The 55,293-nt window shown below is 50.3% G+C and overlaps 1 protein-coding gene and 1 pseudogene across 1 annotated transcript; one reads left to right on the top strand and one right to left on the bottom strand.

Moving 5' to 3' along the window:
- Nucleotides 1-1,400: 1,400 nt before the first annotated feature.
- On the bottom strand, nt 1,401-34,128 carry LOC144173898 (glutamine synthetase-like). Its single transcript, XM_077702221.1, has 6 exons — nt 33,701-34,128; nt 28,493-28,660; nt 24,930-25,079; nt 19,932-20,059; nt 11,750-11,952; nt 1,401-1,971 (listed from the first exon to the last, which is right to left on the bottom strand). Exons 1-6 carry the CDS (start codon nt 33,852-33,854, stop codon nt 1,683-1,685), a joined length of 1,092 nt encoding a protein of 363 aa, XP_077558347.1. The 5' UTR covers nt 33,855-34,128; the 3' UTR covers nt 1,401-1,682.
- Nucleotides 34,129-52,927: 18,799 nt separating this feature from the next.
- Nucleotides 52,928-53,940, top strand: LOC144173165 (uncharacterized; annotated as a pseudogene).
- Nucleotides 53,941-55,293: the final 1,353 nt, after the last annotated feature.

Below are 55,293 nucleotides of genomic sequence, written 5' to 3'. Positions count from 1 at the left end.
CTCCACGAGGCTGTTCGAAACATGGCGTAGAGAGCCCAGACTACAATTTCCGCGAAGAGCCCCGAGAAGTTTACTAATCACTTTGGTGTCCCTTTAAATAGTTAATCGCGCAGCAGCATCCTTCCGAGGTGGATACATCTAAACACGTCCTCTCGTTTCCGGACTACAGTCCCCAGCCTGTCTATACTACATAGGGGTGGTTTTCGCCTTAGTAAATAAACCATTGATTATATTAATCTAATCAATGGTTTTAGACTAGACTAATCAGACTGATCTAATCAAAGTCTAATCTAATCTTCGTACACACGGCACAAGATGATGATGATGACGATAAGAAAAAAAAACGTTTCCCGAGGTAGGAATCAAGGGGTGGCAATATTTCCACCCCTTCGTACACACTGTGCACGGGCTTGTGTGCAGAGGCGGCAGAGAGCGGATGTGAGTTACGGCCAAGAGAGATACAATTATTAATGCCCCAATATCGCTTGTTAACGATGTTTTCCTTAGCGCGGACCACTGTAGTAACTACCCAGGTGCTTCGCCCATGCGGTGAGGTCGCGTGCGATAATTACCATGCTGCAGGATGAGCCGCGTGCGTTAATTATTTCAACGAAATACCTTATCTGGGTTGCTGGTGGTTGGGGAGCGTCCGGCTGGCGCCCGCAAAACACCTAACAAGTGGCGCCGCTCCATAGTGCGTGCATCAGAAAAATAACACGCAAAGAAACGTTTCACGCGCCCTCAATTCCTACAGGCTGCCACGCTTATCGTATATCATAAAAATAAAACACAGAGAGAAAAGTGCGGGCATCAAAAGTCTTACTGGCAGTGTCAATTTGCGTTTAGCTTCTGTGGAGGCAGTGCCACAGTATCACGGGAAATTGTTACAGAACGAATGCCCGCAGTCAGTCCGCTGTCTAGGTGTTAAGATCAAACTCGCAGATGAACTTCTTCGCGCTTTCATCTCATAAGTATATGCTTGAAGATCTGCAACTTTTCACCCAAGTTTTGTCTAATGTCAACGCCCGGAAGCAAGTTTCGCAGTTAGTTTTAGCCATCCCTCTCGAGGCAGCATTCTGGGTGGTGCGGGGTATGAATTTCAACACTGAAACTATGCATAGCCAGTACCTTTAACTACTCCGCGAAAAATAATATTTTAGCACTTGATCATAATCGCGCGCTGTAGCAGAGATTTTCTTGTTTTTTTTATATAAAGCGTCCTCCTGTTAATCAAGAACCACTAGATTGGAATAACCCTTTGAAAGATTCAACATTGGCAGCGTTGTCATCCATGACTGCTTCCAGACACAACCGTTCACCGCCGGAACGGGTTGGGTTTGACCCTTCGGAGTACCTCTGACAACCCAAGTGCTCTATTACACACATTGCTGCACAACAGAAACTGGCCCACAGTTTATTTATTGCTAGTTACTCACATTGTCAGCGTGATTCCGATTCGGTCCTCGGCATTTCTAAAGCAAATAAGTAACAAAATGCTGCACGTGCGTTGTTAAGAGGTTTGCAACCCTTTTTACGGTGTTTTGCAATGGTCAAAAAGAAGCAGCATAGAAAAGCTTCCAGAAGCCTTCACGCATACGCGCCTTCTGTTGATTGGTCGACATTGCCTTGGAGGCAAGATGATGTACTTTTATCCTACCACGCAGAGACGCCAACACCCAAGATCAGACATCCAAGCACAGCGTCTCGACGAGGGCTTGAATGGCCCGGTAGGGTTCCACGTTGGCGCCGGGCCTCCGATCCTCGAGGTAGCCTTTGCCGTCACCCACCGTCTGTCGTGGGACACGCACGCATACCGATCTTGAGCAGAAGTCGGCGACAAAATCGCGCGTTGGAGTGCCCCGATGAGCGCCGTTCAGACGTCCTTCGTTCGATCTGTCTTCGCGTGGATCGTAGGCCTTGAGGTGTTTTTCGTGTTTCGCCTCCAGCAGTCGCAGGGATTTCTTTATCCAGCTGAAAAAAATGTGAAGACAATCAAGCAGTACTCGCAGCGTTAATAGAGACTGATATGCAGTGAACGGTCCTTGTAACGACGTCTCAGTGTTCTAATTATTGCTTTATTGCAAGGTCTTAACGATCCCAATTGCAGTGCAAAAACGGCAGGTCATCCCTACGTTCAAAGAAGTGCCGCTTGTAACCAAGTTATTGCCCTCACCCGAGAGAATTATTCCTCCTTATTTCTTAAATATTGTTTAAATTTATACCAGACGTAGCAACCTGCGGCGGGATACGAAACTGGTATTGCGAGGATGGCTCAGTGTTTTAAAAACTCCGTCCTGAAATCTCCTAAGTGATCTGGGATGCTGAAGGGTACATTGAACTCGTATCGGAGTGGAAATGCCCTCAATTGAGCCTCCGGAGACGCGGGCTTTGACGCTAAGCCTTCTTTATCTCACTCATAGCGGTGTGGTAACAAAAGCGCCCTGCAGAGAAGCCAACTTCACACAATGGGAGGGAACCTGATGATGATGACGGTAACAAAAAAAACTTTTCTCGAGGTAGGAATCACACCTGGGTCCCTCACGTTATCTATCCGATTGGGCCATCCTTGCATTCGGGTCGCTCAGAATTTCCTTTGGGTTCGTTGCGCGGGCGTTGGCTTCTATCCTTGGCTTAGTTGAAGGCAAAATAATGCACGCTCTTTATTACGTGCCGCCTCTTCCTTCAACCAACACTCCACCCTACACCGTCAGCGCATTCCCTCTTCAATTGAACAAAATTCAAATCACCTCTGTCTGACGACGAAAATGAGGTAGGGGGGAGGCGCACTCAGCTTTCTCGTCAAGGTTTCGTTTACTGTCATCTGAGTTTGGACTTGAACTCGCATGCTGTTTGCAGTTTGATCGTTCACGCTTGCACTTCGACTATCAGGCAGTTTGCACTTTCGTCATTGACACTTTGACTTTAACTGCAGCGGCCATGAATTTGGCACCTCGCAATTTTGTTTTTGCAAACAGTAAGGCTTCACATTGCAACCAGCGTCGTCGTTAAGCGCAGGGGATTAGAATTTTTTTTCTCCGAACTCACACCGGTTGCATGATCGGTTAGCCGTGGAGAATGCCTGACGACATCAGCACTAATTATTGCACTCTGAGATGGCATAGGAATCTCTGCAGCGCTTTCTGGGCATCACTTGCCAACGCTGCCCGGAGCTTGTACTACATCCTTACTGTTGCATTCGCTTTCCTCTGCTCCTTGCCTTTGGAGCTCACAGATAGAGGCGACGTGGGGCGTATACGTCGATTTCCTACTCCAATTTCGGAGTTCGGTGCCCCTACTATGATGTGCCTCTATCGTTTCATTTCGGGGTTAGGGAAAATGAAACGTAATTAAAGTGAAATGAAGTGTTATTTCAATGCATATGATTGTTTACATGAGGTATAACTCACCGACGATACATTCGCGATGAGGCGGGCACCGGATTAATTTTGACCACTTCTGGATCCTTAACGCGCGCCAATATCTTGAACACACGGGTGTTTTCGCTTCTCGCCCCTATCAGAAAAGCGGCCGCCGCGCCGGGAATCGATCCAGCGTCCTTCGGCTCCGCAGCACAACGCCTTAGCCACTGAGCCACCGTGGTGGGTAGTCATATTTCTAGCTTGCTCGCCAACCTTACGGCCCGTCGTGTCAACGTAACTGATAAAGGAGCATACAAGGACGGCTCTCGTCAGAACCTGTTCAGAGTAACCTATCACGACACGTAACAGCAAGCGTTCAAATAATAGGCATCCTGGTATTTAAAAAAAAAAAGGGAGGCTATATATGGCAATGTGGCAGAAAAATTCGGCTGCCCTGTGCATAGAGTTACTTAGTAAGTACACTAAAGCCCGCTTATATCGAACACGGATATATCGAATTATTGCCTATATCGAACCCTTGTATAATTCTGGCAAAAATTACATGCTATTTTGCTCACAATGGATATATCGAACTCTCCCGCGCCGGATTTTTCGCTCTTCTTAGGCATGCGGCAGGCTTTCCCGCAATACATCACCGCGCAGTGGTGGCGCGGGTGTCACTTCCGACTCCCGCGCGAGCTCGAGCGCGTCGAAACCAAGGAGGTTGTATATACAACCTCCTTGGTCGAAACCGGCCGTGGCAGAGAGAGAGAGAAAATGACCTTTATTAATAAATCCTGCGAGGGGGCGGGATTCACCACGCAGGGCTTCACCGCCCCCGCCTACCCTGGGCCTCAAGGGGTACCCAGGCCTTGGCTTCGGCTACTAGGGAGCGCTCCCCCAGCAGGAGGGTCTCCCGTTCGCTTCTGCCGGCCCAGGGCTTCCTCGAGCCGCTGGATCGCGTATAGTTGGTCGCCCTCATCCGTGGAGCGGATGCACTTCTCGATGTCCGGTGGTAGCGGGCCGGGGCCCCGCACACCCCGCACAGGTTCGTAACAGTTCCAAAGTATGTGGGCCAGGGTGGCCAGTTCCACCCCGCACACACAGCACACACTGTCGCCGGGAATGTCCGAGCACATGTGCCGGGCCAGTGCCGGCGTCAACACTGTCCCGACTTGTAGCTGTCTGAAGAGCACGCCCTCGTGCCTCCCCAGCCCCCGATGAGGGCCGGGAAGCTCGCGGCGTCCCTCCTTGTACCACGCCAGTATCTCACTGTAGCCGGCTAGGGGCTCCATGTTGTCTTCCGTCCGCAGGGCTTGGGCACGGGGGGGCGTCGCGCGGTGCACGATTTCTCGCGCGACGGCGTCCGCGCCCTCGTTCCGGTTGGGCGTACCGCCGGGGAGGGCTCCGACGTGGGCCGGGAACCACCTCAGCGTTGTTACGGTCTCCTTTCCTCTCGGGAGGATTCTCGCAGCCGGTCTTCCGACGCGACCGCGGCTGTAGCCTGCCACGGCGGCTCGGGAGTCGCTGAGTATTGTAGTCATCTCTGGGCAGTTTCTTAGCGCCAGCGCTATGGCTGCCTCTTCTGCCTGTTCGCTCGTGGCCGCCCGGACGCTGCCGGCTGCCACCATCTCCCCGTCGGACGCCCTGACCGCCACGATTGCGTAGCGTCCCGGCTTACCGCCGTACGCCGCCGCGTCGACGTAGGCCGCCCGCTGGTCTTCCTTGTGCGCCTCCGCCAGGGCTCTCGCCCTCGCGAGTCTTCTCTCTTCGTTTCGTTCCGGATGCACGTTCCGCGGGAGCGGCGGCACCCTCAGTGATCTTGCTAGCTCTGCGGGCAGGTCCTCGCGATCTTCCCCGGTCGTCGTTGGACTCGCCCCGACGCTCTGCAGTATCATTCTTCCCGTCGCGGTCGTTCCGAGGCGGGCAATCTGCGCCGCCCGTTGGGCCTCCCCGATTTCCTCCAGGGAGTTATGTATGCCCAACTTTGCCAGGGCCGCGTTACTGGTACATTGCAGCAGTCCCAGCGCCGCCTTGTAGGAGCTCCTGATCGCCGCATTGATCTTGTCTCTTTCGTGTCTCCGCCACGCGTGGAAGGCTCCTACGTACGCGACGTGGCTCAGCACAAACGACTGCAGGAGGCGTAGGAGGTTTGCCTCCCGCATGCCGCAGTGCTTCGTGGATACCTGTTTGACGAGACGGGTGGCCACCCCAATCTTCGTCAGGAGCCGTTCCAGGGCCGTGTGATTGTCGCCCCCAGAGTCTAGGTGCATACCCAAGACTCTGAGGCCCTTAACGTGCGGGACTTCTGTACCGTCTGTTGTTCGAAGCACGATTTTCTCGGCCTCCCCTCCGACGGATTTTCTCCAGTATCCGGTCGGTGGCAGGATCAGGAGCTCGGACTTTTGTGGCGAGCAGCGCAGTCCCGTGCCCCGGAGGCAGTCTTCGACCGTGGCGATTGCCTCTTGTAACGAGTCCTCCATGTGCCCGACGGTTCCCCCCGTCGTCCATATCGTGATGTCGTCCGCATATATCGTGTGACGGATCTGCTGCATTTGCGACAGTCTCTCCGCCACGGGGATCATCACTGCGTTGAACAGGAACGGGGAGATTACCGCTCCTTGCGGGGTTCCGACGCTGCCCAGCTTGCGTTCGTCTAGGGTCAGGTGCCCGATCTGCAGGTTAGCCGTCCGGTCCGACAGAAAGGCTCTGATGTAATCGTACGAGCGCTTTCCCAGCCCGAGTTTCTCGATCAGTTGCAGTATCGCCGAGTGCTTCACATTGTCGAAGGCACTCTTTAGATCCAAGCCCAGGACCGCCCTCGCATCGGTCTTGTGGGGGGTCTCGAGCAGATCGTGTTGGAGGAGCAGCATCGCGTCTTGCGTGCTCAGCCGGGCCCGGAAGCCCAGCATGGACGGTGGGTACGCGCCGCTTCTCTCCATGTGCGGTTGCCATCTGTTGTTCAACACGTGCTCCAGTACTTTCCCCACGCACGACGTTAGGGAGATCGGGCGTAGGTTCTCGAGTCCCGGAGCTTTGTTGGGCTTGGGTATAAGTATCGTTTTGGCGTGCTTCCATTGTTTGGGTAGCTCGCCTCTCCGCCAGCACTCGTTATAGTAGCCGGTCAGGGCCGTGATGGCTCCGTCACTCAAGTTTCTCAGGGCTTTGTTGCCGATCCCGTCGGGGCCGGCGGCCGACCTGCAGTTCAGCTCCTGTACCGCTCGGCGTACTTCCCACTCTTCTATGTCGGCGTCGAGCGCGGGGTTGTCGGGTCCGCCGTACTCGGGGTGCCGTGCTTGCTCGCCTTCGGGTAGGTATTGGTCGTTGAGGCGTTTCTTTACCTCATCCTCCCCGTGATTCTTGATGGCCACGTGCAGGATCTGCGCGAGTCTGTGCTGCTGGTAAGACTTTCTTGCCGTTTCGTCCCGCAGGCGCCGAAGCAGTTTCCACGTCTTGCCCGCGTGCAGCTGGCCGTCCGCTTCGTTACAAACGGCGTGCCACTGCTGCTCGCAAAGCTTCCGGCTGTGGCGCTCGATTTCCCTGCCCAGCTGCGCGATTTTCTTTCGTAGCGCCCTGCTGTGCCTTCTCTGTTTCCACCTGCGCTGCAGAGATTGCCTCGCCTCCATCAGATGCGCGAGTCGGGAGTCCATGTTGGGTATCGACTCGTCGATCTCGGTGCTCACACGCTCGACCGCGCTCGCTAGCCCTTCGGTCCACTTTCCTATGTCATCGATGACCGCCGGAGTTTCCTGCCGCCGGAAAGCCTCCCAGTCGGTGATCTTGTGCTTTCGCTTCGGTTCTTCACCCGCGTTGACCCGCAGGGGGATCTCCACTTCTATGATCTGGTGGTCGCTTCCCAGGTTCAACCCCGTGTTTCTCCAGCGGACGTCCCTCGCCTCCGGGAGATGGACGAAGGCGAGGTCCGGCGTGGTGTCCCTGGCCGTAGAGGTGCCGATTCGCGACGGCTGCTGCGGGTCCGAGATCAGCTCGAATTCCGCCGCCTCTGCCTCTTCGAGCAGGTTCCGTCCCTTGGCTGTCGTGCGGGGGTAGCCCAGCTCCTTGTGTGCCGAATTGAAGTCGCCCGCGACCAGCGCCAGCTTGCTTCCGATCTTCTTACGCGTCTTTTGAAAGAGGCTTCGGAACCTCTGGTTTCGGTGTTGTGGGTTGCTGTAAGCGTTCACTAGGAAGATGGATTCTTGTTTCCTCCTGCCGATCACCACTTCGGTCGCACACAGCTCCAGCGCCGTGTCGCAGTCCAGGAACTTGTCCAGCTCGACGAGGGTTATGCCCCTGCGAACGAAGGTGCACACCCCCTGAGCTGCTCCCTTGGTGCTGCTCCGGGCGCTGGGTGGCACGGCTTGCACGTTGTAGCCCTGCAACTTCGGAGTTTGTTCCATATGCGTTTCCTGAATCATGATAACGTCCGGTGGCGTTGCCATTGAACGGATGTGTTGTTGCAGTACCGCTTTCCGACACCGGAAACCGTTGGCGTTCCAGTGCCAGATCTTCAACTTGGTGTTATTCTTGTCCATGATCGTTGACCATAGATCTCGTTGATGTGCGGTTGCCTTGGCTGAAAGCCCTTAGTTCCTCTCTCAGGAACTGGACAATGAAATCCTTCATTTCCTCGAATCGCGTTTCCATGCGCTCTTCGAATCTCGCAAATTCCTCTTTCATCTCCTGCTCCAGCCTGCCGATGCGGGCCTTGGTTGTGGCGCCCAGCCTATCGACCCGGTTGGACAGCTCCTCTATTCTCTGATCTTGCTTGTTTAGTCGCTTCTCGATCTTGCGGAATCTCGCACCGCAGTTCAGTTCACCTTGCGAGGCCGGTGCGGTAACCGACACCACCGATGCCGTTTCCTCCTCGCCTCCTTCGTTCATGGTCTCCTCTTCTCCATTCTCGGGTTCCACCTCGGAGATTTTCCTCGCCTTCTTCTGGCGGCTCGCGTCCTCCTCTCCTTGGGTCGCGCTCGTCGCAGCCACCGCCGCTGGCGTCAGCGTGGCCGGTCTTGGCGTCGATCCAAGTCGCCATTCCTCCGGCCTCTGCTGCGTGCTGAGTCTTGCGATCAGCTTCTGTTGTTGTTCGATCGTTGCTTGCAGCTGCCTTATCGTGCTCTCCAGCAGCTCCATTCTCGTTTCCGCGGGCGTCTTGCTCGCTTTCCTGGCCCGCGTCGCCGAGCGTTTCCGCCCCTTGGCAACCTCGGACCAGGCCACTTTGTTGTCACGTGATGAGCTGCGCGCGCCTTCGCGCCGCCCCTTCCGGCTTCCCGAGCGCCCGCGACTGGCGGAACGCTCTTCCCTCGAAGAGGACCGGCCGCGACTCGCGGAACGCCCCCTTTCCTTCTCTTCGGGGAATTGTTTTCGCGTCGGTAGTTCCGGGAGTTCGTCTTTCCTGGAGAACCTGACTTTACCCTCGTTCGCCGCCGGCTTCCTCGCCGCCATCTTGCGCTCGTGCTCCTTCTTCCTGACTTGGTAGGGGGTCTTGAATTTGTTGGGGCAGTTTCCCGTGCCCGTGGGATGCGGGCCTCCGCACAGTTTGCATCGGGGTTTGCACTCCTGCTCGTGCTCTGCATCCGGGTTCGCCTTGCCGCACGCAAAGCATACCGCCACGTACGGTCTCGGGCATACGTCTTTCCGGTGCCCCAACTGACCGCACGTTTTACAGACCTCTTTGTGCTGGCGGTAAATCCTGCACTTGATCATTGCACCGCAATACTTCACGTAAGGCGGGACTTTGTCCCCCTTGAACAGTACGATCACCGAGAATGAATTCCAATTCGGTGCGCTTCGAGCGCCGTGCCGTTGTATATGTTGACGATTTTCGTCCGGATCATCTCCGGCGATTCGCTCAGCGGAATGCCGCCGATCACTCCTTTCACAGTATTTTCGGGTGCCGCGGCGTACGCGAACACTTCGTAGTCCTGATCTCCGATTCGGAGACTGCGGATGGCCGCGTAGCGACTCACCCGATCCCCGCTCGGGGTGCTGATCACGATAATATTCTGGGCCACGTTAGGGCAAATCGTGTCCTCGTGCATCACCTCGGGACCGATTCCCGCCGCATTTGCGATCGCCTGTGCCATTACCGGCATCATCGTTTTGCCCACGATCAGACCCCCGCGAGGTCTAACCACAACGGTGCATTCGCCACGTGGCACGCTCGGCATGCGCGCTGCCCGAGCAAACTGTGCGTTAACTTTCTTAATCACTTGTGCCCGAGTTGGTTGGGTTGCCTTCTTACCGGGCTTGGTCGTCGGTGGTGGCTACCCAGCGCGGCAAGAAGCGTACGACCATCGCCGGCGCTCCGCAGCAAGCCGTGGCAGAGTGAACCAGCTCCACGCATGCATGCCGTTGGAGCCGAAAGCGCCACATTGGGCGCTGCGGGCTGCGGTGTCACCGAACTTCAAGTCCGCGCCACTCGCTTCCCGCACTTGCTCGGTTCGCTGGGTTCGCCGTTATTCGCTTGTATCCATGCTTGTCTCCGCTCTGTCGAAGACGCCGAGGACTCCGTACCGCTTCCGAGCACGAGCAAAGCCGTCGCTGCCGTGGCCCTGCTACGGCGATACTGCAGTGCCATTGAGGGCAGCGGTCTTGTGCTGGTCTACTGTTTAGATACCGTGGAGTCACCAGTCACCAGCAACGCGTTGTGCTCCAAGAAGCAGGCTACACTCACGCAGTTCTTCCGCCCCAATAAATTAACGTTTTCTTTCCGAGAAAGTGTCGTATCAATAGTGAACTGCAGGGTGATAAGAGCTCAGCGTTAGCTCGTGACTCCGTAGGCAAGATACTCTCATATAAGTTTTCTTTTACTTCACTTTCTATATCAAATATTTGCTATATCAAACTTTTTACAATCCTTGCTCCGTTCGATATAAGCGGGCTTTACTGTATACTATACTGCACCTGGAAATCCATGTCGTCGTGAGGGTAATGGGAGGACCCCCGCTTCTTGCTTGGGCTTGGCATGACACTTGGATCCTTCAGCGATTTTTTGCAGTTGCTTTCTTTAGTATGCCTTAACACGTCTACGAGCTGCGAGGCAGCCGAAATGCTCCCTTTTCTGTGGTAACCGTGAGCCGTGGCAACTGCGCTCTTGGTGGAAGAGCAGGCAGGGCCTGATCGTACCTAACATTGGTCATGCCGGAGTCGAAGGAACGTATGACTAAGCGATGCACCGACCATCAGCTGCAGTTTAACAAGAAAAAAGAAAACGTGGCGTTAAACAGTAGTGGACGATGACAAGAGAGGATGGATACAGGCGCCTGTATCTGTCGTATCTGGTCTTCGTCGAAGTACGTTTTGTTTTGTTTTTTTCGTCACCTAGAAATTTCGCGGCGGCATATTACCCGCTCAGTCATACGTCTTCAACTGCGGCATCACGAACGTCAGGTACGACCATGCCTGCTGTTTCACCGAACACGGCTACCATAGAACAGGGAGGATTTCGGGTTCCTTCTAGCTCGTAGACGTGTTAATGCATAGTGACGAAAGCAAATCCCCAAAACCACCTAAGAATCCAATTATCATGCCAAGCCCTGGCCAACCCCCCCCCCCCCCCCGGACGACATGGATTACCAGGCGCAGTTTCCACTCTAGTATACTTATTAAGAAACTCTATGGCATAGACGCTAGAACCAGATTCCTCTCTAGTGTATATAGTCAGAAACTCTATGGTCCTGTGTACCCAGAAAACTCCTCCGGCGAAACCGCATGCGCATGCGCGGAAGCCCATGTTGTAGAGGAACTAGAAGCGAGAGGAGAGCGATAAACTGAGTCTGGCACAGCGGCGCTTGCGAGCAGCGCGCTACTGCGTGAATCACAGCTCATGCGATAACGGCGGGTGGTGCGTTTGAAGCAGCGTCAACTCGGGCAGTGGAAAACGCCGCCCGCACGATACAACGAAATGGGCAGACCGCGCGTCATACGGGAGACACCCGCCGCCGGTCAGAACTTCGCTGGCTGATCATCTGTACAGAGTGCATGGGCGCATTTTTTTATTGGCTTGCATTCTATGTTTATTCTCCGGAGTTACGCAGTTCTTCACAATCTTCAAGGCTGGAATTATTACCTACGAAACAACTCAATGCGGTGCAGAACAGGTGCTGTTACAACCCAGTTTTCCTTCCTCCATACTTGTTGAGAATAATTACGACCGATATTTTGCTTATTGCATTCCAGCGGTCATCTTGAACACACGTTGCTTATGTGATACCTCTTCGCGTGTTGACTGAAATGACTGAAAACAAAAGTGCCTGACTGGGAATTACTACTCTCCACGGCCGGCGCAACATTTATCGCCCAGGCGCCGGATCCTGCACACCCTACGTTCGCATGCTGTGAACTATACTGGGATCGCCTGCGCCTTTCGTCATCGGAGATGCAAGCCTTACTTGATTCCCCCATCTTCTCGCGAAGCCTTGGTGCTGAAGTTGATATGCCCGGAGTTCCCAGGGTGGTCGGCGCTCAAGAAGGGTCGAGGCTGGAAGCTGACCACCACGTCAAAGTCCTCTGCTACGCGCAGCAAGATGTAGCGAGACATCCACAGGTGGTCGCCCGCCTGTACACCCGGCAGTGGTCCCACCTGGTACTCCCACTGTCGAAGAGACATCGAACTGAAGGGCTTTCTGGATACCGCTTACCCGGGGCGGTGAAAAATAAAATGGCGCCACCGAAAGGAACACATTGCAATGTGTCGACGCTCAAACATACAAAACAAAGTCATTATTCAGTTTCAGTTTCAGTTTATTCATCTCGTATTTACAGAAATATTCAATACAACCCGTTCTTATCTAGAGAAATACAAGGAAAAAGGTGGCCGCGCATCTGCTTGGTTTACTGGAAAGGGTGGGGAAGTACTTCTAGCAGCCAGGTTGCTATTTACACGCAGACCAGTATTTTCTATTCCACGTCATCGTTAATTTGGCGCCTTTTTTATGAGTCGAAAGAAGGTAGTATCGTTTCGGTCGCCGCTAGCACCAAACACCTCCTGCTCTACCCGTCATGCTTCTTGGACCCCCTCCCCTAAGATCTTCCCGCTCCTGCACTTTTCCGATTCTCCCATTTCCGACTTGCCACCTCGCTTTCTACTCCTCTGTGAGGCTCGGAACAATAATAAATAATAGAAGAAACTCATTAAAACGACACCCCGTCTATATTGCCCGTAACACCACATAAACACCTAATGGACGGAAACAAAGACTAACAAAGGCTAACCGCAGCTAAGCTTAGAACTGAAGAGTTCAACATACGGAAAACATATGCAGCGTATCTGCTCACTTCGCTGTGAATGTCGTCGAAAGACGACAGTTTTCCGCCGCCCCCTCCGCGTAATGCCTCTCCTGCCCTATCCGCCCGCCGCTCACGTTGTTGCCTTTCATGTCTTGGTCCACCGAGAGGTGCTCTGCTAAATTCAATTTTCCCACGTACTTAAACGCGCACGTTTTTTGTCTGTCTGTCTGTCTGTCTGTATGTATGTATGTATGTATGTATGTATGTATGTATGTATGTATGTATGTATGTATGTATGTATGTATGTATGTATGCATGCATGTATATATGTATGAATGTATTTATGGATGTATGTATGAATGTATGAATGTATGTATGATGAATGCATGTATGTATGAATGTACGTATATACGTATGTATGTATGTGTAGGAAGCAGACTGGGTTGGTGATGCGCTGTGGCCTCCTACATTTATTCAGGTGCGTAAGGCCCGGCCGGAACTAGTCGTGTTCAATAAATGTGCCGCGCGGAACTGCTGACGCTGGCCAGGCACCGCTGATGATGATTGTGAAAGGATGCGGATGACGATGATAGTGGCGCTAAATGCCGATGGTGTTGCCGCCACTACAGGCCTCCCCCCCTAGCACGAAGCACGTTATGGTAATTGCTGTGTACAGTTCTGTACGAAATACAGTGTACATATAGGTTTCTCGAAATACAATGTACATATAGGTTTATGTACGAAATACAATGTACATATGGGTTTCTAGAATGTACATATAGTTATATAGGTTTCTCTGCGTTCCAGGTACTTAGACTGTCGTGGTCAGTCCCAAAGGAGCGTCCAGTGATTGGGTGTGCTTCCGGTGGCCTTGGCTGAGAGTGGAGGATCGGACGAGTTCGCGGAGGGTGAAACAGTCCCGAAGTAAGAGTGACGCGAGCTGCGGCCGCTGCGTAGACGACAAGGCGATGTTTGCCGAACGGGCGCTCTGCGCGCAGCCTTTTGTGACGAATGTCTGGTGGTGTTCGGCTGCTAGTACGAGCAGGCTTTAGCCTTGGCGGCGATGTTTTGAGCACTGGTTCCGGTAAAGCCTCGTGAAGCGGGTTCGAGGCGCCCAAGTCCCGGAACGCCGATGATGGGCCCAAAACAGGAGACGCCGTTGACAGTGCGTGTACGAAAGGTGCTGGGCAAGACGGCGCTGATGGCTCGTGGGAGTGCACCTAAGGAGTGCCCACGATGCAGCTTATTTTGGCGACAGGTGCTTAGGGCGTTGATGTTGATGTCGGTGCCGCTTCGCAGAAGCCCGCTGAGCTGGAGGCGACATCGAGCCAGTACGCACCTGGGCGCGTGCTGCCGGAGAGAGAGAGAGAATAAACATCTTTAATTTGGAGCTTGATGGTGCAGGAGCGTAAGGCTTTGTGAGCGCTTGCTGGTCGTGTATGCGAGAAAGCTCTTGCACAACATGCAGCAGCGCTGTAGTCGTAGATGCTTTGTTAACGTGCTCTTCAGCGCGGATTTGGGCGTGTTGCTCCGAGGGTTGGAAGGTCGTCGTAGGGGGTTTCGCTGGGCGGTGGGAGGGCGAGGACGCAGCGGAGCTTTAGCGGGAGCGTCTCCCAAAGGATGGAGTGCTTGAGCGGCTGAATGGTGACGTAACTCAGCGAGGTGGCCTCAAGCTTGAAAAACCAACCTCTGAGGTTGCGTGCGTCGAACACCGGTATCGGCGGGTCCCCCCACGTCACCATGTCGTTGTGCCGCTGGCCGGGTACCACGTCCGGGTCACCACATGTAGAAAAGGGAGCCGTGGACTCGGTGATTCGCGGTGACCTCCTACATTTATCCAGGTGCGTAAGGCCCGACCGGAACTTAGAGAGCGGCGTAGAAATGCGATCGCCCCTGGAGCCCAGTCGAATTCAAAACCTGTGCCGCGCGGAACTGCTGACGCTGGCCAGGTACCGCTGTTGATGATTGTGAAAGGATGCGGATGATGATGATAGTAGCGCTAAATGCAGATGAGTTGACGCCACTACATATGCATTCATGCATGCATGCATGCATGTATGTATGTATGTATGTATGTATGTATGTATGTATGTATGTATGTATGTATGTATGTATGTATGACCCGTCGCGGTGGCTCAGTGGCTAAGGCGTTGCGCTGCTGAGCACGAGGTCGCGGGTTCGATTCCCGGCCGCGGCGGTCGCTTTTCTGATGGAGGCGAAAAGCAAAAATGCCCGTGTGTACGAGATTTCGGCGCACGTTAAAGATCCCCAGGTGGTCAAAATTAATCCGGAGCCCTCCACTACGGCGCGCCTCATCGCCTGCGTTGCGTCGGCGCGTTAAACCCTACAATCAATCAAATCATGTATGTATGTATGTATGTATGTATGCATGTACGTACGTACGTATGTATGTATGTATGCAAGCATGCATGCTTGTATGTATGTATGTACGTATGTATGTATGTATCCATGCATGTATGTATGTACGTATGCATGCATGTATATATGTATGAATGTATTTATGTATGTACGTATGTATGTATGTATGTATGTATGTATGTATGTATGTATCTGTCCCACAATTCAGCCATCCGGCCAAAAGTTCACAGAATTTTTTTAACGAGACGTTTATACAGGTAAGATATTTCCGAACAGCTAAATCTAGAAACATACTTCATACTTGCTTAGCAAAGAAAAAATTTGCTGTGATACCGTATGTGCATAATCTGTCGCATGGTCTGAAAAACGCTGGCGCACGATACGGGGTGAGGACGGTGTTCACAGCAACGAATAAGCTGTAGAAGATTGGCGGCCAGGTCCGGAGAAAAATAGAGGGTAACACTGCGGACGATCGCTATAAGTGCGTTGTAATGCACGAGTCGCACTACGTACCATGTAGAGTAGTGGTTGTCTACATGTTGCCTCTTACGTGTAGGAAAAAGTACATAGGTAAGAGCGGACGCTGTGTACCCGCCGCGGTGGCTCAGTGGCTAAGGCGTTGCGCTGCTGAGCACGAGGTCGCGGGTTCGATTCCCGGCCGCGGCGGCCGCTTTTCTGATGGAGGCGAAAAGCAAAAACGCCCGTGTGTGCGAGATTTCGGCGCACGATAAAGATCCCCAGGTGGTCAAAATTAATCCGGAGCCCTCCACTACGGCGCGCCTCATCGCCTGCGTTGCGTCGGCGCGTTAAACCCTACAATCAATCAAATCAGCGGACGCTGTGTGAACAAGAGGCTCCGTGAACATGAGCTGTCGCTCGGTGGAAAGATGCCCTTAGCCACGCACTGCCGCGATTGCGATTCATGTGAACCTGTGTTGCAGATACTGTTGTACTAGCGAGGGAAAAAAGCAAGCTGAAAAGGGAGATTATAGAGGCCTTTCATATTAAGAGACTCGGTAGCGCATGCGCGAGCCATACGTCGGTTGTACTTAGTGACAAAGAGTATGCCTATCTGTGCGGAACATGCAAATGAAATAATCCTAAGCCGGGTGACCAGTGTATTTGGAACACGTGTTTTTTTTTTTTGTTTTTTTTTTGTTTTTTGTTGTTGTTCTTGGAGTGGCCTTGGCTGATCGGTTACCCACAAAGTCATATGAAGCGTCATGTGACTGCGCATATATATGTTCTGTTTTTTCAATAAAAAACTACCACCTCCCCTCGCGGGAACCCCTGAGTAGATGCGACGCATAGGGGGTTCACGTTGCAGCGTTGGAGAGAGAGAGAGAGAGAGAGAGAGAGAGAGAGAGAGAGAGAGAGAGAGAGAGAGAGAGAGAGAGAGAGAGAGAGAGAGAGAGAGAGAAAAACTTTTATTTGCCCTGCAGGCTAAGGCCTCCTCATTCCAGGGGGCCACTGGAATTCCTCGTTAGTTGGTCATCCAGGGGTCTAGCCGGGAAGGCGGGGTGCCTATGGTCTTTTGGACAAAGCTTGCCAACGATAGCTGCTGCTCTAGCGTGGCCGGTTGAGTCAGCCACTCCCGGCGGATACTGCTTCTATCTACCTTGGGGCATAGCCATAACATGTGCTCTTGATTGATCGGTACGTGGCATTCATCACACTCTGGAGGGGAAGTGTTCATACAGCCTTTGTACATGTATACTTTGTCGGGTGTGAGTAGCGTTTGCGTTTGCGTCAGCCTTATAGTGGTTTGCTGTTGCCTGGACAATTTCTTGTGCGGAGGAGTGAATTTGCGTTTGCTGTTTGCGTATTCTTTAAGCTGCAGTTTTGGCGGTGTCACGGGCTTTTGGGTTTGACCACAGTTGGCAGGTGCCCGGAGAAGCGCTTCGCGGGCGAGCAGGTTTGCTCTTTCGTTTCCTCCCAAACCTGTGTGTCCCGGTACCCAGTGTACCTTTATCGCGCCTTTAAGGTGCTTAAGCACTTCCAAAGCCGGGGTGAGAATGAAGCCTTGTGTTAAAAGGGTGCAGACTTTCTTGCAGTCAGTGTATATGTTGGTAAGAGTGTGCTGTGTCGCAGTGCAGGCGGCTGCCCAAGCTATTGCAGTGACCTCGGCTTCTTCGACGGAATAGCCATTGCCTTGGTTTGTCCCTTCCTGGCCTGAACTGCTCTTGAATGCAATGCCATAGCTATATCCTTGCACTGCCGCGTCGATGTAAACATGGATCTGATGGGCGTCTCTGGTGGCTTTCTTTGCATAAAATTTGGCCCGGATGAGTCGTCTTGCTGGGTTGCGTTCCTTGTCCATATTTCTCGGGATGGGTGCTGTCTGGATGAGGTTCGACAGTTCTGGTGGCAGTATAGCCAGTTCTCCGGTAGGGGTTCGCAAGGGGTTGTAGCCCGCAGCGCGGAGAATGTCCTGGCCTTGCGGGGATTTTCGCAGTCGATCCAGTTGGTTATGTCTGTGGACTGCCAATACTTCTTGGAGTGTATTAAAGGTGCCTGTGTCGAGTAGCAGCTTGGTACTGGCGCACAAAGGTACGCCGAGGGCGATTTTCGTGGCCCTCCGCAAAAGCGTGTTAAGTTTGTTCTCTTGAGTCCTATTGAGATTGACGTACGGTATTTGATATCTGATTTTGGACGGGATGAGAGCATCTCTCAGACAAAGGAGGTCGTCTTCTAGGAGTCCTCTGTTTTTGTTAGAGATTCTCCGAAACATGTGCAGAATCTGTTCTCCCTGTCTGATAATGGGTCCTCCGCCATGTGTCCTCCTCCGTCACTCTGTAGTGGCAGTCCTAGTACCTTGATGTGCTTTCCCGGGACGACGGTGTGCCCGTTCAATAACAAGCGAAGTTCTGGAGGTTTCCATCGATGACTATGGACTGCCAGAAGCTCTGTTTTTTCCACGGAGCAGTTTAGTCCTACCCTTACGGCGGCAGCTTCGGTGGCGTCGAGAGCTTGTTGTAGCAGGTCTTGTATGTGCCCAGGACTGCCTGTGTTGACCCATACGGTAACGTCGTCCCCGTACAGGGTGTGACGGATGTCTGGTACCGATTCCAAGGCTTGCAGCGTTGGACAGCGGAGGAACGGCGCTGGAACGATGGAGCGGAGCGGTGCAGGCACCGCGTTTTATAGCGCGCATAACGGTGAGGGGACGCGCCGGCGCCAGTGCGTCTGCCGTGGCTGTGACGCAACGCAATCCAACACAATCCACTTTAATCCAATCCAAATCCAATCCAATCCAAGCCAAGCCAAGCCAAGCCAAGCCAATCCAATGCCCCTCGCGAGAGAGTGTTCGCTATCGCAGAGGAGACGAATGAGCGGCGGAGAGCGAAGCTGGCGCGGCAAGGAGAATGGGGGAGGGGCGGATGCCGACAACAACGACGCCGACGCCGGATGGAGGGACAAGGCGGGTGAATGAGATGCGTGGCATCTAAAACTTCAGTTGTGAGACTGCGCTCGTCCGTGCCCTTTGAATATGGAATATGGAATATGGAATATGGAAATCCGTGCCCTTTGAAATTTTGAATATGGACGTAGTGCCGGGGGGGGGGGGGGGGGGGGTTGAAAGGATGACTCACCTAACTCGCGCAAGGGGTTTGGGCAATGACGCCGGAAGCCGCACCGGTTGTACCGCTTGCGACTCACTGTGAAGGGCATCAAACACGTGAGCATCCCTTTCATAAGCGGTGCAACATTCAGTCGAACAAAAATATCACCCTATTTGTGGGTCAAGCTGTTCCTAAGCACCCTGTTGAGTGGGAGCTTCTCGTTCTTAACCCTAAAGGATTCTGGGGATGTGGCTTCACGCGGCCCGATACACCTGACACAGCTGACGTTTAGTATGCAGCCGGAAGTTTCACGAGTTCCACCACAGAGCTGGAAAGATGCGTCATTCTTGCTTATGAACCTGACATGAACCATCTTAAGGTTCCGGCACCTCTGTAGAGTTCTCAACACATTCAGTGAAACCTACTGCCGCACTCACACTAAATATAAGCTTCATGCAGCCCGATCTCCCAATTAAATAATTATTTACAGGTCCGTCTTTTTTAATACAATTCAAAGTTACTATCAAACCATTTTCTCGAAGTTCCAAACAGTAAACAGCTCTAATTTTTATTCAAACACACAATAATAGGCGCTGCAAATCCGGCACCTGCGCGTACGACCAAGAAAAAAATTACAACGCCATGATTCATTACATGAAATGAAGAGATGGCGTTGCACTCGCCTGTACGCGACGATTATGGCCACACCTTCATAAAAACACAGAAATGATCACGCATAAAGCATTTGGCAAGCTCTAATGCAAACCAAAGGCATGATAATTCATAGATGCGATTATGTTGGCACGGGCCATTTATACGCGCCTAATCACCGTGAGTTGAACCAGGAGGTTCATGTGGTGTGCGAAGACGAAGTGCGATGTAACGAGACATTGAGTACAGCGAACCTTCGGCGAGAAGGGTTGTACTTGGAGGTAGCACTCGTGTAATTCGCTATGACTTCCATCAGAAAGCATACAAGGATGTGACGGGGCCTATTTGAAGCCAAGCTCTCTACAGGTTCAAGAAGCGCTTGACTACATACGTGTGCATGGCTACGACGCTTCAACCTGTACGCAGTGCATGGGTACGCATATCTGTTATCAAGCCCTGTGACAAACCACGCTTTCACTCAACCAGCGGATTGTCTAGACATTTTATCCCATCATGGGCTGTCTTCCATGTTTTTAAACTTTGGCGCAAAATTTTCAGAACTGACTCCGTAGGACTTACTATTACTGGAATTTAGGCTGATTTATCTAAGTTAGGGCTGCTTGGCGTACGCGATAATCAAGCCAGAGATGCGGAAACTTCGCTTTGAGGCTGGAAGCAAGAAGAGAGGCTTGGACTCACAATGGTCTGCCTAAAACTGTAATTGGCAGCAAAACTAAGAAACAGGCCGTACCTGTGAAAGGATAGCTTCCGAGTTAGAACCGTAGAGCTTGATGCCGGCGAAAGCACAAGCCTTGAGGTGTGCGAGGGCTACCTCCCGGCCAGCGACGTTTTCTGTGCCCACCGCGTAGAAGTACGTTACTGCACAAAAACAAAAGCAGGACAATAAAAGAGCGGCTTCGTATAACATCTCCTAGCTGGTGAAAACTACGGTAAAATTGAAGTGTTCCAGGGCTCAACCTGAATCGTACAGATATAGGGCCCCTGATTGCGTTGCGTTTGGGCGTGAATTACGCTGGTTTTTCCCCATACCGGTAGGTACCATTTTAAAACTACTTTGGTGTGTCTTAGAAAATCAAAAAAAGTATCTTTAATTCCGCCTATATCGCTGCCCCATCACCGTTTCGCTGAAAACAGCATGGCAATATTGTCACGGAGGGCACTGGGACCTTGACAGAAGAGAGGTTGAAAAAACCAGGTGTCTTATTGCCGAGAACCACTAGAGTGAGGAAAACGGTTGCAACGTTCACCGAACACGCGCCGTCAGCGTTCTCTTCTTTACCTCTTTAGTAACAGGTAATGACGGTCGGGGATTGCTCATTGCATCACTGGCGGTATAGGCGACGTTGAAACGACCATAACTGACAGCTGCGGCAATATTTAAAGGTACAACAGATACAACAATTCAATGCAGATATGGCTTCCACTGTTTTGCTGCTTCATGGGGAAGACGAAGGGTCTGGTATTTATGGTAATGATACTATTCCTACGTATGCAACCGATGCAAATAAAGAATGGTAGCTGGGAAGAGGACGTTAAAACGCTGAGTTTTCCACGCAGAAGATATACAGGATGTCCCAGCTATCATGCACCAAGATTTGAAAAAAACGTAATGGCATTACTTGAAGAAAACCTAGTGCGTAATGTTTGTGGTACTGTGGAGAAGCGGACAGTATTTTTTCGTTAATGAGAGTTAATTAATTGTAACTAATTATCTACCTCTAGGAGTTCTTTCCTGATCACTGAAGTGTCAATGAGGCGCTTGTAGGTACCCACAAGGGGCATCTAACTGCATGCGGTATTTTCAGCGACGAAGTAATTGCGTACTCATTTATTCTGACTGATATAAAGAACCCGCGAAATACGAAAAATACCAAGTGACGACGTTCCTGCGCTCATCATAAAGCAATGCCCTCAAATAGGCATAGAGTTTCTTAGTAAGTATACTAGAGAGGAAACTGTGCCTCGTAAGCCATGTCGTCGTGGGGGTTCATGAAAATACCCCCCTTTTTGACTTGGGCTTGGCATGACGACCGGATTCTTAAGCGGCTTTGGGGATTTGCTTTCTTCACTGTGCATTAAAACGTTTACGAGGTACAAGGAAGCCGAAATCCTCCCGTTTCTGTTGTAACCGTCTTCAGTGAAACAGCAGACAATGCGTGATCGCACTGACGTTGCTCATGCCGCACGTCGAACGACGTATGACTGAACGGGTAATATGCCGCCGCGAAATTTGTAGCCGACGAAAAGAAGAAACAAAACGTACTTCGACGAAGACAAGATACGGCAGATACGGGCGCTTGTATGCGTCCTATCTTTTCATCATCCTCGGCTGTTTAACGCCACGTTTTCTTTTTTCTTGTTAAACTAGCTGGCGGTTTTCATAGGCACGCTCAAAAAACTTTCGCAACTCTTCAAACAACTTATTATTTGAAATAATGGTAAAATTAATAAAAGCACAGTCTCTAATGAGTCACCCCCAAATATTAACATTGTTCGTAACTACAACCTTGGCGTGCGGAATAGCAGGCACAACCGTTCCGGCAAAATACGCTTTACTTCTTTTTTCCTAAGTTTTAAAACAGCCTGTTTTTATTTTACACTTTCATAATTGCACACTATTCTTCGCTTTTTTGTGGCACTTTGTTTAAATTTGCGATCACTGAAACGTTTCCATCCAAGCCAACGATGAAACTAAGGCGAGCGCGATGTATAATGGCGGCCCATGACGACACAGACGACCTTGATGTGAGCCGCATAGACGCTAGCGCCAGATTCCTCTCTAGTGTATACTGTAAGAAACTCTATGCAAATAGGCTGGCTCTGAGTTAGCCGGAATGAAATAAACAAAAGTAAGAAAGAAGAAATGCGACCGAGCTTGTGCCTTATCTGCCACACGCGTCCCGCGAAACTTGCTGCTGCTGCTTCTTCCATGCATGCCATTATCAAGGTGATGCGCTGTCTCATCGGGCGGGGGAGAGGCGAAGCAGTTGCTCTAAATCAACCTATTTGGGGGCGCTGCTCTACGATGCGCGCGGGAGCGCCGTCACGTGGTATATTTTATATTTCGGGGGTGTTCTTTATCAGTCAGAATAAATGAGTACGCAATTAGTTCGTCGCTGAAAATACCGCAGTTAGATGCCCCTCGTGCGTACCTACAAGTGCCTCATTGACACTTTAGTCATTAGGACAGTGCTTCTCGAGTTAGATAATTAATTACAAATAATTATTGACTATCATTAAAGAACAAATTACTGTCCGCATCTCCACAGTCCTGCAAACATTATGCACCAGGTTTTCTTCGAGTAACCCATTGCTCTTTTTTTAAATCTTGGTGCATGATAGCTGGGACACCCTGTATAGTGTGACGTTTGTTCGTTCATTCAGTGTGAGTTCGCGCGGTGTTCTTTCGTGCAGACAACTATTTTTTTGTGTCTTCGCGTATTGTCTAGACTGTTCTGTGATTGAGTGCCGCCAAAAAGAAAAGCAATGAGTGAATTATACGCATATGTGGTAATCGGCGTAACGCGAAGCTTTCATCGCGAATCGCACGGATTGATATGAACTCGCATGCGGCCTTTGTTTTGCATGCGGCCTTTGTTCTTTAGAGTTGTGATGGGCGTAGCGGCTGTCTTTCAGAATGGTGAGCGGTGGTAAATGCATTGAGAAATACGAGACGTAAGGAAGAGTGTTCAACGTCTTAGGCTCTCTGACCAAGATGTTACCAACTCCAGTAGCATAGAACGTGACACATGCACGAAGGGGGGTGTCCGTTATCTGGTGTAACTTCCCCGGGTGCCCCACTGCCAGTAGCTTCCGCGGCTCCTTCGGGCGCGATACGTGGAGTCCAGTGACATCTGGTGCCAGATGAAAGTGGGTGGCTCACCTGCATCAAATTTTTATCTTTATCTAATACACCTTCATCAATCTAATACCTAGCATTTATCTCGCTATGATTGCTCCTACCATTTGCTTGCCCGTACGTTACCTCCTCCATTCCCCACACGCAGACATGGGAATAAAGTTTACTCTAGCAATCCAATCGCTTTTCATGATATCACCAGAAATCAAAAAGCCCAATCACTACCCATGGCGCGCGACCGATTGAGCACATGATTAATGAAACTGCGTAAAGCCGTTTTTGTTACGACCTCCACTGGCGAATGGCAGGAAGGCTGCTCGTGCGTTTAAATGGTATGCGAACCATGTTCCGTTCACCGCATGTAACCCCACGCAAATACTGGGACGTAACGCCTCCCGTTTTTGTCAATCGCCTTTGCTTTCGCTCTAGGGGTCCGTGTGTTGTGAGTGCGGTCTCCTTCACTACAACTAACGTTTGCTATTTTCAACGGTTATCTATTATTCGAGTGCATTTTGAAAATTAGAATATACGAACTGAAATTAGTCAGAATATAAGAACTGAATAAAACTGCAGACCTATCTTTGGCCTTACACTATTTATTTATTAGCATGTTTTTTCTTTCTTCGTAAAATTTAGTTGATCCGGTAACGTTTGATTCTGCCTTCCAACTACTTCTACAACCCAAAGTGACGTCAATTCCAGTAATGGAGGCTATCCTTCGGCTTTGCCCAATAACTATTAAACCTTTACGATTATCGCAATGCCAGTACGTTTTCTGGAGTATTTCAGTAGAACACACTGTTGAGCAAGTTGGTGCATATTTGTTGGTCTGGCGATCGATTTGCTATCATCAGCATCAGCTGTGGTTTTACGCTGCGATAAGCCCGCTTCAAAAAATTGCTGATGATTACTATACTTCCTAATGCGAAATTTGTGCTCAACGAGAACTGCAGTCTTATTGGTCACGGTGCATAGCTGCTGCGTCTCAGGAAATGATCACGTGATGTACGAACGCAAGGCGGCGCGCGCTACTCTGCCGTTATCTCGCTGCGCGTCGTCGCCGCCGAGTATGTTGTGAGCCGTGTTTGATCCTACCCCGCAAATGTCAGGATGGTAAGCTTCGGCGTCGGCGGCGCGAACTGCGTCTCAGAAAGTGAACGCGTGATCGTCGAGCGGACGACGGCACGCGCAGCTATGGCGTCACCTCGCCGCGCATCGCCACCGTCCAGCTTGTCCCACTGCCACCCCCTCACACTTTCGTCATGCGTCGCCGCCGAAGAACGTCTCGCATCGCTTCAGCATGCCGCCTTCTTCCTCGCAGTTTCACCGCACTCCCCCCCATCATTTGCTAGACAAGGGGGAGCAAGTCAAGTGGCGTCTGCTCCAGAGCAACACCTACCCGACACCAGCCAGAATGAACCTGCTCTACCCCCAGCTCTACCCCTCACCCGCATGTCCCAACTGCCAACAGGCCCGCGGCACCATCGACCACATGGTCCTTGCCTGTCCCAACCATCCGGCACCACGAGACGCTGCACGACTGCGAGACCACCCCAACCCCTGGGAGACGGCTATCAGGGCCTCGGACGCTGAGGGTCAGCGCCAGCTGATATCCTTAGCGGATGAGGCCTGCAGGACCAATGGGACCCTGGACGTAGGGACCAGCCCAGGTTGATCACCTGAAGTCCTTTATGGCTTCAATAAAGTCTATTCCTCCTACTCCTCCTCCCCCGTATTCTTTTTGTCTTCGGATCTCCCTTCGTTCGCTCGGTAACGAGGACAACGCCGCCGTCAAACTACAGTAGTGGGCGCCACAGTGCTGCACACTAAAAAATACCGCCATGAGTTGCCGTCGAATGTTCAACTCACAGCAAGGCTTGAGGACATGGCCGTGTCTCGGCCAACCAGCAGGGATGCCATCTCTCTCCAGCAACACGTACTCCTGCTCGAAGCCGAACCATGGCTCTTGGTCTGCCGCTGCTTCCAGTGCTTTCTTGCAAGGGGAACGAGTGTTTGTTTCTGGAAATAGCATACAAAGCATTCAGAGATAAAAGCGATAAACGGGACGGCACCTCTTCGCAACCATTGCTCTTTGCTTCTGAACAGTTCCTCGGCAGGTATATCGCACAAGAACAAGCTAATGGCCCCTTTCTTTAAAAAAAGAACGGTATCGGAACAAAATTTGCAGAAATGCCTGCGATGGTTTCTCAGGAGATCTGAAGTATATAATTAATGATATGAGTAAAGGAAAAACACCCGTCATGAGGCACGATTCGTCCCGTTTGATGAAGCACGCATGCACAATACGGCTAGTATCAGCTTATTTTCACGACCTTCAATTAGCGTCGTTCGTCCAAGCGGCCGCGTGGACAAACAGAATAAAGTCAAACGAGGGTACCGATACAGCTACACTGGCCGCCGAGATCAAAGACGTGGCCTCCAGTAACAGCAGCTCGGGCGACGTTGGTAAGCCATATTCACGTAGCGTAGGCCACGTCGCGAACGTTTAGCGTATCCGCGCGTGCGTGCATGCGTGTACTTTAGGTCTGGAGTCCCATCTGGAGTCACACAGTAGCTTGACAAACCTCGCCAGCGGATAGAGGAATTTCAAGTGCTGAGCACCTTAGGGGATCGCCTTGTCGTCGTAGCTCGCTAACGGTCGATGCGACCGCCGGAATCAGGCGGCGCAGCGAGATAACGGACCCAAGTAGAGCCTCATGTACCGTCGTCGGGGGGTCACGCTGAGGCTGCTGAGGCTTCGAAAACCACGCGGATTAAATAGTCATAACCGTTCGAACCTCGTGAACCGCTGGCGCTTGTCATACATCAACCCGTGGTTTAGCGCAAAGAAACTGCAGGTACATTTCAGGCAAAATCTGTGTATATAACCGGCAGCCCCCGCGTTCATTTAGTTGGGAACGCTCGTTTGGTTAGTTTTTTCGCTATTAAGCGAAAAAAGCGGCCACGCAAGAATAAAAATGGTGTATTCGAAATGACGCAGAAAGGCTCCAGCCACGCAAGCAAAAAATGGCGCGTTCGAAAGGCTACAGAAAGACTCCAGCCACGCAAGAAAAGAATGGCGTGTTCGAAATGTCGCAGAAAGGCTACAGCCCCGCAAGAAAAAAATAGCGCGTGCGAAATGACGTAGAAAGGCTCCCGCCACGTAAGAAAAAAAATGGGACGTTTGAAATGACGCAGAAAGGCGCCAGCCGCGCAAGAAAAAAAAAACGCGTTCCAAATTACGCTATACAGCTGCAGCATATGAAACTAATTCCAGCAAAAAAAGAACAGAACTCCCCCTGGTGCACTTTCAGACAAAAGGCGCGCGAGCACTCCGAAGGCGGGAAATTTGAAACGCATTGGGTGGCAGAAGTGAACGGATAACGGCGCTGCAGCCCATTATGGCGAATCACTGCTTTGCACTTCCGACAGCTTTCACATTGAGTTGAACGGCTTTAATTTTTTTTATTCTGTCTCTTACGAGGGGAAGACCGTAGTTAAAACTACGGTAATAACGTCGCCACCAAATTTCCCAGAACCTGTTCGCACAATGCTATTTAACTCACGTTCTTCAATAATACGGTCTCATTTGCAGTGACTCAGAAACCAAACCACCTTTTTATTCTTCCGCAAAAATACTTCTTATTGGGTTAAAATAACAAGGATCAAGAAAAGCTGGGAATGCGGTGTGAAATTCCAAGTAAGGTGGCTTTTTTAGACTCAAATGAGCATGTTCTTTACATCCGTATATCCTATATGCACCGGCTGCATATACACCTGGCATACAAAGTAGTCGCGACTTGTTTGTTCGGACAAGGAAATTCGTTGCACGTAGGAGTGGAACGGGTCGCTAACGAATGTTTTAGGCATGTTGAGGGCACGTGGCAGACATTGGAGCATTTGATCTTTCAGAGGTCAGTGCTTGCTTCCACATCCGCTGCCGAAGCGGCAGCTCTGAAAATATATTATTCACGCAGTCATCTATTCATTCAGCCTAGCACTTTTACAGTTCAAGGATGGGCTTGGTTTCCTCTCGCCTGCTTCAACACGATGACTGATTGCGCACTCTCGTTTACGATGTACGACATGCAATGCAGCAGACTGTAAACTCCGTGGTATCGCCAAGGCTGTGTTGTTTACCAGTACGCGCACCCGTTACTGTACTTTAACGCGCTTCAAGACACCTTCTATACAGCCGAAAACCTCACGCCAGAAAAAATCTGAATAACTTCAGTAAGCGGTCCTGCGGCCGTTCCGAGTTGTGCCTTGTTGCCATGACGTCGCTCCCCTACTATAGATGGTATTCACTGAAAAGTTTAGCTGTCAATTTCTTCGCTTGGCAACACTCGAAACCGCCACGGACATGGCGTGGCATTTGCCACTGCTGCCACACGCCGCAGAAAAAAAAAACACTTGCATGCGTCGGCTGCTCTGTTTCAGCTCTATTCTCAATGGCAGTGTCAACAGAGACGTTATTAATCGCACTGAAATTGGAGTCGAGGCATTACTTTGCGAGTTTGAAACGTCCAAAGCGCATCATGTGCTTAGCACGGAAAAATACCGCCATCCTGCGGAGCCCGACGTGACCAGTGACGCGCACTCACATGGTTGCCTGCATGCGTGCCTCGCCGGTGAATACAACCTATACAATCTACGCCACGAATTCGAGCCACGTTCATTGAACTGCCCGCGGCATCAAGTCACATTGCGGACATTCTTGCTCCGGACTTGAACAGAGGGCTACTGCCTCTTCCCTGCACATCGAACATCGAACAGACAGGTACACTCATTCGACTGACCTCATTGCGTGTGTGCTTCCCTTTCAAACCGTTAAAACTAAGCGAGCTTTTCCTATTCGTTTAGCGCTCTCTGGCTTTCCCAGTTAAGCCACAAAAAATTGGAGCTGCTTGTACAAGTGCTGCAAGGCTGGAGAAATGGCAGGGCTGCACGCCCCTCTCCCTTTGTGGAAGACCCCGCTGTTGCACCTCACATGCATTTCCGAACTTGCCGCTTAAAGTACTCCATCAATGGAAGCCCCCGATCAATTTGTGCGCAGGCTTTCACATCTCTCCCAATGTGGACCGCGTTAGCACGCGCTAGGGCCGGCGGTAACCGGCTTCGCAAACTTGGAATCTGTAGCACGAGCTTTTCTTTCCCCCTTTCACTGCAGGCGCGAACGCACGTGAACTGGCGAGACGAAGAGCGCACTGGAGATAACGCCACGAGCCCTGGGCAGGGTGTTCTCGAAGGTCGAGAGGTGGCGGCGCACGCGATGACGTCAGAGCTAGGCAAGCCTTGCCTCCGTCTACGCGGCTGGGCGAAGGTCGTGTCGGGCGCCAGAGAAGTTTCTTTTTTCTTGGTATTTTTTTTCTTACGTAAACGGACCAAGCTCAAGCTTAAACAGCTCTCCGGTTAATATGCAATTCATTTACCGTTTGGTTGCCGGTCCGTGTTGATGACCTCGCAGAGGACAAGTTTGTTCCGCCCCTTGAGGAAAGGATCTCTAAACAGCGCTACCGGAACCAAGAACAACTCCGACTCGGCCTCTACGTCTGGCCACTGGTAGGTTCCGTGCCCGCAGAACGTTATCTCCGGGCATTCTGCGGAAATGCAAAAAGCAGTAGAAAATGATACGCAAAGATGTACATTTCGTTCACAACTCTACTATTAAACGTGTTGTTTAAAATCGAAAGCCAAATGCGCTTCGTATCAATGAATGCCAGACACCAAAAAACTTGTCAAATTGTCACGATACGTTTCCGAAGCCTGACACAAGTGGCCACTGAAAAAAAGTTCAGAGAGCCAATTTCCCTTATATGTGCTAAGTTCATTTTGCAAATACCCACTTCAAATTACTTCAACTCTAGCAAAAAGCCCCGCAGGCGACTAACACGGCAGCCATTGTCGTTGTACATCCAACAAGAGTACGGGACTGATCTAATCATATCTGAGCTGGGTCAGCAGCTGGGTACGATTTGTTTTGCAATGTTATTGTGACTAAATATTATGTCGCTGTAGCGATATTCCGCTTCAAGATATGTATACGCCAAGCACTATCGGCGCGATTCAGAACGTTAATTAAACGCGTTGGTACGCGGCGCCTTGCCATTAAACCGACTCAGAAGAAACAAAACCACCCTCATATAGAAAATAATGTGCAGAATTAAGCCAGGAGAACAATCAAGGGTCTAGAAAAAATTTTGGCCCTGCTGGGGCTCGAACCCAGGCCGTTTGAGGCGAAACCGGTGATTCTAACCCTGCCTACTGAGGCCAAAGAGCAGGGTTCTTTTCGTAGTTGCTCAAAATAATAGAAGGATTGTTCGAAGCGGTACCCCATAGATGGCGCTGAGTGCGTACAGGAAATGGCGGACATGTACCCACAAGAAAATGGAACCTCGCGTGGCGGTTTCAAGCCTCCTCATTCAGCCATTTAGGGAGCATTGCTCGTGCATCCTAGCACCCGGCGTCAAGTTTTAATTCGTAGAAACACAGAAACTTGTATCTTGTATAGTGGAAATATCCAGATTTGCTTATCTTTCATCTATTCACGCATTTTCTTCCGGGAACAAATGTTTTGGGTACAAAGGCAAAAGGCACAGTAACCTAGCCTGACGGCGGCCTTAATTCCACCCGTACATTCGAAAATTCGTAAACCGGTGTGAAAGAAAGAGAAAAAAAAAACGAATTTACACAATATGGGAACTTTCCAAAACAGTGTCTATGTGGCATCAACAGAACCGCGAGTTTTTAATAAACAAAGTAAAGACAACACACACTAACGCTTTGCGATTTAGGACAGATAGGCACAGTTAGTTTTAAATGCTTAGACTTTTCTGCGTAGACTCAAAGAAAGAAACACGTATATCCGTTCGTAAAACTCGGTGGGTCCCACTTTCCCTGCTTTTATTATTATTTTTTTTTATTTAAGAACATACTGCACGCCATGAAGGCCCAAGCAGGAGGGGCATAATGTGGTAACAATATAAACCAAATGTTAATACAAACCGTAAACAGCAAAAAGCAGAAACAAGAACTGAAGTATAAAACAGTGAACGCTAGGCGCAACTACAAAGCCACAACTAAACAATTGCTTCTAATGAACGAAGAGAGTTTAGACAATTTTCAGGTGTGTTGTTCCAATCATTAATTGTGCGGGGAAAAAAAGGAAATTTAAACAGATTGGTAGAAGCGAACATTGGTAGAAGCGAGAATGGGAATGACGAGTACGGCGAGTGGCAAGGGGTTTCAAGAAAGAACTACAGTCCAAAAGAAGTTTGCGGTGATAAAGTAAATACAATAATTTAAGGCGGAGAAACTGTCTTCTGGACTGCAAGGTTGGAATTCCGTTGTTACGCATGAGCTCAGAAACCGAATCTGCGCAATTAAATTTTGATGCCGAAGTAAACATAATTATAAAGAAAGAGGAAGAAACGTTAGTAACATACGAGTTCCAGCTTAAATTCTTTGTTAAAGTTATGCCCAAATATTTATATTCCTAAACTTGGTTTAAGGGATTTCCTGCAAGAGAGTACGAAAATTGGTGAGGATTTCGTTTATTGGTGATGCGAAGGGAGGCGGTTTTATCCGGGTTTAGTACGATACCCCATTCAAGGCTCCAGGAGAGGATTGGAGCGAGTGAGGAGTTTAGAGCTTCCTGGTCACTAATAAAATGAATATTATTAAAGATAACGCAGTCGTCGGCGAAAAGTTGAATATGGACGGATTCTTTGATTACTGAGACAATATCATTACAGTAAAATTCTTTGCTAAAATTACAGTAAAACTTTTTGTAAAAAGGCGTGTTACAGAAAAATTTAATAGTAGCCCCGAGAGTCTTCACACTTTGATATTCAATCATTATCATTCACAGCCAACTCGCGCCCACTGCAGGACAAAGGCGTCTCCGTAAATTTCCAACCACTGCTCTCCTAAGTCTTCTCAGTCCATTCTATGCCCCGAGTTTTCATATTTCGTTCCTTTCCGCGTCTTTGGTCTCCCCTTAACCCGCTGCAAAAGACTGTAGCGCAAAAGACTACCCACTATGAACACAGGGGACTTCTTTGCCTATAGTTTCCTACCGCTAGGCACACCACTCTACGCTATGACTGTACCTTTCCCCTTCTTTTTCTCTTTTCCTCTTTTTCCTCATTGTTCCCCTTTCCCCAGTGCAGGATAGCATATCAGGCCGTAGCCTGGCTAACATTCCTGCCTTTCCTTTACCTTTGCTCTCTCTCTCTCTCTATCTCTCTATTCATTCCGTTAAGCTGGTTGTCCGCCATTATAGACCGGTTTTCCAATATTAGACTGTTCATGTTGCTCCCCCACCATGTACCCTCAGCAATGAATTCGTGTGTAATGGTAAAGCCGACTTTAAAGAGGCTCGTTGTGTAAATCTTCCTAGGGATACGCGAGGTCGTACGGATGCAATTAATAACAGTACCGAGGGTGCTTCACCAATTGATGCCATACTGCTTGTGTATCCCCCGAAAAAATATCATCCTAAAAAGTATTTGTCGATGGCAGTGAGGCTAGCTTTAACTGTGTTCAGTATATAGCGCTCCTTCGGGATACATGAGATATTATGAGAGAACTTGTTAAGGGCCACACGGCCTTCATGCTTTGATATCAGAGTGCTTATATTGCCACTGATAATATATACCCCAGCCCCGAGCGGTGGTGTTGTGCTGAAGTCGACTTTAAAAAGCTCGGGTACAGAGAGGTAGCTTACGCATTATTCCCACAACGCCCACTTCGAAGGTTCGGATATTTTAGGGCGAGAACTCTGGGGGTCCGAGCGCGTTGTGGGTAAAGGCGCCCAAGCTGCGCCTTTCTTGTCGCTTCGCTCGCTTGGAGCCTCGCTGCTGCGACACCATCTGACCAGCGGAGGGTGAAACGGCATTTATTTCTGCACTTGATCGCTCAGCGCTGGCTGGACTGTCCGTGCGTACCATTCAGCGCAAGCGAAAGGATGAATCCAATCATCGGGTAGCGTAGCTACTCAAGCAAAGGCAACTTTTACGAAACATTGTGTGCATAGTCATTGCTTAAGCTCGTAGTAATACTCCTGTCAAACGTGCCTATTTAAGTGCACTTACGCCGAGTGCACTCGGGCTCCCCGAATGACACTTTGGCTGCGCGCTGCTAAACGACAAAATAAACTGCCCCTGGCTGTGATGTCAGTGACGATAGCCGGCGTAAATATTACGCCAGATTACTTGAAATTCTCCCTCTTTATCACGTGAGAAACAATTAAATGTAAACATTTTGTTGAGTTTGCATAGTTTAAAATCGCAATCGGCTCCTCGCACAAGTGCACAAAAAACGGAGTCGGGACGGCGACAGAACATCGGCGCTGTCATTCACTGCGCAGCGAATAGCAGCAGCATTATAGTTTGGCGGAAATTATCTGCAAGCGTAGAATATAACATAATAGGCTAAAGCGCGAACACAATCACAGGGCCACAAGAAACCACCTACGAGAACGCCGCAGAGAACGGCCGCCATGCAGCAACATAGGCGGCGCTGGCACGTCGTTGGGAGAGAGGTTATTTTCTTGTTTTTCGCCGCCCTTCTGTTTTTGTAAAAGTAAATAACAAATTATCTATACTTAACTATTAACATTACTTATTATCAACTAAACGCTCGCGGTCTAATGTTATTTTTCTCGATTTTCGGTCTTGTTCACGAGATTACTCACTTGGAAAGCTGGCCCAGTAAATTGTGGTTGGGGAAAACACTCAGCTTTAAGTGCGTTCCTTGTAAAGTGTCATTTTTGTTTGCCGTTTAGCTGCTCCCGAATGCCATTTTATCCGAGTGCACTCTGTGGAAGTGCACTTAAATAGGCACGTTTGACGGGGGTATAACTACGTTAAGAGTGTTAAACCTTAAACATTTTTAATGCTTAAGCGTAGAGGTATTTAAATAAAGGGCCTACAGCTTTTCTACATTTGTATCAGACTGCTTATACGGCGCCTGAATAAAGTTTCTATCCCCGGCTCACGCGATCGCCAGCACAGCAGCATTTGGGGTTTGCCCGCAAGCAGTGTTGTGCTTCACCACGAAATGCTGGAGGGGTAGCATAAACACGTTCAAAGTTGACAAATGTCTTTTACAAGGCAATCACAATGTGCGTACTATGGACACGGCAGCATGCGTGGGTAATTAGATTCATTATTCCGCTCTGCAGCTGTCAGGTCACCGTGCCTTATAGCTGACCATTGTTCCGTTTTTCCGAGGAATGACCTGCCTCATGAAGGATTTTTGATTCCAATTAGCAACGCCGTTTATCAATCAGATGGGCATTAACCAAACACTTTTTCCCGAAAAATCTGAAACAAATGTCAAGGACACGCGATCAGTGCTTTTGTTGCGGCAAAATACTACAGCAGGGCTATCTGGTCCTACTGTGGTGGTGACACTTCTTCAGCATAAGTAGACAAGCATAGGCCATTGATAATGATGATGATTAAAAACTCAGACGTTCACTTCAGCTTCCTTATTTTTCTGTTTGACGCTAAAAAGAGCCAGGAAAGAGCAGCTGGAATAAGCCTGCAACGTTGGCTTCTAGCAAACAACAAATGTGCAACCCCTTAAATAAGCATCAACTCTCACTAAACGACAAGCAAAAAAAATTACTATACCTTGTGGGCATTTAGGCTCGTAGCTGAGCACCCGAATCTTGGAGCGAACATTCTCAAGCGAGCCGTCTACAAAAACGTACGTGCAGAAGACTTGGTCATCTGGTTGGTCCAGCTCCAAATACTTGCTCAAGATGTCCGGTCTTGGAGTTGCCATAAGATTATTTTATTTTGATTGCAGATTACTGAAATACGTTTTTCGGAGTTTCTTTCTCTTTTTCTTCTGCTGCTAAGTCGAAAACAACTTGGTCCAAGTTGAAGAAATTTTACACACTAGAATGAATACTTTAAAATGAGCACTACCATCGACCGGAGCTATCTGCCTTGAGAGACCGACGGAAGCGAGCGAAACGAAAAACAGGCGTGCATCTGTGTTCGCATTTAACAGTGCGACGCCGGCAGTGACTGCAGCTGTTCACGGTGTGCATCCCAGAAAGGCCGGAAACTATGAACGTAACATTCAACCGGCTGCCACGACCCGGCTGCGACTGCGCTCAGGTGTGTTGAGCCACGAGTGCCGAAAAGCGAAACTCAAGGCGTAAGCAAACTGTTTATTGGCTATGCTGCCAGTTTCCGAACCGTTCCCTGCCAGATTCGATGCACGAGCTCACGTCCCTTTTACTACTGCCTCGTCGTCTTCGTGGTCGGAGGAGGCAGCGGGTCGAGGGATTGAACATACTCCGGGCCCCGGCAAATGTGTTAAGTAGCGGCAAGTTCAAATGGGCAGAGCCTCTGGATAGCTCTGGTGGTGACAAGACCATCCTGCACCTTAATTTTGCACGAGCGGATACGGCCGTCCACGCTTCTGTAGACTTCTAGTATCCGAGCCAGCTTCCACATTTGACGAGGCGTTTTCTCAGCATAGACGAGCACGATGTCCCCCACGTTCAATTCTGTTGCCGTCCTTCGGGGTGTAAAATGGGCTGATCGCAACTGAAGGAGGTACTCCTTCTGCCATCTTGTCCAGAAGTTTTCCGTGAGTCGCTTTCTATACTGTTGCCTTCGGAGAGCGTCTGTGCGCGTTGAAGTGGTGGCGACATTCGATGCCCCATGCGGTAGAGCTGTAAACCTTCGTCCGATCAGGAGGTCGGCGGGCGTTAACGCACACGGTTAACCTATGTCCGACTCGACGAATGTTAATGGTCTAGAATTGATCACAGCTTCGACTTCGGTAAGAACTGTTGCTAGTTCTTCGAAGGTGAGAAGAGCTTTACCAAGAATTTTTCGCAGCGTCGTCTTAACAGTTCTCACGAGACGCTCCCACCACCCGCCCCACCAAGGGGCGTCAGGCACGATGAACCTCCAAGCAACTTCGGCGCTGCTGATGTGCCCAGCGACGCCGTCTTGTAGGAACATCCTGTGCAGTCGCTTGACGTCAGATGATGTTTTCCTGAATGTCTTGGCATTATCTGAATAAATGACTCGAGGTAGGCCCCTCCGTGACACGAAACGCCGGAAATACATCAGGAATGCTTCTGAAGTCATCGAACTGACCAGTTCCAGATGCACTGCTTGTGATGTAGCACATGTAAAAAGAGCTATGTAGCTCTTGGGGTTGTTAGAGGACCGTATGTAGAGTGGCCCTGCGAAGTGTATCCCCACAGCTTCGAAAGGATTAGTCGATGACAAGCTGTGACCAGGAAGAGGGGCAGCGGTAGCACTGCCTGGACGTGTTCGGAACCGCTTGCACAGGTAGCAGCCATGGATGACTCGCTTGACTAGGGATTGAGCTCTGTGAATCCAGTAACGTTCTCTCAGTTGAGTTAACGTGTCCCTAACACCACCGTGCATAACTTGAAGGTGGGATCTTACTACAATCAGTGCCGACAAACGGTGGTATGGTGGTAGAATGATTGGGTGTTTCACTTCTTCTGGAACAGGTAGTCGCGACAGATGACCTCCAACTCGAAGTAGACCATCAGAATCCAGAAAAGGATTGCGTTCAGTGATTGGTGATGAGCCCCCTAAAGCGGTGTCATTTGAAAGGCACTCGATCTCAGTTTTATATGCTTGACATTGAACCAGCTTGACCAAGCACTTTTCGGCCCGTATCATTTCTTCAGTTGTCACTGGGCCGGAGGTTATTTCAAGGCGTCGGCAGTGGTTAATGAAGCGGAAAACCCTCGCCGTGACTTTAAGCAGCAAAGGAAGCTTGCTGTATCGAGCAATATCAAGAAGTGGTTCCAGTGCTTCAGATTCAGAAACGGGTGCGATTTGGACGGTTACCGCTTCTGCCTCCAAGGGTTCCCATTCAGTGGTACAGTCGACAGCTTGCGATGGCCAACTATCTTTATTCGTCAACCATGCAGGGCCATGCCACCAAGCTTGGGTTAATATTATTTTTTCAATGGATGCACCACGAGTTAACAGGTCTGCCGGATTGTATTTTCCAGGACAATACCTCCACTTGGTTGAATCTGTCTTTTCGTTGATTTCTCTAACCCTGTTCGCGACGAATGGCTTCCACTTGACCGACGCACTCTTTATCCAAGTCAATGTGATCGTAGAGTCTGTCCAGAACCTATAGTCCATTTTGAATCTCGCAAGAGCCTTGGCCACGTATGTAAGAAGTCTTGCCCCAACCAATGCTGCTAAAAGCTCTAGTCTAGGGAGGGTTACTTTCTTGATCGGAGCTACGCGTGATTTTGAAATTAGCAAATGTCCTTGTCTTGGGTGATTTGTGACGATGTAGACAACAGCTCCGTATGCAAACGGGCTTGCGTCGTAAAAAAACATGTGTCTCTAATTCTTCTGGTAGGGCGAAGGTTCCACCAACACACCTAGGAACGGTGACAATGTTGATTTTCAGTAATTGTCGAACCCATTCGTCCCATTCACATCGCAGATCTTGCGGTAACTCTTCGTCCCAAGCGATGCCGCGTGACCAAAGCTTCTGAAAGAGTATCCTTGCCGCTATGGTGAAAGGGCCAACAAATCCGAGTGGGTCAAAAACACGCGAAGCCGTCTGCAAGACAAAACGTTTTGTGTTTGCTCTTGATTTCAAAAAGTCCATCAGGTTAGTCAGAACAAAACTGAACGTATCCTTCGCGGGATCCCAAGTGATTCCTAGGACCTTTACCGTGGATTCTTGAATGACAACCATTTCCTTGCTCGCCGCCCTTTGCTCTTGCTGCAGAAACTCCCTGACTTGGTCCGAGTTTGTCGTCCACTTCCTCAGTGTCATTCCTGCCGCCTCCATAATTTCTTGCGCTTCACTGCATACCTTGATGACCTCCTGTACTGTGGCGGCACCAGTGACCAGGTCATCGACGTAGAATGGCTCGCTGAGCAATTTGGCTGTTTCAGCTTTTTCTCTAACTGCAGTCTTTAAGTGGTGAAGGATTGTTGCGGTAAGCAGGAATGGGCTACATGTTGCTCCGAACGGAACTCTCGTCATTCGCCATTCCTGGAGCTCATCCTTAACGTACTGTAAGCTACTTCCTTCTTTGAACCAGAGGAATCGAAATGCATCCCTGCCATCTTCTTTGATAGATATCTGAAGGAAGGCTTTTTCTATGTCACCCATGATGGCGATGGGGTGAGTCCGGAACCGGAGGAGAATTTTTCCCATTTCTTGGTACAAGTTATCACCTTTCTCAAGGCATTCATTGAGGGACTTACACCCTCTGGCGTGTGACGACGCGTCGAGCACGATCCTCACTTTTGCGGTAAGGGCCTGCTCTCTAATCACTTCTCTGTGAGGCATGTAGTAGAGTGTCTCTGGGTTTGACGGAGGGGTTTCTACTACTTCAGCGTGTCCTGATTCGAGGTACTCTCTGATCGTCTTGTCAAATTTTCAACAGTCCCTTATTCTTGAACAGCCTGCATAAGAGTCGTTGCAGTCTCGTGGTGGCAACCTGCTTGCCGTCCTTCCAGGGTAGAGCAACCTCGTACCGCCCATCTAGGAAACGAATAGTCTTTTCGAAGCGCTGAATGGTTGTGTTTTGCTGGGAACATTCGTCGATCGATTCCGATATACCCATGCTCTCAAGCTCCCAAAATGAGCGGACAATCTCGTCTGACTCGACTGCATGTGTTCTTAGGACGTAAACCATCATGCGCGAGGTTTTTCTGGCTGTTGCTAAAGCGGTTGTGGTACCCTGGAAGGTCCATCCGAACTTGGAATTCATTCCGATTAGGCTTTCGTTTTCTTCAAATCTCGAGACTTCTCCTGTTAGCACTGTCCACATCTGGTCTGAACCTATTAGCACGCTTATGCCACCTGTAGTTGCGACGGTCGGCTGCATCAGTTGATCGGCGATGTTTTTCCCGGACTTTTTAAAGGTCGCCACAAAGGATGACTCCATGCAAGTCGCCTCAATGTCGTGGCAGATGTGGGGTATCACAATTGCCCGCAACAGAACTTCACTGTCCGTGAACTGGCTACGTAGCCGGATTTCTACGACGCGACGTTTTGTAGGTGGTTGGGTCCTCACGTTAGCGAACGTATCCAGCGCAATTGTGGTGAAACCAACGCTCCTCGGCCGAAGATGCGCACATAGTTCCTCCGTCACAAAGGTGCGGTGGCTGCCGCCGTCGAAAACTCCTCTGACATATCTGCAGGAATCGTCACTAACTGCCCAGGCTCGAAAGGTTTGAAGAAGGACAGAGCTCCGCTGTTCATCGACCACTTGTTTGCCCCCCTTGAAAGGACGCGCACACAGTCGCACTTGCATCGGTTCCCCTGCTATCTCGTCGTGCTTGTGAACGGCTTCTGTCGGGATCACACATACTCGAAGCATGACGGCCGGCGCACTTGCCACATGACACTTTCCGACGGCAATTGCGGGCTCGGTGCCCTTTCCATGTGCAGCGGAAACATCTCATGCCCTTTGCCAGAAGTTGCTTCTTTTGCTGCAGAGAAATATCTGCCCTGCAGATTTCGGTCAGGTGTTGCGTCGACTTACAAAAGGCACAGTTCTCGGCCGTCTTGATGGAGTGGTTGTGCAATACGGACGATGTCGCTTTCTGGTCACGGAAATGGCAGCCCTTGCCTTCGATGTGACCTGGTATATGCTGCTGGCCCTTGGTGCTCTTAAAATTGCTCTTCTCTAGGCTTTCTAGCTCCATGCCAAGAAACGTCAACAGGCGATCCAGGTCAGTCTCTTCTTGAGAGGCGTCTGTACTTTGGGTAGATGCTTGAGCGGCAGACGTGCGGTGGTACTGGACGACAATGTCATGGGGTAGAGCCCGCAAAAGAATGTCGCAGAGCATCGACGAAAACGATGACTTCTTTACACCCAGAGTCTCGATGCCTCTTATATTGATGAGCACATAATCGTAGAGCTTGCGAAGCCCCACTGTGTCACTGGATGTCTTGACGGGGTTCAGCAAGCGCAGTCTGGCGAAGTACTCTTGCTCAAGACGCGTCTTGTCACCAAAGCGTTTTGTTAGTATTCCGATAGCATTCTTGTAGCAAGCTTCTGTCGCTGGTAAACCGCTGACAGCTGAGGCAGCCTCTCCCTTCAAAAAGAGTCGAAGATAATTGAATTTCTCGGAGACAGTAAGACCGCTGTCTTGGTTGATCATCTGATCAAACTGCTCCCAGAATTCATTCCACTTGCACAAATCCCCGTAGAAGGGAGCGATGGTGAGCTTCGGAAGGCTTGCTCCTTTTCTCTGTGTAGCGACGACTTGAGGATTCGCATTCTCGGCGGCCGTTGTAATGACTGTCGCAGACTGTGACAAACGAGCGCTCCTGCATTTCAGTTCGGTAAGGATGCATGTCGCGTGGTCTTGATGCTCAATCACGCTGTTGTACTCAGCCTGGAACGCGCCGTCCTCGATATAGCTTTCGAGCTCAGTGTTGATCTTGTTAAGTTCGTCGTTATTCGTTTTGAGCCTTTCGTATAACGACGTCAGTTGGTCTACCGAAGCGCAACTGTCCATCAGAATGGCACTTGCCTCGTTGATGAGCTTGGTATTCTGCGCCCGCCTCGATGCTCGCTTGCACTTGAGTTTCTCCATGTTGCTCGGTCTCCTCGAAGCACTCAGCAGGTCCCGGCCATAGTCCCGGGTTTCGGCACCAAAAAATGTTGAGCCACGAGTGCCGAAAAGCGAAACTCAAGGCGTAAGCAAACTGTTTATTGACTATGCTGCCAGTTTCCGAACCGTTCCCTGCCAGATTCGATGCACGAGCTCACGTCCCTTTTACTACTGCCTCGTCGTCTTCGTGGTCGGAGGAGGCAGCGGGTCGAGGGATTGAACAGGTGCGTTGGCTGTGCAGCAGGTTCTTCCATGACCTTGGATGTGCCGATGCGTCCGTTCAATTCCCCTCACACTTGAGTTTGGCCAAACCAGGCATTTCCCTTACATAAACACTGCCACTATATCAACACTGATTCATAATTTGAAGGTGTAAAGACTGACAATCTGCTGGCATTTGTGAGAATCGCAGCTTGCAGTTGAAGAGACCATGAAAACAAAATACAGCCTTACTTTATTTGAAAGAAGTAGCCTTTGGTAACTCGATAAACTCAATTCCGGCACCGGAGGACGTTGTCCTCCCACACACATGAGGTCGCAGGAAATGTACAAAAACGAACGGTTATCATTGTATTCAATCTGTGTTAGCATTTAAATGGCGGATGAAACACCACTATCACACCGCTGCGTTCGCCGGATATTGTTTCGTGGCAAAAGCTCTGTTCAAAAATTCTGCTGTGGTTGCGCGCGGTTAAACCAAGTTTCTCCAGAGAAAACACAGACTCTGCTGGCCGCAGTCCGTTGTGTAGGCGCGAAAGCGCAGTTGATGATGATGATTAGTGACTCTTCCTTTGAATCCCGGGCGTCGGTTGTCAGCAACCTACCTAAGCTAATGGATTCGCATCCCCCCATCTCCTCCTCCCCCCTCTTTTCAACTCCCATCGCTCCGTCCCCCATTTTTCTCCGCCCCCCCCCCCCCCTTCGGTGTTATAAGTTCTCATCCGTATTACTCCGCCTGCATAGCCATCCCTTCCCTACTTTTCCTCCACCACCATTCCAGCCGCCTCTTCGTCACCTCTATGGCCCTGAAGTTGAGGCTCCCCCTCACTCCAAATCCCAAAGCCTCCGCCGTGGCTGCAACCAGTGGCGCCTTGTGTCGTTTTCTGCTGGTTAATGCCTTTGTCTTTTTTCCTGAACCCCTGATCCGCTCCCGTTCTCTTGGAACGAGCGAGCGATTAGAAGTCTGCTTGACCTTGGCCGAGCTTGACGGTCAGTATGACGCTACAAGGAACGATCCGTTTTCGGGGTTTATACCTGGGGTAACAAAGCTTTCGCTCTACAAGTACGAGGGCACCTGTCGCCATGAATTGGGACAGTTGACGGCGATCGCGGATTTCACTACCTGCCTGTTGGCTCACTTAATGCATTCTTCCGCCCCCTTGCTTAAAGCTGCGGTGTACTGGCGTGGACGACCACCTTTCGCTGCTGCCGAGTTTAGGCGCGTGCTATGCACTGCATCACGCTATCGAACGCTTCAAAGATCCGGGGTCTCGGGGCCGTTCCGCTCTTACTGACACTGACGCCTATGTTGGCTTTTTCCCGCAATTGTCCAGTTACTAAGCAAAGCTTACATTGCTAGGGTTCGGTGTATTTTCCGCGTCTGCGAGCGAAAACTCTCCAGGCTGCACGCGTCTTCGAAGCGCGAACTGTTTTAATGCGCAAAGGAGGAGCAAAATGAATTACTTTTATTGGTATGGAACAAAGTTTGTTTGCTTCCTTAACTGCGCTCTATAGCGCCAGGCGTTGAAAAATACTCCTGGTGTGCGTCTCTCCATGTTTAAAACGGCCTATGATTCTGATGGTGATCACGCAGTTATAAAACACGCCGGGATGTTCATCTTCCTCACGAAAGGGACTCGGGACTGGACTCGAGAGCGACAAAAAAGAGTTTCTTTAATTGAGGCTACTAAACTTACAGAACGAAGTAGTGGTGGTTGTGGCAAATACTTTATTGACCCAGAGTTGAATAGAAAGAGGCGTCGGCTCGGAGCACCGGTACACTGCAGTCCGCTAGTCGGCGGCCAGGAGTTCGGTGGCCCTAGCGGCGAGTTCGGCCAGCTGGATCACACACTCTTGAACTTGTGGGTCGGAACTGAGCTGCGTAGCCTCCCATTGCTGTAGCGTGGTAGGGGGCAGGGACAGAGTAGGATGATGGGAGCAAGGGGGGGGGGGGGGGGGGGGGGGCGGGAGAGGGTTGTCAGGAAAAGCGCCCACTTTGTGGTGGAGGGAAGCGAAAGGCGCACCGCCCTGCGGGCACGTGTGGCAGTGTCGTGGGGGGAAGTGGTGTATTATATGCAGGGTGCGAAAAGGGGTTTGTCTGCGGTCGACGCCACTGAGCAGACTGTCTGCGCTTAAAGGTGGGAGCAGAACCGGGAAAGTGCGTCCGACTAAGGCGATAATACTGCGTAATGTCCCGATAGGTGACAAGACGATCCCGGTCCCACTGTAAAGCAAAAATATTACCCCGCACCTCCCCGAGGGGGATTGTGAGGATGCAGAAATGCGAACGTCGAACGCAACGTCCTCGGGTACCATGCGAGGAAGGCACCGCACAACCTTCGATACGTCGATGGGCACGTTCACCGCCTGTCCCTTGATTCCAAACTGCCCGTTGCCTCGAGTCAGCCGCCTGATGCTCATGAAGGGGAGTCGAGGCACGATGAGCCGCTCTTCGACCGGGTTCAGATCGGGAAGATGCGCCGGCCGAGGAGGATAACGGTAGCCAAAACTCACGCAGCCCTCCTCTTCGCAGCTTTGTTGTTGTCGTTGTTGTTGTTGTTCCTTTGTATATTGGCGCATACCCAATCAGGGGATCGGCCAAACATCAGTCGTTAATTCGAATGAGATTCAAAGAAAATTAGAAAATTAGAATGATTCAAAGAAAATTATAAAAATTTGGAAGCTTTTCTTTTTCTTGTGTTGGAGGAATTGAGTTTGGAATTTGGTTAATATTGAAACAAAAAAAAGGAAATAAGTAAATAAATAATTAAATAAAGAAAAATAACCAGAGGAAGAATAAGAAGGATGGAAAGGAGGAGAATTAAAAAAAAATCAGAAATGGATGCTTTTGGAGGGCTCAGGTGAGGAGCCAGAACAAGATACGAATTAGGTTGTAAATCTTTTGGAATTTTCAATGAAGCGCAGAAGAGCAGAACAAACATCCCGGTGGCAATATCCCGTTTCTGAAGCCCCAAATGATAAAAGAGCCGGCACTGATAATACCAACCCCAGGCGATGAAGCGGCACTTCAAGGAGCTGACGTCTGAGGCTTGAAAATCGCCGACATGACAAAAGGAAATGGTCGACAGACTCTTCTTCATTACAGTAACAGCACATGGCAGTCTGCGCCAGACGAGACCTGTGGAGGTATCTGTTCAACTGGGGCACACGACATCGAAGGCTCGTTACAATCGCCTCCAGGTCGCGTGAGGGGCACCAATTCGGATTCCAGGAGAATTTCAGATGAGAAAAATCTCGCATTGACAATAAGACTGATTCGTGCTACCCTTGTAGCTTCAACAATCTACGGAATCTTACAGCGGCTAATAAAGGCGTTGTCTCAATGACATCGACAACAGGCCCGGAGAGTGCTACCCTTGCCTTTGTCTTCTTCTCCTTCTTCTTCTTCAGAGGTTCCCCTACGGGAAGATGACGATGTTGGTTGAACGCGAAGCTATCTCGTGATGGATTGTTTGGTTGGCCAATCCCTAGGGGCATCATGCCACAATCATCATCAGACGCGCTGCGCACGCCGGCCAAGGGACGCACGACAACCCCCGACTATAATGTATTTCTGCATAAAAATTGGGCCCATCTCCCCGCGAGGGGGACTCGAGTAAATGCGTCGCATAGGGGGTGGGTGTATTGCGTTAACGTTTAGTGTTTTGGGAGTTTGTGGTAGTGAATGCGTTGTATCAGCAGCTTCTTGGCGTAGTTTGAATGAGTCAAGGATATAAGGCGCGTTCGTAGCGTCCCATTCTGTGTCGACTTTGTGGCGCAGTGGGTAGAGCACCATGTACATTGCGTTCCGCCCGCAGGGTCGAGAAATCGAAACCAGGCGCCGGATAGTATTTTTTTTATATAGTGTAGGGGGAGGGGTGCGGACTACGACTACGGACGTCAACGCAGGTGACATCGTGAGTTACTGAAATGCTCTGCATTTAAAAAGGACCAAAACTTCGTCTTCTGGGGGCCTAACTGACTTTGCCACAATCATTAGACCCTTTGAGGACTGAATGTGAGCGGACGGTTGTTTCGTCTACCTGTTCGTCCATTCCGATACTCCCCTCCCCGGACGAACTACTGGAAGTGAGTCTCAGAAACAAAAAAAAATTCCGGGATCGAACTACGGATTGCCGCAACATTACTCAAGGAATGCAATACGCTACCACTAGGCCACTCGGTCAGACAGACATTTTGATAGAAAATGTTTAATAAATTTTAAAGCGTGCAGTACTGCGCACAAAGCGGCGCTTCATTGCAGTAGGTGTCCTAATTTCTGCCCGTGCAAGTGATCGTTACCGCGCTTTGCGTAAGCTAGGGACTGTTGCTCAGATCGATTCTCACTACAGCCTCACCACCATAGTTTTTTTCTCGTAAAGAACAATCAACTCGTCGCCTAGTTACGACGGGTGTTTGCGTGATCAGATGACCCATTTGTTTCAGCACAAATTAACGAAAGCTAAGTATATTCTTAGCGCTCGCTGCATATTTTAAGTGCTTAGGTGCCGCATGTGAAAGTGGTCGTCTGCATGAGTGTCAAAATAGGGAAATAGACCCTGTTGTGGATTTTAATTTGCTTCCAACATGGACAGTATAGATGATGATGATAGAGGCACCGAGAAAAAAGTGACCTGTTAGCACGGACGGGGATTGCGGCGGGCACGTGCATATGTTCCGAACGTTGCGCTTGCATTACCGCGCAGGGCTTAGCGTCACTCTGGACCGGCACCAATAAACCCTGAACCACGGCTTTCCCTTTTTGTATTATTGGCGCCGAAAATCTGGGAACCAAGCCAGCATTGCGGCGAGCCTTCTCGTGAGGAGCTGGGTGAATCTTCAGGTATGACAGGCATGGATCGGACCAAGACCAAGCGCGTGTCATGGCGGGCTATGAACACGAAGATCATCAGCGAGGTGGACCAGCTGCTACGGTCCCAGCAGTTGGACCGTTCCGCCCTTCGTGTTTTTCACGGGCGTCTTCGAGCGAGCAATTCAGCATTGTACGCCATTAATTCGGAGCTTGAAGCCCACTGACCGTCGAACAAGCAGTAGAAGACTACGCTTCGGTCATGGAGTATGACGACGCAGCGACCAACGCACTGGCTTTACTCGAGCATCACATGTGGCTACTGAAGACGCCATCGACGCTCCAGACGACTACTCAATTGGATGACGCCAGCGGAGACCCCCGAGCTGCGACGCCTACTTGACAGCCCATACCACCTAATCGTGAGTTTGGAGCACGTCTCTCAAAACTAGAACTGTTGCGCTTTGACGGAGCGATAACGCGGTGGCAACCTTTTGGGGACATGTTTCGCCGTACACGAGCATCCCCGGCTGTCTAATATGGACCGTTTCTACTAATTGGTTTCGCTTCTTGACGGAGCTGCTGCTGAAGCGATTGCTGGCCTGGAAGCGGCAGATTCGTGCTATCAAAATGCTCTTGATATCTTGAAGGATCGTTTTTGAAAATTCAAAAGTGATCGAACTGAAGCATTTCGAAAATCTGTGGAAGCTCAGGCCTGTTAGTTCAGCCAGCAACGTGGCCGTTCTGAATAAGCTGCATGACAGCGGGCTAATGAACCGGTGAGTACTAGAAAGCTTGAGAATTGTCATTTCTTCTTACATGGCTATGCTGAATGAAGGGCTCTTAAAAGTGATACCTGGCGACATTATTGTCGATTAATTCAAACAGCAGAGCCTTCTGCAAGCACCGCTTCCATGAGCAGCCAGAGTTCTGCCCAGGACGTAGAACATCTGCTGTCTTTCCTGCGAGTGGAAGTTGAGTGCAGGGAAAGAAGCTTCCAGATCAGCAAGCCTCAACGAAGTGAGGAGGCTGACTGAGGGCCCAAGAAGCAGCAGGCTATTTTGACCGCTGCCGTCCTGCACAACAAGGCACAGACTTCGCCTTGCCTGTCTGCTCCGCCAAAGATCATAGAGCGGGAGAATGTCCGAGCGACATCCTTTTTATCCGAGTGACAAGTAAACCCGCGAAGTGGCGGCCCATGCTTCAGATGTACTGCCAAGGGACATCTCGTACGGAGTTGCCGAAAGAAGGCCCAGTGTGGGTCATGTAAGCGACGACATGCCACCACGATGTGCAATCTGTTTCCGCTGGAAAACCATCGAAATCGGCTGCAGACACGCGACATGCAGCGATGCACGTTAACACACGCAAATAGCCCTCCAGGGACTCTCCAGCAACGTGTTACTACAGACGTTCCGGGCGTGGATAACAACGTCGCATTGCTGCTACGTCCGCGGAGTTTTTGATAATGGCATTCCGCGTACTTACACGAGACAAGATGTCACCCCTAAGCTCAAGTTACCTGCCATTGGCCTAACGGATCTGGCCATTAGTGCTTTCGGGCAACCTGGAGGTCCGAAGAATTCTAAAGTCATCAGAGCGACCTTTCACAGTTAACATAACAGCACGTCGGCTGAGATTGAAGCCATCGTCGTGCCTTTCATTTGTGAGCACGTGACTAAAGTACCGAAGGGCAACACTCTTCTGCAACGCCCGGTTGCCGAAGGGAAACCACTAGCTGACGATATTGCTTTCTCAGGCATAGAATTTAAACCAGGAGTTAGCCTTCTCCTTGGTTCGGCCCAGATCTGGAAGTTCGTGTCGAAATCGAGCGAAGTGCAGTGACAATAAAAATTCAGCTTTATTCGCCGTGAATACAAGCCTACGATAAACCTTACAAGTACCGTTATCTCTGAAAGAGAGCAATAGAGGCAAAGGCGGTAGCCTGGTCTGTGTTCTCGCACGGACACGCATGAGAATGAAGACTCCTCTTGTTCGTTTAGGCAGTTTCGGTAGGTAGACACTGTTGGTCTCAAGAACTTTCCCAACTCGTATCCCGATGAAGATGTACTGCGCAAGTTTAAAGATTCAATCCGGTTAGAAAATGGGCGCCATGAATTAAAACTCCGAAGTAAGTCCACACCAGTCTTAGCAGCCACCAACCGATAGAACGCTCTTTCGAGACCATATAGGTTACCTCAACGACTTGCTTCAAACGAAGAAGCGATTGCTGCACCCTACAAGGACGAGAGGCAATACCGGAACGATGGCCGCAAAGAAAAAGTGAGGCATACATTTTGCCCAGACCAGGCCCACTACATGCCGCTCCGTGGGGTCCTCTTAGAGGCGTCAAGAACCACTCGTCTACGTGATGCTTTTGATGCATCATCACGAGAGGTTGCAGTCTCATCCTTCAACAAACACTTTAAAAAGGAACGGAATCTCAGCGCGACACCGAAAGAAGAAAGATTCCCGGTACAATTTGTTCTAGCCACCCCATTTACAGCAGACATAAGCGACTTCCTCACCGTGGAGTCAGCGATAGTCTCGTTGAAAGACGCAATGGTCTTAAGGAGGCCGACAATGCGCGAAGACAGACCCCGGACGTTGCGAAGTGGGTGCGCTTTTCAAGCAGCAAACTGCTCAGGCCACAGCGCTACCGAGTGACAGTAGGCGAAATTCTGGTGACGGTTTGGAAGCCTGATAATCGGCGAAAGGTGAAAGACGGTCACATTACAGGATTAACTTGACTAGCGCCACTGTTGTGACTGTGATTTTGTATCTATGCGAGTGAGCATTTGGTGGGCGCGGAGGGGATATTGCGGATTTTAATTTGCCGCCAACATGGACACTTTAGATGATGATGATGATAAAGACGCCGAGAAAAAAGTGCAACGTTGGCACGGACGGGGATTGCGGCGGGCACGCGCATGTGTTGCGAACGCTGCGCTTATATGACCGTGCGCCGCTTAGCGTCGTTCTGAACTGGCGCCAATAAACCCTGAAGAGCGGCTATCCCTTTTCGTATTAGACCCTACTTTCCTGCATCCTCATCATCACCAGCTTATCTACGCCCACTGCAGGGCAAAGGCCTCTCTCGTTTATAATAAAGTTTCTCTCTCTCTCTCTCTCTCTCTCTCTCTCTCTCTCTCTCTCTCTCTCTCTCTCTCTCTCTCTCTCTCTCTCTCTCTCTCTCTCTCTTTCGTTAATCTCCAAATATCCTGGTCCTGTGCTAACTGCGACAAATTTATCCCCGAAAACTTCTTGATCCCATCTGCCCATCTAAGTTTCTGCTGCCCCCTGCCACGCTTGCCTTCTCTAGGGATCCACTCTGTTTCCCTTCATGACCAACGGTTTCCTGCATAGGCGAAACCAAATTCGGTGTTGCTTAGCAAGCTAGCGTTGCTAGACGATCGGTATTGGGAAATGCAGCCGGGTCTTGCAGAAGAGGCAGTATTATCATAGGTTTGGTGCACGAGGCGATTATATACCCAGTGTTAAAGCTAACTTCAAGACGCTCGGATGTTGCGCGCATTTTTAGTTGTTTTAGTTGTAATAGTGATTGTTTTAATTTGCAGTTGTCGTCAGCAACTAATCCGTTTTTATCGTCTGTTAAACATATACATATTCATTACGCTTAACGATTAGGGTTTGCTATTTTCCAAAGTATTTGTCTTATTGCTGACGTGTTTGAAATCTTTCATTGGCCGTTGTTACCACAGGCGAATCCTGTGCAACACTGCGTATTAACATAACCTGACCGAGAAGCGTTTGTCCATCGCGCTTTGCCACTCCTCGCCATTACTCGCCGCTTGATTTAGCCTAAGTGCGTTCCCTATAATTAACATCGATATTTGCTCCCATGGGGCCATGTAAAAGGCCCACTGACTCTAATGACTTGTGTTTTGGAAATATAAAACTGTCCACAGAAATATTCGCGCAATGGCAATGACGACGTCATTACAGGGGACTAATGACGCAGCGACAAGATTAAATGTTGCGTTTCTGCTTTCCTTTACTCTTTACAGATCGGCGGGGACGAACATTTAGCGGTGCGAACGAGAATCGACCTGCTGGTTTTGAGAAGTTCTATGAAGCTTAGCCTTGCGATTAAGGAAGGCCAGGCAGCTTCGCTGTCGACGTCAGTGAAGCTGTGCAAGTATTTGCTTTCGCATGAACGTCCCCAGTCACAGCGGCTAGTCCCGGGCGAGGCAAGCGACCGACGGGCCTCACTCGCAGACGCACAAACAGGAAGCTGCTCACGTGGTTTTTTCGTGGTTTTCGTGATGCTGCGTCGAGCACCGTAGTTGCAACATCGCTGCCTGCAGTACCCAGCGATGGCTCGGGAATGCGCACCGATGCTGTGTGTATAACAGCTGCGCTGCTATATTAAGGGTGCTGGCTGCTCGCAACAGCTCAAATATCATTGCCCGCAGTTTAGCCCGCTGCTGATCGCGCACGTAAAAATACGAAAGTGCAACAGGCGCCCTTTGATGTGCGCTGCCAAGGTATGGGACGGTACTGACGCAGTCGAAGCGGCCGCCGGCTTTTCGGTGTGTCTCCACGTAATGGCCTATTTCAGTGGTAAAAAAGAATAGGGCACTAAGCTGACGAGCACGCAGATTGCAATAAACGACGTATACAGGTAACATTTAATCCTTCTATCTGTATCGTCGTCTGAGCTTCCTTTTGTTCTTTAGTACAGTCATGAACCAACTAGGAGAACAGTAAGTTTTTTTTAAGGCTATTTCAGCTCACGGAGTCCCAATCGGCGGAAAACATAGCGTGACAAAATTTCCTTAAAAAATAAAACGTTGACTGAACACCAGAGAGCATAAATGTTTCTCATGACTCGGCCATGCTTAAGGACGGAAAATATGTAGGCACCCAGCTTTCCCGACTACTAGCAGAGGTGGAACACTTCATACCTCTTAACGCTGATCGGCACGAAAGAAAAGCTTCACGCATTTTAGCCCTAGCCAAACCTTAAGCACATTACCCATGGTATTAATGTTCGGGGAATTGCAACCTGCGGCGCAGCCCTTCGCCGGCGTTTTCATTGGATTGGGACAGCTGAAAAATTTTGAGTACGAAGTGAAGCTTAAGCCCGGCGCCGTCGTTGTTGTTGTGCCAGCCACAAGGGTTCCAGCCGCCATTAAAAAAAAGTAAAGGCCGAACTTCAACGCATGGAGGAGCAAAACGTCATGACCAACGTAACCGAACCAACTGAATGGTAGCCGTAGTTAAAGGTGATAAAGTACGAATTCGTCTCGACCCAACGGAGCTTGGAGAGGTTAGCTGCGTGAGCACTACCCTATGCCAGTACTAGAAGAGGTCGCGCAACTACTGTCTGAAGCGAAATATTTTTATCTCTTGGACTAAGCAGCCGGGTTCTAGCAAATAAAACTCTCTGACAGCAGCTCTAAATTGTGCACCATGAGCACGCCCTACGGGTGCGATCGGTTTCTCTTTCTCCGCATGCCTTTTGGAATTGTTTGTGCCCCGGAAATTTTTCAAGCATCCATGCACCGCCTCTTGGGGGGCCTGCCTGGAGTAATGGACGACATATTGGTCTGGAGCAAAAGGAAGCAAGAGCGTGACAGCAACCTGACGGCGGTGCTTACACGCTGCTGCGAGCACAATCTCCGCCTGAACTCGCCGAAATGTCTTTTTGCAGGCGCAAGTTCGGTATTTTGGACACGTTTTCACCACGCAAAGACTGAGCCTGGACCCCGATCGCGTCGAAGCCATTTTGGACATGCCAGTGCGAAGTAACAGTAAGGAATTGAAAGCCTTCCTTGGAACAATGAATTACGTGCAGCGCGGCAGCGCTTCATTCTGCGAATGTCTGTGCTCACCGCACCACTTTGATCTCTTCTAAGTGCCTGGGTCTGAACGAAAAAAGAGCAAAGCAGCTTAAATGAGCTGCGCCAAGCCTTAATAACAGCGCCAGTGCAGGCTTACTTAGATCCGAAAAGGCCAGTTACACTATCGGTTTGCGCCAGTCACATGGGCGTTGGCGCCGTTCTGATACAAGAAGGCAGCCCTATCACTTTTAAATGCAGAGCATTTCTTGACCTCGCCTCTTCCTGCGTCGGACGGCGTCCACAGCTCCGCGTCCGCAGCAGGTGCGCCTCTCCTCCTTCCCTCCTCTCTCTCAACAGCAGCTGGCGCGCGCATGCGTCGTAGTCAACCCGTTCGCTCCGTCGCGGTCTCGGCGTAACAGGTGCGTGATAGCAGCGCGGTGGGGCGTGGAAGGGCGCGTGCTGCTTGCGCATGCGCGCTCTCCCCCCCGTACTGCTCTCCCTCTACTGAAGCGCGAGTGGTCGCTCGTGCTTCAGTCACTGCGTTGCTCCTTCCTTCCTTGGTTGACGCTCGCCCCACCCTAACGCGACTTTACTCTCCTCTCTCTACCCCAAAACAACACCAACACAACTACGACCCAACTACCCACCCTAACGCGACTTTACGCGGCGTTAACGACCCCCAATGCTCTGCATTTACTCGTGTTCCCCTCGCGGGAAGGCGCGGGAATTTTTTCGTCTAGATCGCTCAGCGATACTCCGACGCGGTACGCACAGATTGAAAAGAAAGCGCTAGCGATTGTGCAGGGCTGCGAAAAATTTCACGATTATATTTTCGGCCAGTCATAGTTTACGGTGTAAACCGACCATCACCCGTTGGTGCCAATTTTCCGCAAGCCACTTCCCCAGTGCCCACTCCGGCTGCAACGTATGCGACTGTCATTGCAGCGATACCCCATCAAATTGCAGCACAAGCCAGGAAAATAGCTTTTTTTGGTTGAGGCGCTCTCTCGTTTCCCAAGCAAGGCCTTATTGACGGAAGAAACCGAACGTTTCAATGTTAACGCATATTGCCCTCGTTCCAGCTTCCGAGCGTCGCCTAGAGGAGGTCCGTGCAGCAAACGCCAACGATCCTGCTCTGTCGACCGTCCGATCCTACGCCTAGACTGACTGGCCGGAAAACAAAGCGGACGTCCCAGCAAGTGCCAGACCATATTGGGCTTATTGAGAAGAGATGCGTACACAAGGTGGCGTCGTCTTTCGCAGCAACAAGATAACCGTACCAAGCGCTAAGAGAGCTGAAATCTTTCTTCTTTTTATCTGGCCCACTCAGGGGGGGAAAAGATGAAAATTCGGGCAAGGGGTGTCATTTTTTGACCAACGCCGCCTGTATTTACATTGCCTGACGCGTCGCGCGCTTTTCAATGGGAAGGGTAGGGACGCTTAGTTCAGGCACTGATCCGCTATGTGGCGCGTGCCGGCGGACATCTCGCCTTATGTCACTGCTCGCGAGTCGCGAACGCTGTACCCACTTCTACGACGTGTGTCTGTCAGCTTGCCTGTTGGGCTTGAAGAGCCGTTTCGCTTACATCTTAGCCGCGACGGGGCGCTAGTTCTGTGGCGCACTGGGGATCTCGTTCAACGTGTCGCTCGCTTCATACTTGCTGCATTTTTCCAAAGATAAAGACGGAGGACTGATTGTCGGGTAGACATATAGCTAACATTAAACGATATTTTCGAGTGGGGCAGCCATTATTTTACTGATATTTCTCTTTCTGGAGTATTTAGAGAAGAAAAAATTGCCTGCACGTTTTTTGTTCAGGTGCTCACTTCTACGATTACTTTCCAATAATATCACGTGCTTGCAAACTTCAGAAAATTATAGGAAACAAAAGGATAAGCAGCTGGGATCCCGCCACGCTGTCCGGGCGCGTCTACAGTACAGCCCTCAATTTTAGGAGTGCGTACCGATGCGGAGTGCGAACAGTGGGGTCAAAACAATACCTAAATGCGGAGGGGATAGAGGTGGGATGCCCCACTCAGAAAATTTCAGGGCCTGTGATCCGAGTAGATAAGTGCGCAAAGCCGGCATCAGCCTGCGGCAGCGCAAGGGATTTTGCTTCGTGACAAAGGAAGTTTTATCAGTGACAGACCAAGACAGACAGGCCTGGTGAAAAACAAGAAGGCGTAGGAGCGCCGCCTCGGGAACGCTAAACAAACTTTCCACTATTTTGCATAGTTTCCGAGAAGTGGCGCTGGCTGGCGGACACGAAAGCACGCTGGAAGGCTACGGAGCGGGGAAGGGTGGGAGAGAGCAACAGGAGAGTGGCTGTTTGGCCATTTTTCGCTCACGCGTTAGGCAATGTTTATACAGGCGGCGTTGTTTTGACCATCCATGTCGATCGAGATTGACCAGGTAGCAGCATCATGCAAGGTTTGCCAGGCCCACCAAAAGCAAAACACGAAAATCCCTCTACTGTCTCATGATGTCCCCACTTTGATAGGGGAAATAGTTGGCATGGGTTGGCATGGACTTATTCCATCACGGTGGTAAAGAGTCTGCCATCATTGTGGGTTTCTACTCCTTTAATTTTGAAATACATGAGTTTCGATACACAACAGCACGTCACTTGAAGCAGTAGTTCGCGAAAGTTTTCTCTGTCCATGGCTTGCCAGTGAAGCTCTGTAGGGTCAACGGGCCCCCTTTTAGTAGCCACGAGTTGCGTGAGTTTCTGTGTGAACTAGGAGTCACCCACATGACGTCAAGCCCTTATCACCCTCGCGCAAACGGCATGGCAGAAAAGACAATTCAAGATGCGAAAACGCTGCTGAAGAAGTGTTCCTATAACAGCCCAGACTTCTAGTTAGCTCTGCTTGAGTTGCGCAGTGCTCCACGTGATGCTATTTTGAAGTCACCTGTGCAGGGGCTGATGGTTCTAAAGACGAGCACGCTGCTACCGGTTCCCTCCTTCCATCTGAAGCCGTCACCATTGCCAAGCAGGAAGGTGCACTCCCGTCTGCAGGAGATTCGCCACAAGCAGAGGGTCTACTGCAATCGAGGAGCTCGGGACCTGCGCCCCCTCTGACCCGGTCAGAGGGCCTCGGTGTACGGCACGCACACACGGGCGTGGTCCCCGGTCGTGCTGGGATCAGCGGGAGCTCCCCGCTCCGTACTGGTGGAAACGGAAGACGGCCGAGAAATGCGACGCACACGGGAACATATCCGGGAGGTTCCAGAGCTGCCATGCCCCGACGCTACCACAGCACGTTACTCAGACTTGCCAGGCTCCGGTCACGTTCCAGAGCAGCCACTACCACGGAGAAGCACTCGAGAACGTCGCGAGCCTCGTCGGTACCCCTTGCCAGAGCGACCTTAATTGCGCAAAGGAAATGAAGATGTAACCGAGTTGACACTGCCGCGATAATGCGCCCAAGCTGTCTCTCCTGCGTGATCGTAACGTCACTCGCCGAGCCTACGTAAACCCGCTGTTCTAGCCAATAAAGCGTTGTTCGACCCCTGCCGTCTGCTCGTTCACAAGTCGTTACGAATACAAACTAAACCAACCGCATCTAGGTTAAAACAAGACACATCAAATCACAAAAATCGGAAATACTGCATGGAGTACTTTCAGCACACTGGGAAAACATTTCCCGTGCTTCGCCTCTAGACGAGTGAAAACGCGCAATACGCAATTATAAGATAAGATAATTATCTTGGAAGAACGCGTAGTTAACACCAAAATATTAAACGTTAACCGCACATTACTGCTGATATTCTCTCCATCCCCTGCGAACGCGGAAAAAACCCCATTGCATGCACGATAAAACGATGGAGAGGGCTGGGGAAGAGCGTGAGAGGGAAAGAGAAAACAGCGAGTTACGAGGAAGAGGCGGCAGAAGATCGCTGTCTTTCGATGACATTTGCAGCGACGCAAACATATACGTGGCCAGTTTTACCTAAAAGCAGTATGCCTCTACCCGCCAACCGTTTTAACCCCGAGGGACGAAACGCCAACGCCTAAGAGGCCGAGCACATGCGTAAGGATAACCGCGCATACAACATTGAGCTCATAATCCGTTTAAGGAAACCGCAAAACAAGCATCGAAACAGCATTATGGATGATAAGGCGCCTGTGAAAAATGGGACCCCCCAACCATGTGTTCCTGGTAAAGATAAAGTTTGCAGAATATCTTTGAAGGTAGGAAGGACTAGTGCAACTAAAAAGAGCAGTTCTCGCACAAGACGCCGAGCGTATGCGTCAGCCTAGGCAGGGCCCAGCATTTGCCGCCAGAGAATCCGAGCGCAGTGCCAGTGGATAATGCAGTAGAGTACCGCCACTGAGGCACGCAAGTAAGCAACGGCAGTCATTTTGTCGTTCATCAGTGCAGCGAGATTGCCGCATCTACGGCCTCGCCCTTACTCCGACCTGGTCGTTTGTTAAAAACACTACCAAAGATGCAGCAAAACGACATCTTTGGACACTTCTGCGGCTGAAATGCTGTTACACTCGTTATCTTTGATTCGCATTGGGAACAACGTCAGTCGCGAGCAACTGCAGAGCAGGCAGTACAAGCTAAGCCTACCAGAGTTGACCGACTAAAACGCATAAACAACAAAGTGGCGGCGCCCATGAACGGTCGCAGTGTTAACAAATTTCGAGTAATGCAAACTGAGCAATGATAACGGCAGCGGCACGGAACAATAGGAGAAAAGGGTGCCGATACTCTGTACCCTTATCTAGTGACACTAGCCGAGCGCAAGCGGAACGCCCAGAGAG

The sequence above is a fragment of the Haemaphysalis longicornis genome, unplaced genomic scaffold (assembly GCF_048455015.1).
Source record: "Haemaphysalis longicornis isolate Haplotype H1 unplaced genomic scaffold, Haemaphysalis longicornis Haplotype H1 scaffold_3, whole genome shotgun sequence".
In the NCBI taxonomy this organism is placed as follows: domain Eukaryota; kingdom Metazoa; phylum Arthropoda; class Arachnida; order Ixodida; family Ixodidae; genus Haemaphysalis; species Haemaphysalis longicornis.
Note: the sequence above shows the minus strand (reverse complement) of the source record. Positions and strands in the feature narration are given on the sequence as shown.

Excerpts from the sequence above, each read along its gene's own strand:
- LOC144173898 (XM_077702221.1), bottom strand. The coding sequence starts at position 33,854 with ATGGCAACTCCAAGACCGGACATCTTGAGCAAGTATTTGGAGCTGGAC. Across the intron at positions 20,060-24,929 it reads CCATGTCCTCAAGCCTTGCT|TAACGTACTTCTACGCGGTG; the intron begins GTGAGTTGAACA and ends GTTTTTGTGCAG. Across the intron at positions 1,972-11,749 it reads CGAGAAGATGGGGGAATCAA|CTGGATAAAGAAATCCCTGC; the intron begins GTAAGGCTTGCA and ends CATTTTTTTCAG.